The following is a 72,089-nucleotide window of genomic DNA, read 5'->3' on the forward strand; positions in this document are numbered from 1 at the left end:
AGGCCTAGTTATAACCTGAAATTATACATTTTAACAAGAGAACTCTCATAAGTCATAACCATTTGATATGAGAGAACATTTAAAAAAGAGATGGTAAAGGTGTTTGTGTTCCCTTCCTTCATTTTAGGAATTAAGCAACATGACTGTTTCGTTTTTAAATTTAATTTCGTCTCGACTTATGCACAGACTCCCATTATTTTGCTTCGTTGGGGTTTCTATTTGACTATCCTTGCAAGTAATCTTTCCAGTATTAGCCGGACAAAACTGCACTTCGTAGGTCAGGACAGTTACAATGTGGTTTACCGACTTTCTAGTATATTTAGAGATATCCCGAAATTCTCAAATTCAAACGTTTTTTCTTCTTCTCTTTTCCGTACACTTTGCTCTTGTGAAATAATAATTAAGTAAATCGGCGTTACATATTATATTAGAAATTTGTATTATAATATAAAAATATGTGACAGACATGTTTCGTATGTCAATTAAGTAAGTCATTTTGTCAATACATTAAACATTAGTATAGTATAAGAGTGGTGATTGAAAATGCAGAACTTTCAGATTATAAAGCAATGGTCATGAATGTTAGCCGCAGATAGTTATCTATCAGACATCGATATTTTTATAAATGAAAAATCCTCTTTCCGATGCAGATTTTGACATTGTGCAGTTACTGTTGTATGTAAAATAATGAACAAGTTTAGTATAAAATATCGATATTCAAAGTAACATTTTTCCGAAATCCTTATTACCCATATCAAGTTGTTTCTACCCATTTCGTCTGTTTTCTACCTATCTTCCGCCTGTCCATATCTTTTGTCCGTTCTTCTTCCTAACTTCCTTCGTCCTTCTTCATATTTTTGTTCATTCTTCTTCCTATCTTCTCTACGTTCTTCTGCTCATCTATAATCCGTCTTTTTTCTTATTGTTTGTCCGGTCTTCCTATCTTCCGTCCATACTTCTTTTTATATGTCGGCCTTTCTTCCGTATTTCCTATATTTCGCCCACTCTTCTTTCTATATTTCGTCCTTTCTTTTTTCTATATTTTATCTGTTATCTTCCTATTTTCTGTCCGTTCTTCTACCTAACTTTTGTTCGTTCCTCTACCTATCTTCCGTCCGCTCTTCTTCCTATCTTTCGTACGTTCTTCTTCCTATCTTCCATTCTGTCTTCTGTCAATTCTATTTTCTATCTTTTATCCGTTCTTTCTATATTTCATCCATCTTCCCATCTTCCTTTTATTTCTCTTTCCTCTATTCTTCTTTCTATATTTCGTTCATTCCGTTTTCTATATTTCGTCCGACCCCCTTCCTATTTTCATTCGTTCTTGTTTCTATCTTTCGTCCGTCCTTCTTTCTGTATTTTATCCGTTCTTCTTTCTATATTTCATCCGTTCTTCTTTCTATATTCCGGCTGATCATCATTATCTTTTATCCATTCTTCTTTCTATCTTCCGTCCGGTGTTATCTCTATATTTCGCCCAATGTCCTTTCTTTTTTCATCCGTTCTTGTTTCTATATTTCGTTCGTTCTTTCTGTATTTAATCCGTTTTTTTTTTCATATTTCGCCCGATCACCATTATCTTTTATCCGTTCTTATTTTTATCTTTGTATATTGTCCTATTTCGTTTCTATTTTCATACGTTATTCTTTCTATATTTCGTTCGTTCTTTCTGTATTTAATCCGTTTTTCTTTCCATATTTCGCCCGATCATCATTATCTTTTATCCGTTCTTATTTTTATCTTTCTATATTGTCCTATTTCGTTTCTATTTTCATACGTTATTCTTTCTATATTTCATCAATTCTTCTTTCTATATTTCGTCCGATCATCATTATCTTTTATCTGTTCTTCTTTCTATCTTTCGTTCGTTGTTCTTTCTATATTTCGTCCCTTCTTTCTACATTTCGTCCTATCATCATATTTTATTTGTTCTTCTTTTTGTCTTTCGTCCGTTTTCTATATTTCGTCCGTTCTTATTTCTATAGTTCATCCATTCTTCTTTCTATACTTCGTGGTTTAAGTTTACAGTCTGTTTCGTCTTCATTCCAGTCATATTTTCCTAGGACAACTTATGTCTTATTTTTCAGTAGGCCTGCATTAAATAAAATTTATACATTCGTATTAATTTGTGTAGACGGAACTTTTTACCTTAAATTGTAAACTATAGCTATCCCTCCACCGAACCTAATAACCTCATCTCTACTGACTCCACACAGTAAGAATCCTGGATTCAATTATAAACATTATATATCTATATATTTTTTTCACGTCAGTCTCTACTTAATAACGTGCTTGTATGAAGCTATTGGTAACTTTTACTCTAGTCCTTCTTAAGCTATGTCGTCATTTTATTTATGTTGTAGGTGCCATTGGCCAATTGTCGATTTCTAGTGGGTGTGTGATCGGAATTCGAGGAATGGAGAAAACAGCAAATTGAGACAAATTCACACGCAGCCAAATACCACGAACACACTTTCACGTTCATCACGATTTGTCTTTGGCCTTTGAGTGAGTAAATATTTTGCGTTAATTATAGTCGAATCATTTGAAATGATATATTTGCATGATTAGAAAGGAAAAGTTGGTGACATTCAGGCAGAAAATGCGATGCGACTACAAGAAAACTTTGTTTGTTGTTTTGTACTCTCGCATTCTATGTTGCTATTTTTGAAGTTGTTTGTCTCCCTAATGCTGTAGTTCTTCTCCGTGATTACTACGAGAGTTCATCCGGCAACATAGTCCTTTCGCAAGCTACATTGTTGGACCACAAACATTAAGAAATCAGAAAGAAACAAATGAGCCAACAACATTACGAACGTAATAACTGACAGTTTCAATGAAATCAGTGATAGGCCTATGCCTAAGCCTAAAAATCACCAACCATTATGTGTGAAATCAGGATACAACGATTCGCATGTAAGAAGATTGTTAGTGCAGTGTTTGAAAGAATGAACATAGACCTATATCCATAAATGCTAAAATATAATGAATATACTATGGTAGAATGTATGATGTTAAGGTCTTACTAATAAACCGTGTATAATTTTTATACCAGACTTCATCATATTTGGGATAGAAAACGTTACTAATAAACTATGCATAAGCACTGTGTAACTATACATGGGAATTGCTTTGCTGTAGTTATACACACGAAACCCCCTGTTTAAGCGTTGTATACAGAGAAAAAATGGCCGTCTCTCAAACAGCTGTTCGTATCAATTGCCATTTTATAGGTTAAAATCTCGTTTCGAATGTTTATTTGGTTTGTTTTTCTTTCTTCGTAGTTTTTTAAATTTAAGAAAAATATCAAGCAATCTCATGACAAATATTCTGCCTCATCTCGCCAAATACAATTTCCATAACATCAATTCAATCGACGCTAGGTAACCGCTTTGATACAGCGTCGTTAAATAACCGGTGAGAAAAGAAGTGAATGAATAATTAATTAATGGACAGATGGGAGGAGAAATCTTTAAAAGGTACGTGAAAAAACTCCCTTGCAAGGGAAATTGGGGCTGAGAGGAATCGACTATGTGAGCTCTGTTGGTCGTTTGCCTCATTCAGATTTTCACTGTTCATATGATTAAAGATTATTTTGTTATACTAATTATACACTTTTTGTAGCTTTATATTGGGTCCGAATACTCAACATCTATAATCCCATTTCAATCAGTATTTTAACCTTCTCTTCCCATCTAATTATTACTCTAAACATAAATTTTCCTAATTCATAGAGATTTATAGTGTTTAGGGGACCATTATATATTTTTTGTGTGCTACTATAGCGTTTATGTTGAAAAAAAAAATTTATTCATCCAACAATTGCATCAGTTTAACATTTGTAGTTGAAAAAGTGTGAAATAAAGCTACAAATAGCGTAACTAAATTACATACTATTTTCCCGTTACAAAAATTATGCAAAAATTGAAATAACCACTGCATTAAATACAGGTCCGTCAAATTATTCACCACCATAATCTTGCAGGTTCCTTAATTAGCAAAAACACAGCATTCTTCAGAGGTTTCCAACAGCACTAATTCTTGTCATAAAGAACTACAACACATATTAATAACACAGAGTAATAGGCCTATTCTTAATAACGTTACGCTTTCCTTCCTAGAAGCAACAAGAAACTTCTGATCCGTAACCTGTACATTGTCTACTAACTGGAATGTGGGTGATGAGTAACTTTATAGATAATTAATTAGGACGAACATTTTAAAGATTTCTATACTGTTTAACTTAGCGCTGTTCATAGCGCGAAAAAAGAAACTGAAAAGATCGTTAGAAGTACACAGCTATGGTTCTGTGGACATCGTATGTACTTCCCTGCCAAGAGGCCCGTAATTCGATTTCTGGTATGGGTGGACATTTTTTCCCATTATACGAGTTTACTTGAAGCCTACCCTACTACATAGAATTTATCTTCTACCTCCTATTTTTCTGCCTTTTCATTCCCTAGCTATGTATGTATCTACGTATCAGCTAGCTCCCTGCTTATCTCTCTACTATCTACTTATCCATCTACCTGCTTAATTGTCGCTTACTTCACACCTTTTCTATTGTAAATATCTATTCCACGCCTCCTATTTCCCTATCTTGTCACTTCGTTTAGACCGATTATTTAGTCCTGACAGCTCGACAACACGAAAAAGGGAAAGTAATAAGAGTAGAGATCAGGGCGAGCGGTCAGTAAAGGAATGCAGTACAGCTTAACTGTACTAGAAACATACAGCTCTACCGCACGCATGACATCCGATCGCTCTGAAGGCAAGCGACTGACTAACCCAAACACCCCTTGGCGTAACTAAATAGACTCGTCTGACCCAGGCGCACATTGCCGGCGACTGTCAGGACTAAATAATCGTACTGTACCTTCTACAATATCAACACACCTACCTCTTCCTTACGTCTCTATTACCTTATTAATTTACTTACGTACACTTACTTATTTCACATCTACTCAACTGTATAGGTATCTGCAAGGTGAGCAATAAGTGTGGAATATTGCTAATAACGTCTTAAATTTTAATTTTACAAAGGAAAAGTTTTATACAAAGCTGTTGGAGATAAACCTACAATATGATACCAGTATTCGAAAAAAAGTTATTCAGGTAGAGTGTGGCAGTAAACTTTATTTTTTAAACAGCACCCTATATTAAAATTTACATATTAAGAATCGCCATTAAATTGTACGTACAGACCGATTATTTAGTCCTGACAGCTCAGCGACGCGAAAGAGGGGAAGTAATAGGAGGAGTGGGGAGAGTTCCGAAGTAGAGATAAGGGCGAGCGGTCGGTAAAGGCAAGCGAGTGAATAACCCAAACACCACTTGGCGTAACTAAATGGACTTGCCTGTCCCACGCGCACATCTCCAGCGATTGTCAAGACTAAATAATCGTACTGTATGAATGTGTAGAAATTTTATCCATTCATCCGATTCATGTATTTTAACTATTTATTAAACTTATTTCGTGGACTTCAAACTTGAGATAAATAAGTATGTAGAATCATGTTGAGTATGTCATAAAAGTAGACAGAACACTATGAGTAATCAAATTTTACCATAGATGCTCAAAATAAGAACCATTCACAGCCAAACAATGTCCCAGTCTATCACGAAAACACTCAGTTCACCATCAAAATACGGCTGTAGGGTATTTAAACCCATTAATTGGACGAGCAATGAGAATTACATGTGTGGAGCTCGAAAATTGCGAATAGGTTACCGCTTTATTCAGGAAAAGAGTAGATGAAAGGTAAAGTGATGGTAGAAATACAGTACCACCATTAGAATTATGAAAGGAGTTTCTGAGAATGAAGCCACTACTGAAGCTGTTCGGAAATTATATAGCGGTAGAGGGCGGTTTTGGATAAACGATGAAATAATGATAGAAAGGGTACTAAAAGTATTCGTAGAGAACCTGGTCCACGGTCATTTTTCCGTTAGAAATTCTGTACACAAAGACAATTTGTTACGTTTCGAAACAATTGGCTGATTTCCATCCATAAACAATGTAGGCTATACCGGTACTTGGTTTCTTCTTCGCTTTCTTCTTTCCAAGGACTGAAGACTTCGTCACTTCGGCTCATCAGTTTCTATATGATATGTACTCCGACACCATTGAAGAAAACATGTGTTCTACTTTCACAATATAAGAAGAATTGTCAGGTTTCAGAAAATTTAATTCGATCTTGTCTACGAAAATTAAAAACAATTCTTTTTTTGTAATCGCTTCAGGGATTCTGTTTTGAATATGTTTGTCGTCTATTCCTCTTTATAATTACAACTTTTTCGAACTACTGACCGATCCTTGTTAATGTGAAAAATATAGCCTACAGTAAAATATCGATGTACTGAAATGCTAAGGATTTCTTAAATTATTCTGTTATGGTGTAATTTCATTTTATAGAAATATGTTATTTTTCTAAAGAAGCAAATTGCTGTAAATTTAGGATTATTTTTCATATAAGTAGGTTTGGAAAATACCCTTAAATAAATTAAAAAGCTGAACTTGTAGGCCTATTACATTTGAAAAAAAAAAGTTTAAAGAAAGACATAGGCGTAGTAAAAAAAAAATCAAGTTTTATGACGTACTTTGTAAGACAAGAGGTATCGTGTTATGAGATTATTGAGCTAAATGGAGAGAACAAGGGAACAAACTGCATGAAAAAACTGACACCAAATTCAGAGACATCTGCGTAATAGAAGACGTAATTTATTAGCTAGATAGTTAATAACCACATGGCCACTATGCAATTATATTATAATATAAAATTTGTCCCTACTTGTTAATGAATTGTATGCATTAGGTCTATTTAAACTATTTTCCATTATAAAAAAAATGATTTTTTTTTTTCGTCAAGGGAGCAAACTTTTTATTTTGTTAAACTGTTTTCTTTTTCGTGAAAAGGGAATTCGTTAAATTGAAATATTTAATCATTAAATTATAACAGAAAAGGCAAGGGACAGAAAATAATTTCGTAATATTGAATATTTTATTATACTGGCGTTCGTTATAACGACATTTTATTGTACCTATAATTTACCCTGGCGTATAGTATGTCTCTGCTAGATTAATTTTTTTTTTAATTTTTTCTTATTGCCAAAACAAAGATATAAGAACTCTCTAGCACCCCCAGAAAGAGTAAGTTACATACTCGTGCTCAGGGAGCATTCCACATAAGTTAATGGTAAGACATTTTATTGAATAACAGAGTAAAAAGTAATAAAAGAAAAAAAAAAAGAAGAAAAACACATATCACAATAATTGAACTTTAAATTGTCTTTGTTAACAGCAATTTTTAATAGATTTTTTTAAATAAGGAACATTAGCAAATTGTATGTTTTGGAATTTATCTATTAGGCCTATCATGTTATAAGGCCTTGGACCGAAGTTGCAACTGTGATTATATGCTACAATAGTAGTACATTTAGAAACTGTGAAGCATATGTTGTCTGATTCTTTTGGTTTTATATTTATGTGAATATAAATTAAATATTTTTCGGTTTTTATGTACGAAATTCAGTAATACATTGTTATAAATTCGATGGAAGTCAAATACTTTAAATTCTGAATACAACAGCTCTGAAGGATAATCAAATTAAATAATTATTATACATAAATTATTATATTATTATTATTATTATCATTATTATTATTATTATTATTATTATTATTATTATTATTATTATTATTATTATTATTATTATTATAGTGTGTATATACCACGCCATTGCAAGTGTGCATTACCTCCAGATAAATAATTGTATCACAATTTTGAGCTACAAGCGGAGAAAATGTCACATTTCATGTGTAAGAGGAAGCAATAACGTTACGCAGTGATAATAGCGTTTCTGCAGTAATATTGCTGTCGGACTATGTAATAGGAAGCAGTGACGTCATGTATTGAACAAACAAATACAAGTTTAGGATCATCCCATGTCATACGAAATACAAAATATTCCTAAATTCGGAATATTTTCACAGAACATTCCTTTCAAAGTTAAAAACATCAGATACACAAGTATATAAGATTGCCTTCAATTCATTTCAGCATCCAGAACATGAGATGGTCGTCTGTAATCTTCGAGTAATTTAATGAATATTTCCATAAAATATTTTAGAAATTGAGGGGTTTGGGGGAAAAACCAGGCAGCTCCATTTTTTCAAGAATTACATTCACAGTTATAATGCATTTTAGACCTGCCTTTTTCTGTACATGCTTATTGTTTGGCGGTACGTTTTTCTTCATTATCTCGAAAAGTACTGAATTGGAACTGTCTGGTTTTTCCCCCAAACCCCTCAATTACATGGAATACGTTTCTGTTATGCTATCCATATAAGATTTGAAATTATGTGTGCTGTTTAATGAAACTCTGAGTTCTCTTAAAGTGAGGCGATGTAGGAAGGAGTAAACCGAACAGAAATATGTTAGGAATGGCGACACCGCAATAGTATGACTTAATGAAGGAAGTAAAATACGAGGTTGAACACAGCAAAGCCCGAGGACAGACAAGCGTTTTTATTGGAGCGTCTTAAGGTCAGAGATATAGTAGTGATCTGACGGGATTAAGAATTACTAACACTTTTAATGCAGTATATTCCGACTATAAATACAGTTTTATTTACAGAAATTACGACATTTATGTCATATTTTTATAAAATAGTTATAGCAGTTCTTAATGGATTTTAAAACAGTGTTGTCTGAGTAGAAATTTTGAAGAGTACAATTTAGTTATACAGGGTGATCCGTTTGGAAAGATATGAAATAGAGACGCTGTAATTGAGAACTGTTGTTATTTATCTTTCACTGATCTCTAAATCATTCTATAAGGAAGGGGGGTTTGCCCATATTAGACCTCATATCGTAAGGCTTATTTCTCCTATGTATGATGTAACATCACAGGACTAATTTTTACAAAAGTAGTTACAATATTTGTTTTGAGATCATCAATATCTCTGATTCGCTGTGCATAAACATTATTCATCCCAAAGCCCGAAAAATGAAATCGAGTGGCGTCAAGACTGGAGAACTTGGACACCGTGTAGGCCTAATGGCAACCACGATCTCACCGGTTGATGTTGAATATTATTTACGAACTTCTTTTTGTCAATAAGGCAATGCGCCATCCTGCTGGAACACCTTGACCATGTTGTGTTCCTGTCGCAGATCTTGTATGAAAAACAGTGATGTCTTTCTCGAACTCTTATCACGTGATATCTGAACACGTTGTATGCGGTAAAGATAAAATTTCAGCTAACGTTGACAAGTTATGTATGTCATAGCTATCCCTGCGGACAGTCCCAGACTTTTCTTAGTAGTTGCTGTCGTAGGAACACTAACAGCGGTTTCGATTGCGAGAGTACCACCATAACCTTATCAACTTATATAGTGAGGGTCACATAAGAACAGTTCCTAAACAACAAATATTGCCGTCTTGTCAGTGTTGCCAACGGTTACCAAATATCACACGATCCTACGTAGTAAATGACTTATTTACTTATTGTTCTTTATGTTGGAAGGTTATTCTAAATAATTCAATAATTTTAATATATTTTCGTAGGCAAACTATACGAGAAAGGGATCAATATGTCAAGTATTTTGTCTAGCAATACGAAATTCATTGGTTTGACTAAACAATTGACTCACGGGACCTAATCTGAAAATGTATTTTGTTTGACCACATGAAATTATTAATACTAACTCCGAAAACTTACCTGACTGTAGTCTTGAATTATAACCACAACGCAACACATAAAATAACTACTATGTATTAATATTAATACTGATATTAATTAATTACTATTATGTTCAAATTTCACTAGCTTCCAGTAACCGGCTCAGAAATCTAGTACAATTTTAATTTCATGGAACTCCGGTACCGACAAATATTGTCGATATTTGTCTCAGCTGCCAACATACCAGTTACAAAATCACTACTATTTGTAGTATTTGTCAGTATCGAAATTCGGAACGAAGTTGGCAAAAGAAAATTCAACCTGAAAACTAGAAATTACCACAATCTACTAGCATATGTAGTAACGGGGGAAAAATGGTTAGGTTTCACGCTTAGGGTATGAAGTAAGCTGACCCGGACTGTAGTTCTGAGCTCTCTGAATATTATAGTCATCGTTATTAAGACGTTGGACTGATGTTAACTTTTGCAAACAGCATCAAACATTTCGCTATTTGCCTTGCAGTAAACGAGGTTTTGTTTATTCAGTCGTTGCTAAGTGACAATTTGACTTCTTCTGCTCGTAAGAACAGTGGTACAGAATTTTCGGTGTTAACGTCATATTAAAACCAATATAACTTTTGTATCATTCCTGATAATATAATTTTTATAGAGTTATTTTATATCTTTACAAACGTATCAGACTGTATAGCTTATACTGATTGAAAGAAATTGACAAATTTGATTGGGTGGAAGTGCTTTTTCCTACAAAAATTATTATTAAAACTTGGCCATAGTTAAAGGACAAAGCGTGAATATTCCGTTTATAAGCTTTTCTCATGGTTCCCTTAATACTCCGCTCCGTGTCATTTCATTTTCAATCAGTTATACTTATTTCTTTCCACTCTCCCTTCAACACTATTTGCTTATTACCATTCTCTCTCCATTAATTTACCGATCTTCCTCGTCGTCATGTTACTCTACTCTTCTTCCCCAGAGCTAGTTATACGCATTTCTTTCAACTCTTGTTACTCTTATCTCTTTCCTTATCCCTTTGTAATTCTTCTCCACTTCCTCACATCTTGTTACTGTGATTTTCTTCCTCGTCCTTTTATTATTCTCTTCTCTCTCACCCTCTTGCTATTCTTCTCTTCTTTCTAATGTTTTTTCTCTTTTATTCTTCCTCATTCTCTTATTTTTATCTTCTTCCTCACCTTCTTCTTACTCTTATCTTCTTCCTCAACTTTCTGTAACTCTTATATTCGTCTTCATCCTCCTGTTGCTCAGTTATTCTTTCTCATAGTATTGTTACTCTTTTCTTCTTTATCCTATTATTACTTTTATCTTCATCCTCATCCTCTCGTTACATCTTTTTTCTCATCCTCCTGTTGCTCTGCTATTCTTTTTCATCTTATTATTACTCTTAGCTTCTTCCTCAACCTCTCGTTACTCATAACTTCTCCTTATGCTCCTGTTGCTCTGCTGTTCTTTCTCATATTATTGTTACTCTTCTCTTTTTCATCCCATTATTACTCTTATCTTCTTCCTCGACCTCTCGTTACTCATATCTTCTTCCTTATATTTTTGTTACTCTTCTAATCTTTCTCATTTTCTTGCGACTCTTCTCTTCTTCATCCCATTATTGCTCTTATCTTCTTCCTCGATCTCTCGTTACTCATATCTTCTTCCTCATCTTCCTGTTGCCTGCTATTCTTTCTCATCCTATTGTTACTCTTCTCTTCTTCCTCATTAGATTATTACTTTCATCTTTTTCCTCACGCCCTCATTACTCATATCTTCTTCCTCATTCTCCTGTTGCTCTGCGATTATTTCTCATATTATTGTTACTCTTCTCTTCTTGCTCATCCCATTATTACTCTTATCTTCTTCCTAATCCACCTATTGTCTGCTATTCTTTCTCGTCCTATTGTTACTTTTTTTCTTCTTGATACTATTATTATTCTTATCTTTTTCCTCATCCTCCTGTTGCGCTGCTCTTCTTTCTCATCCTGTTGTTAATGTTCTTTTCTTCTTCATTTTATTATTAGTCTTATTTCCTTCCTCACCTCCTTGTTACTCGTATCTTCTTCCTCATCCTCCTGTTGCTCTGCTATTCTTTCTCATCCTATTGTTAATCTTTTCTTCTTCTTCTTCTTCTTCTTTTTCTTCTTACTATTATTACTCTTTTCTTCTCCTTTGCCCTCTTGCTACTCATATCTTCTCCCTTATCCTCCTGTTGCTCTGCTATTCTTTCTCATCCTATTGTTAATCTTTTCTTCTTCTTGATACTATTTTTAGTCTTATCTTCTTCCTCACCTCCTTGTTACTCATATCTTCTTACTCATCCTCCTGTTGCTCTGCTATTCTTTCTCATCCTATTGTTACTGTTCTTTTCTTCTTCATCTTATTAGTCTTATCTTCTTCCTCACCTCGTTACTCATACCTTACTCATCCTCCTTTGCTCTGCCATTCTTTCTCATCCTATGGTTACTCTTCTCTTCTTCTTACTTTTATTACTCTTTTTTTCTCCTTTGCTCTCTTGCTACTCATATCTTCTCCCTTATCCTCCTGTTGTTCTGCTATTCTTTCTCAGCCTATTGTTACTCTTTTTCCTCATCCTGTTATTACACTTATCTTCTTCCTCATATTCTTGTTACTCTTCTAATTTTTCTCATCTCGTTACTCTTCTCTTCTTCCTTATCCTTGTATTACTTTTATCTTCTTCCTATCCTTCTTGTTACCCTTATCTTCTTGCGCATCCTTTTGTTACTGTCATTGTCTTCTTCAGTCTTTTGTTACTTTTTCCTTCCTCATGCTCATATTATTGTTCTCTTCCTCACCGTGTTATATCCATTTCTTCCTTACCATTTCTTTATTCTTCTAGTAATTCTCTTGTTTCATTCTTCTTCTTCTACTTCTTCTTCTTCTTCTTCTTCTTCTTCTTCTTCTTCAATTTCAAGAATTGGGTAAATCCCTCTCCGAAGCGAAAGAGAATCATTTATTGCTGCCTCCATCTTTTCCTCGGCCGTTCTATATCCTGTCTGCTTGAAGATTTATAAAAGTAAGCTTGCAGCGATAGCCTATCAGGGGACATTACTTCGGTTTTATGGGTGTATTTTTTACGTGGGCTGATTTCCAGATCATTCTTCTTATCAACTAATTACTGTTCTTCATCTCATGTTTCTTTTTTCTCTTTTCCGACCTTTCTAATTTCTGACGCATTTCGACATTTTTCTTATAGTCCAATAAGAAAAGATTCTATTCCTCATTTTTCTTTTCTTCCGTTATTCTCTTCTTCCTCATTCTCTTCTTCAATAAATTTTAACATCCTCTTATTATTCTCTTCCGTTTCCTTACGGTCTTACTGATAAAAACTCTATATACAGACGTTTAACTGTCTTATACTTATACAATGAGTAGCTCGTTTATAAGTCGTGTGTAAATTCCTTACTAATAATCACTACATACGTCGTGTATATCAGTATAACTGTTACACAGCTACGTCATAGTTTCGTCATTACTTCATTACGAAAGGTAATAGAATATATGAGATTCTCTATTACATCCTTTAGAGCGCTCTAGTGTGCCGTGTTAAGTATCGATAGTACAACTGGCTCTGATCGATTACCACACTATATTTTGGTCAAAGAGTGCAAGCTACAGCAAAATTACTCTAATTATTCTATGCTCTTTGGTTTGTTCTTCTGTGGTTACAAGGAAACCATCATCATATAATGACAGTCGATACGAACAGCTGTTAGAGGGGCGGCCATTTTTCTCTATATTCAACGCTTAAACAAGAGGTTTCGTGTATATAACTACGCAAAGCAATTCCCATTGTATAGTTACAGACTGTTTATACATCCATCGGTAATGCATGGTTTATTAGTAACGTTTTCTGTCTCAACTCTGCATAAGTCTCGTATAAAACTATACACGATTTATTAGTAAGACCGTTATTGTATAAGTTGTATCCTCTCGTCATCATCATCTCTTTCCTTATCCCGAATTTCTTCTTCCTCTTGTCTCCTCAATATTACAACGGAACTCCAAGGCGATCGAAAAGATATTGTAGAAAATATTCTTGGAATCGCGCTTCATGCCGAATAATGTGGTAACGCAGTAAAACCGGTAGCAATAAACAGTGAGTTCAGATGCACTAATTATCATCGGTGTAGTATTGCAAGAAATTAATAGAGCGGAGAATTCACGTGCGGAGATGAGGCCAGGAGGCTACTGTGCCATCGGACACACTCCAGATCTGTATTCGTGCCATGATCTCCGTCACCATCTGCACCACAAGTCTCATAAAGGAAGAGATCGGAAAGTAAGATTAGAACTGCTGGAACAACGAGACACGGTTGAGATCCCATACACAAGCATTGTGCACAGTCTCTTTCATAAGTGACCTGTGAATTCATTGTACCGCTATGCGTTTTTAAAATATGAAAATTCTTTATGTTTGTATTCTTCTGTCCAAGATGTTATCTTGTGAAAATAATTAAAACGGATGATACAGTAAGTAGACACACACATTGTCCTAATTGTTTTCTTGAGTAGGATCTCGGAAATATCTTTAGAAGTTACGAAAGCTTCTCTCAAAGCAATTTCTGAAGCTGAATTTCACATACAAAACCAGTCTCACATAAATATTTTTGGATTTTAATCGCAATCTGATATATGTATCGAAGGATGAGATGAATATGAGTACGTCTTAGACATAACAATTATTAAAATTGGGAAGGAAAGAGGACAATGTAAAGTCCAGTAATATAAGAAAAAATCTGTACGGGAAACTTCTTTATATTACGATTTCCTGAACCCCAGTGAACATGATAATTTGTATTCCATCAATTATCAAGTAAATGAATGATAACAGAACTCTTTTCCACACGTCTTGTAGGCCTGTATAAGTACAGAATTTTAAAATATAAAATGTCATATTAAATAAATAAATGAAAATAAATAAACAAATAAATAAATTAATAAATAAATAAATTAATTAATAAACACATAGATAGATAGATAGATAGATAGATAGATAGATAGATAGATAGATAGATAGATAGATAGATAGATAGATAGATAGATAGATAGATAGATAGATAGATAGATAGATAGATGATAGATAGATAGATAGATAGATAGATAGATAGATAGATAGATAGATAGATAGATAGATAGATAGATAGATAGATAGATAGATAGATAGATAGATAGATAGATAGATAGATAGATAGATAGATAGATAGATAGATAGATATATGATAGATAGGTGGGTGGGTGGGTGGGTGGGTGGGTGGATGGATGGGTGGGTGGGTGGGTGGATGGATGGATGGATGGATGGATGGATGGATGGATGGACGGACGGACGGACGGACAGAGACAGACAGGGACGGACGGACGGACAGACAGACAGATAGACAGACAGATTCCCCTTCTGAACTCCAGTCTCCTGAAACAATTAGAAATTTCTGATTTATTTCTAGCTCGTTCAACTGGCACTTTTCTGACAGAAACCGAGGCCCTTCTATCAACGACTTGGTTTGTAAAATTTGTGGTATACATAACATAGACTGAAAAACCTTAACTAATACGCTATGCGGCAATACTTTTTTATTTTCGGTGGACATGCACACAACCGCACATAACTTTCTTGTTCATCCGCGCACACTGGTAAACAAGAAGCACGTGCTTTTGTACAACATTTTCTTGCCTCGGTGAGCCCGCCGAAAGAAAAGTTGTCATGTAGTGTAATGGTATTATATAGTTCTGTTCATTCTGTAGCTACAGGATAAGATTTTTCAACTACTTAGCCTATATCATTAGCATTCAATAATTGCCAAATCGTTTGCCCATCAATAATTCATCGTTTTTGCATAGCGTCTAACATTCGAAAAATATAATATTATAAAGTGTTGAACTCTGAATGCGGCTGATTTTAAAGTATTTTATATAATCATAGTAACAAATACAAAGTAAAACAAAACTTCATTATATACAATTTAGTTACCTTATTTACTTAAATTGGAAGTCCGTAACATGTTAATTGGCCCAAATTGCATAGGTGGGTTCGATGCATTCAAATATTCCTGGATCAGTATTCTTGGGCGAATTTTTTTGGGTGAATTTTCTTTTCGGCCAACTTACATTGTGCGGACTAGCCTGGTTGGCCACTAGATACCGGTGGATTTTCGTAGGCTGTATATTGAAAAAGCAGCAATTAAAATGAACTTCACGTTGTTATAAATTTTACGCAATTTGGTGACCTATGAAATAGTTTTCAGTCTATCTACGGAGACGTTTTTCATAACCAGGGAACGAATTATTAGGTGATAAAAAAAGATATTTAGGACTTTATAAAATCCAATTTAGAACTTTTAGGAGTTTATATAAAATTAACAATAAATAATTTTAATTTTAGTAAATATTCCGATTTAGGTGGAATTTATGTACAAAAACTGATGCTGACAATAAGTGCTACTGAACTGAAGACTCGAATCCCATCAGTGAAAGAGACTGATTGTTGATTGGTCAGTTTTATTTCGCATAACGGAGGTGCATTGACGCGAAAACTAATTTGTAAGCTTTTACCTAACCTGAACAACCTACCAGCTTTTTTTATGCTAGATGGACTTTTCCAAAAGAACTTCGGTTCAAGGAAATTATGTAAAATCTTCTTCCCTCGTCTGTGAGACCAATATGGAACGAACTTGCAAGATCAGTGTTTGTCTGTAAGAGATATCTTTTACATTTTAAGTAGCATTTTTGCAGTTTATTTAGGATATTTTTTTTCATTTTTGGTACCGGTAATCTTATTTAAATGTACGCAAAATAATAAAAAGGAGCTTTTCAGGCACAAACATAGCTTTTATGCATTTATAGGAGTTCAGGGTTTACATAGGCGTTTTAGGTTCTATAGAATTTTAATAGGGGATCCTGTGTAGGCCTACATGAAACGTACAGATATCTGTATGTATGTATTTATTTACACTGCAAGTGGGCAAGCACCCTGTGGCAGTGGTAGGGTCTATATACAATATAAACAATACACAAAATGATAAGCAATACACAATAAAATTTACTATACACAATACAATTTTACAATACATATACAATTTTATACACAATACAATAAGAATACACAATACAGTTTAACACAATAATAATAAAACATAAATAAAATACCTAATTTTACAATACAACCTACATAATTATGTATAGGCCCTACATAAGTTTCAATAATCTTTCACTTTACTCTCATCTCATTCCCTGTAGTGGCACTATGACGCATTTCACTGACACTTTAGCACACATTTCACTGACACTCTGTAACACATTTCACTGACACTATACAACACATTTCATTGATGCTATAAATTATCACTGATCGGAACTGTTCACTGCACTGTAAAACCATAACTTCACTGACTCACCTCGCTTCACTGATACAACAGTTCAAATAAGTCAAATAATTACATCCTTATGCATACTTATAAACAGAACTACATTTCAACTAAACATTTCTAGTCTAAGGCCCTCTTACACGCTATTTTTAAATAATTTACAATTCAAACCAAGGAAGTAACTCGTCAGGCTAGATAAATACATGTCACCTTAAAAAATTAAATGTTGAATGTCACCTTAATTTTAATTTGCACTTTATACACAACTTTTTAAGTTATTCTTGAATCTCCGTAAGGAAGGACAGCCCTCAAAGACCGCTGCAGGTAGGTCATTCCAATCATTTATAGTTCTATTTAAAAATGAGAATTTACCTACATCCGTTTTCTGTTTCCTACATTTGATTTTAAAATCATGATCGTTCCTACCATAGTACGTTGGCTTTTCTAACCGAGCTGTTATGTCTACCCATGTTTCTGACCTAGATGTGCTCTATACAATGATGTTATTCTAGTTTTCCTACGTCTGTTTTCCAAAGTTTCCCATTTAAGTTCTTTTATCTTTACGTTTCCATCTTCTCTTTTACCTTTAACAAATTTAGCTGCCCTATACTGGATTCTTTCTAAGGAATTTATCTGATATATTCTATAGGGATCCCAACATGTAGTTCCGTATTCCATTAACGGTCGCACTAACGTGAGAAATGCTATTTCCCTCGATTTGGGGCTAGCCTTTCTCAAAATTCTCATAATAAAGTGAAGTGCCCTCCATGCTTTACCCGTAACATTATCAGCATGCTCTCCCCAAGAAAGTTTGGAGCTTAAATACACTCCTAGGTATTTACAACATTGTTCTTGCGGAATTACAACACCACTGAATTCGTAATTAAGACTAGTTTCCTCTCGGGTTTTACAAAATGTTATAAATTTACTTTTAGAACCATTTATTTTCATCCTATGCATTAACGCCCAGTTATAAATTTTATTCAAGTCTGTTTGAATAGCATCTACATCTGAATTATTTCTAATCTTTCTATAGATAATGCAGTCGTCTGCAAATAGCCTCACATTTGATGTAATATTCTGGCATAGGTCATTTACGTATATAATAAAGAGTAATGGACCCAGAACGCTGCCCTGTGGCACCCCTGAACTTATATTTCCAATATACGATATTTCATGACCTACTCTAACTCTCTGGGTTCTACCTTTTAAGAATTCTTGGATCCATAGCACCACTCTTTTATCTATTCCTAGCCTACTTAACTTATCTATTAATATGTCATGTGGCACCAAATCAAATGCTTTCGAAAAATCAATCACAACTGCATCGATTCTTCCTCCTCTATCTACCTCTTCAGCTAGATCCTGAACCAGCGACGTAATTTGACTATCACATGAGAAGCCTTCCCTAAAACCATGCTGGCGGTAGTAAAACCAGTCTTTTGCATTTAGAACATGACGAATATAATCCGATATCAAATGCTCCATGACTTTACATATGACAGATGTAAGGCTAATCGGTCTGTAGTTTCCGACATCTAATTTATTTCCACCTTTATGTATGGGTATCACTATAGCTGATTTCCAGAGTCGACCTGGTTGGCAAGTTGGTATAGCGCTGGCCTTCTATGCCCAAGGTTGCGGGTTCGATCCCGGGCCAGGTCGATGGCATTTAAGTGTGCTTAAATGTGACAGGCTCATGTCAGTAGATTTACTGGCATGTAAAAGAACTCCTGCGGGACAAAATTCCGGCACATCCGGCGACGCTGATATAACCACTGCAGTTGCGAGCGTCGTTAAATAAAACATAACATTCTGATTTCCAGTCACATGGAATAGCTGCATTGTTTATGGAAACATGAAATATATGCATTAAGTATGGAATTATGGCCTCGGAACCTAATTTAAGAATCTCTGTAGCAATACTATCTGGTCCTCGAGACTTCCGATTTTTTAATTTCGTTATTCGTATGAATAACATACGTCTAGGACGTAGTAAACAAAATAGATAGGAACTAGAAATCCGTTCCCTATTCATAACCATGAGCATTTTATAGACAATAGAACTTCAGAATTGAGTTTCACGTTCCAAGAAATGAAAAGATTCTCAACTTGGTTCACAGTTGTTTAAATGAGTAAACAGTTTTCTTGTACATGGTATTCTTATTTCATCATTTCATAACAATATTATACATTCAGTTCGAATGCAGTGTGAACTGCAGTGAAAAAACAGACCTTTCAGCAGTGAAACAGCGTCCGGCGTTGAATGCTCCCGGAAATTATTCTTTGAAACTAAATAAATAACTGAAATGACATTTCAAGAAACTTGAAATAGTTGTGATTATAGAACGTAACAAATATTTCCACAGTATTTTTCCGTAAGTTTGCTACTTGTCATGATCCTTAAACATCGTGATTGATGAATCAGCTGTGAAGTGAACTTTGTTCAAATGTTCATATTCTTTTATACCACTCTTATTCTATAATTTCGTTATTGCGGAATTTTATTGTAAGATCATCTCTGCATTTCAGAAAGACATTAATTTTATAAGCTATACATACTTGGAGAAAATAACAATAATTGTTAATGTTGTAATATTCTATTGTGGTGTTAATGTCTTATGTATACTTTCCCTAAAAAGAAGAAAACTGTTAATTTATTCTTTATATAGTCTTACGAAGAGTCTCGTTTATCGTTGATTAAATCCGGTAACATATTTTGTAAGCGAATGAGTCGCAGTCTCAGCGAGAAGCTAAGGCGAGATTAGAGCTGTAGGCGTTTCTTCGTGCTTATAATTTTTATGCAACATTCAAATACTGCACACAGATATTCAGTAGAATCTCGATTATCCGAGTTTCGATTAACCGAGGTTCCGTATTATTCAAGTCAGATCTAAAAGAAAAAAAAACTTGCTATAAGTACTGTATAGTATTGCATGTTAGTTGCTTTTTTAAATGTATACGTGATGGATTTTTAAATGCCTAGAGTTTATATTAACTTGATTTATTAATTCTATTTAGTCTATTAAGTAAAGAGTTTTTTTTTTCTAATTTTTCATTAGAACGCAGTTTTTCAGTAACCATCTGTTTTATTAGAGTTCTTGCTTATTCAAGGTAGTCTTGATCCACATTAAATCGGATAATCGAGACTGTACTGTAGTCCTGAATAGTGAGTGTTATGTACAGTGCGAAGATGATATGTTAAATTCGGCTTATGATATTCTAAACCAATATCAGGAAACATTTTCTGACGTTAACGCAACAAGTCGCCCAACGATTCATTAATTTGTAAATAAATCCCGAGCGATAGGAAGTGTTACAGATAAGAAACGTAGAAGGCATACTGCCCTTACTGAGAACAATTTCGTTGACATTGGACATTCTTGGAAAATTCTCCCTCGAAAGATCATTTAGTTGTGCTTTACGAAAAACGGGCATATCACAGCTCTGTGCGAAATGCTTCATAGCTACTGAAGTTAAAACCTTACAAATTGGCACTAGTGCAAGAATGTAAACCCTGTGGTTCTAGAATCATGCGTAGAGCTTGTGAATTTTTTTTTAATAATGTGCATGAGACAAAAGTGTTTAGCACCTCCTTTTGTTTTAATAAGAGGAGTAGTTTTATTTCCATACGGAAAAAAAATTGGAGGTTTTAATTAACCCAACCTCTTTTATGAAAAGATCCTTCATGATTTTAAGGTAGGAATATAATGCTTTATGAGTGGTGAGAGGATAACAGGCTTTGTTTTTTTAATAAAATATTAATTCCGTGAGATATGTGGAAATGATTTCGAGTCCTTTTTTTAGTGAGTTAATGCAGAAATACCAAGTTTCTGTCTTTTTTCAACATAATTTTGATACAGCACATTCAGGTCACTATTCTATCACGGACTATAATGTTCGAGGATACAAGTATTATCAATACGAATGTGCGGCCCTTACGATCCCCTGACCTAGCTATTTTGACTTTTATTCTGGAGGGGAAAAAGGATGAAGTAAACAAAAATAATCAACAGAATGAATCTACATCATTGGGACGGTTAAATGACGTTTAAATGTTTCTAATCGATAATATTTTACAGTAAATGTTCTAGCTTTACTGAACCACCGATAATGCTCTCTTTCCGTGAACGACGCGTGGGCGCACATCGGTCGATAGTCAAGTTGCTGCTTTGTAATAATGACATGATCTACTTACCCAGTACTTCGCGTCACTACTCTGCATGTATTTGTGTATATGACAGAAGCACTCCATATTTATGGAAGGTGGATGTGTAGGATTACCTTCCGTTCTATGTTTGTTCTATGTTGTCTTAAGTAATAGCTTGCATCTTGCTGAAAAGATGATCAAAGAATCTCGCGATTTCTTATTAGTTAACGGTCCTGAATGAAGTCAGAATGAGCAAAAGTCAAAATATTGATAAAATATAATAATAAATTTAATAAATTCATGCTATTTTAGGTATAGTAAATATTAATAAGATGACAAATAGTTGATTAATTCATATTCATTGTGTGTCTTAACTTATGGGCTCAGTCAGTCTTAATATATTGTATGATTCTCCGCTATGGTTCGAAATCTAGTAGATTAAAGTTTGATTCCCGACTAGGGGTGTAGATTTCACGCCGTTCACAGAGACTCAATCTTTGTCTTTTTATGACTACTGTATTCTGTATTTCTTGAACGTTGACCTTGTTCCATGCTGGCATACGATTAAAAATTCTTGTCTAATATTAATTTGCAATCCTGTGAGAGATTGGAATGGACTACTACAGCTCTAACATTTGGAAGAGATCATGTGATGTTGACTACGATAATGACTATGATACCTGTATATGGTGTTGATTCAGAAAAGCTCGTTTATAATTTACGGAAGCGATAACTATAATTTGCATTAAGTTCTTATGACTAGAGCACGTGACGTTTTGTTCTCTACGTTTCCATCCAAGAGACATCATAAATCTTAACAAGGACGAGTTTCGTTAACTTTTTTTTCCTCCCCTCCTTTTGAGTTGTAATGTCGATTATACATTCTTAGCATAAATCGTTTCCTGAAGTACCGTTGTATTTATTTTATTTCTCTGTTGCTGGGCAACTGCTATCCGTCCCGCCTTCCCCTTCGGCAAGGTGCTGACTGCAACCTTGTAGCCCTTTCCGAATGAACCAATTAGTGTGATCGAGAATGAAATGCTAATTCCTTCCGCTGTGCCAGCAGCTGGTTTCATTTCATACTTTATTTTCAATTAAATTTGTGTCAATCATTCTGTCTGCCCATTTATTAGGCACCATAATTTGTGGCTTGGATGTTTCTCGTGATCTCTTTAACTACCTAGGGGGTGCGTGTTCTGAAGGTGTCCTTGTAATTCAACCTTGTAAACATCTACAAAGTCAAATTAGTTTATAATTTGTATTGAAAATAGTTTGTGAAGTTTGTAGATGGTCTAGGATTATTTATAAGTTTAATAAAATTCCTGGATTGTAATATTAATTGATGATGCAGAAAAAAATATGTTCAATTGGACTTGCAATAGCGATTATGAAGACTAATGAGAGAAACAATTCACTTAACTCTTAACTTGCAATTTTGTCTAGTGATCGCACTTGAAACAAAATAGGCTTACCCAGAGAATACATTGAATGATCTTGGTTTTTTTTTATTTTAAGGACTTTTCTGATAACAAACTTTGGTAGTTCATATATTATAGGAAGAGTAATGCATTTTTTCGGGTTCAAATGGAAGGTTATGTAAAGTGGTTCCTCATTCCATTAGGTTTTGTTTTATCTTAATATACCTATTATTCATAAGGCAGTCAAGTAGAGGAGAGGTATGGGATGTTATGCACATAAAAAACAAGATTAGGTTTATAAGCACATTTTATTTTAAACTTGTCAAAACAGATTTTTTTTACACAAATTGCGTACTTGAAGTGATATTCAAGTACGCCTATACATTTCTCACTCGTCTCGGGTTTACAGCCCAAGCATCACATTAATTAAATAGTCCTAGCCCTTTTCAGTGGGCTAATCTTCACATATAAATGAGATTCTGTGCCACAGTTCTTGGGCATTTTGTTTGAAGAAAAAAAAAACATTAAAATTCCGTCCATTCGCACATTAAATCATTATTAAAAAATCCATCTCTCTTTTTTTCATACAAACAATATTTCCAAAAGGAAGCAAATTATTTCAAACTAAATTGCCCCGAGAAAAGGTCGACATTGACTTTGTTACCCGATTTTTCGTCGGAAGATTGTCTTTCCCCTGGCCGTCGTTGTTTCCGCCAGACAGGTACTCTCCTATCTCTTTCGCGTTCTCTCTCAGAGATTGAAACGAAGCCCTCATCACTCGTCCCTGCTCCTTCAACACGGTCAGGCATGAAAGAGAATTCAAAACATGAGAGAAAATGCTCAGGGCTTACTTTATCACCCACCCGTCAAAAGTTTGTTTTCAGCCATTTTTTTTACCTCGATTTTGTTTAGTTCATAATTAATTAGCCCTTAATATCTACCACTTAAAACTGATATATTAAGTGTTTCATGATGTGTATGATTGGGGTGTGTGGAGAGGGAGCCGGGGTGATGGCAGGGTGTGACAGGTGATGATAATGAGATTTATTCGCAGGTTTATGAGATCGTTGACTTAGAAGAACCCGTCTCCGGTAGGGTCGTTGACCCATGGGTAGTTGTTGGGGCAGCGGACACAAGTCTGCAGGTTGATGGTCTCTCCTGGAAGTTCCTTGCTCGTCAGTTTGCACGAATGAGGAACCCAGCAAGCAGGCTTGCCCTCCACCGTGCACTTCTCCCTCCAGGGCTCGAAGTTCTTTACCTCGGAAATGGTCCTGGGGTTCTGAATCCACTGAATGACCTGAGTCATTGTGACGAAGTAAACGTCGTTGTGGTTGGACAGGATCTCGTCGACCCAGTAAAGGAACGCGTCGAGGAACTCTGGGTTGTTCTTCAGCCAAGCGGCGTGGAAGTACAGACCCAGCGGAGCTCTGTTCTTCTCGTAATGGCGGTCGAAGTTGTGGTTCAAGAAATTGTAGAATTGATCTCCGGTCAGGATGTTTGAGCAAGAGTCGACCATAGCGCATCCGGGCAAGTACTCGTCGAACTGGGGGTCTTCTCTGCGATCCAACTCGTTCATCACCATCTCCCAGACGGCGTGGCTACGAGTGGGGCAGTGCTGAAGGTTGCCGTGGCAGCGGTGGGGCATGCGGAAGTACATGGTGTATGGCCACAGAGGCGGGTTTGAAAGGGGAGCCGTGATGGTGGAATCGTACAGGAAGGCTTGTTCCTCCATCATGGTGAACTGGTTGTTGCCTCCCACACGCAGGTAGGGAGCTCGGACGCCTACCACGCTGTTGTCTGTCAGGTTGGCGAACTTCTCAATGATGATTCTCGTGCCGGCCATCTCCTTGGCCCAGTCATCGACGGTAGCGTTGCTCCAGAATTGTTCGTCATCGTTGTGCCTGCAGTCAGCGATTCAAATGCTTATTGCAATATTTCTTTATTAATTACTTTCTTTAGGTAGAGAACTAACAAGTGCTGAAGACTGTATATAAATAAAGGATTTCTATTGTGAAACCTCTACTTAGTTTGCAATATACAATTGAAGATAAATACGTATTTACATATGAACTAGAAAATTGAATAAAAAATCTACTATTTACATGACTACTACTATAGTATCTAGTGTATATACAGAAGTGTGCATACTCCACCTTTATATTATTATATAAAGATATGTCTAAGAGTTTTGATCAATTAAAATATTTCTATTTCATATTCACACCATATTCTCTGTGGTGTGAAACAATGGTTTCGATTTGCTCCAAAAACAATTATATTCAACATTTTCAATAATTTCCTACCTATACTTCACCCATGCTTAACGATTATCCACGAGTTAATTCCAAGGGTTTAGAAATGATGTTTTCTCAGGAGATAAACTTACTCAGAGCCTCCAGTTCCTCCATGGTTTCCAGTCCCACTTGACACAAACAAAGAAAAGAAACCGTCGGTTATAAGCCGGAATGTCGTAAGTGGCATAGGCTCTCAATGTAAAAGCATCGCAAGTCCCAAACTCGCTCCACCGTGGTGACGTCAGCGATTTCTTTCCGTAGTAGACTGGTTACAAACTTGTGACGCCTTTACACTGAGATCAAATGTCACTTACGAAAATCTGGCTCATAAACGGCGAAATTGTCTAATTATTAATTTTGAAGATGAAATATTTAGAGGATAGCTTGTTTAGTTTTTCTAGCATTGGAGAAATAGAAACCATTGTTAGTTCACAACATGCATTCATCCATCAGCTCAGTCACATACGTTTGTCTATTCATTAGTCAGTATGTTTTTCGTATATTGTCGTTTAGTTTCTTTCTTGAGTACCGGGGTTCAAGTACGTAAAAATGGAATGATGCATATGAGATACAAGTTTCCTACGAGTAATTTTACTTTGCCTGTCTATTATCGCATTATAATTTGGAAAGAATTTCCATAGTGTAGAAAAATGTATGGAAAAATTTTAAAATTGCTTCCAGTTTTATTAACATAAATATTAGTTATCCTGAGAGTCAGCATCACATTTTACACAATAGCTACGTTCTAAAGAAGTCTCAGTTAACTTTCGTTACTTAAAAGTAATGATAAGTAATTACTCGTCCGTCCTTCGTTTTTTGTTTAGTCTACGTAATCGCACGTTCACACAATTCGTCACATTCACTCGTCCATCCATTCTTCCAGATGACAGAGTTACCGTTGAAGTAGCGGTAGAAACAGTACCACAAAGCGACCTTGTGTATGCAAGACTTTAGAATAAAGATTGAGAAAGAAACAAGATATTGTGTAACACACGTATAAAAACATTTCGATCATAACTACAGTTAAAATACTTCTAGTGTAATAAGGAATTCCACTCTATTCCAGACTAAAAGTAAAATTGATTCCGCATTTTACTGGCGTCCTCAATACTACGAGATTTTCTGTTACGTCTACCTGGTGAATGTATTGTAATGACTTTGACTCACGTGATGGAGTGCACGGCTATCTCATGTCCCTTGCGGTGAGTCTCTTGGACGGCGGAGTAGTTGGTGTACTTGTGGGACACGAAGAAAGTAGCCTTGATGTCACAACCGTTGGGGTTCTTACGGTTTCCGTTGAAGATGTCCTTGTACAACTGGATGTTATTGTTGTTGATGGCGTCATCGAATGTGATGGTGATCATCTGGGGCACATCCTTTGCAGGGAGATCCCCGGGGATGGCAGTGCCGTCCTCGGAGCAGAAGCAGTCCGGCAGGACGCACACTGCAGGATCGCAGGGCGGAGCGCGATTCGGGTCGTTGTCATTATCTGAACAAGAGAAGGAGAGTCAGTAAGTGGCCCACATCTCGGGCTGGGTGGGGCACCCGAGGTATCCTTCCCTCAAGCTACGACAGCTTTCCCTTTCCGTGTGTTACCCATCGGGTGTTTCAAAATCTTGGTTTCCACATGCAATAAGCCACATTGTCTCCTTGTCTAACGTTTCGTATAAAGATAATTAGTGTCATTAAAATTATATTTCAAGTGTGAAGCGGATATGAAGAGAAATTGCAATAACAGCTTTAATAAAAACACGAAATACTTAAAGCTCAAAGGAATGGTTTCCCTATCGTACGAATAACTAACAAATCTATAGCGGCCTCGATTAGAAGACTGGATACTCACAATGGTAATTATGATAGGATTTCTAGAAAGACTTCAATTTTCTTTTTTTTTTTTAATTTCAATATTTTTTTATATATTCAAAATTATAATTTATATGTCTGTGATACATATTATTGTTTGTCTAAAGTTTCATATACAGACAACTAATCTTATTAACATAGTTGTGTACATGTATATACGTAAACGGTACGAATTTCGAAAATAACTTCAACAAGTAGCCTACATTCAAATTAAAAATTATTTCCTTTATTCGTACCACAACCATATAATTTCTGTATCAGAGATCTACTTTCAGACGCTGGAGAAATGTGACTGAAATTTATAGCAGATTTTCTATACGTCCGTTGGTTTCTCTACAGTTCTATTACTCTATTCTTTCTCTAGCACTTAATATAATTTGTAAAACAACTGCAAGAACGGATGGAAGGGTTGCTGAAAGCATATATATTTTTTTAAATTTATGAAGTTATATTGCCAATGTGTCGCACCAGCAAATAGGAAGATCGACAAATGTAACATATTACTCTACCATCACTACATAATTTAGTACATCCATAATTTAATTTGGGAGGAAGTTACTCAAATTAATTTCATAAAAAGTTTAATTTGCATTTTGGAATTTTAGGTGCATATCTTGAACAAACGATCTATTTAATAACAATTAAGATTTGAGTTAAATTTAAAGATGTGTGTTGCATTTTATCTTGAAAATATTTGGGAATTGAATTCCTTAGTCCCAAGAATTGGTAGCCCTACAGCTGAACTTGTCCTGTATTAACACTTGTAACATAAGTACCCGGGGTGTAATTCTGTGCTATTTACTGCGAGGTATCTAACTTATATACTGAAATCAAAACGTGAGACTTCCATAATCTACGAAGAGATCGTCTTATTTAATTGAGGAATATTGAATTTCACAGAGTTTTAATATATGTAATTCTCATTTGTTTTAAAATAATGGTATGCTTAGCGCAAAATTTGAAAACAGTGCGTCAATTGATGAAACCTTGTAAGTAGAGATCAGTGCATATATTTCAGTAGTGCTAGATGAATTCAGTCTCGTGGGTGTCTTTTAATCACGCTATATACAAAGAAAGCTTATGGAAATGGGACTCCTTTTACTTTCATTTAACTCTGTGTACAGCAATTATATGATGTCATTGACAACTACCTACCACTCCAAAGAAAATTTTCAAGTTCTTACGTGTCCAAGCATGACCTAGATTTAAGGAGTGAATATCTGAACAAGTGCATAGATGACAAGTGATAAAATCCCATGTCTCTGTTCGGAATGTCTATGTTTGAAAGTGGATCGTATATATGTGTTGAGTGACAACGAAATTCTTGCCAAGAACCGCCCAGGCCACACCCATATTATTTCGTGTTTGTGACCCCAACAACGTCTCGAAAGCTATTTGACATCTCAATATAATGAAGGTACCACATAAAACGAAGTAGAAAGTGCGAGTTTGGCATCTTCTCTAAGTCTGATCTTTAATAATTTTGTAACTAGTCATATCCAAGTCATTATAAGTTACAGGTTAATTTATTTTCATGGTCGTGCGTTAGTAATTATCGTTGAAATTTTAAATGTTTTTTTCATATAATAATTTCGATGTTTTTATTGTTTACATTTATGGAGTATTTTCCCTGTTCCATTATGCCTCAATTTAAAGCCATGGCATAAGTTAATCGTCCAGGAATGGTAAACAGACATTAGAATTGAAATAAATTAAAATATTCTTCATTTAAAAGAACAATCCTTACAAAAACTAATGTATTGTACTTACCACAGGTGTTTTCGTCCGAGCCATCTACACAGTCTTTCTCTCCGTTACAAAACAGACCCCGTTCCACACAGGTGCCATCACCACAAGCGAGAGATCCTTCCTGTAATAATTAGAATTATACATAATTATGGTGAATATGAAAAGTTTTAGTGGATCACGATCAGTGTAAAGAATGCGGAAATGTTTGACGGTATTTTCATTATTTTCCTTTGTTTTGGACTTTCTTTCAACTTATTGTCATTCGTAGGATTATTGCATTACTTAATAAGGAAGTTGACACTTTAATTAATCTTTGTGCGTGTTCCACAACTAATTCACTACGGTGGTATGTTTTATGTTCTGGTTTCATTATACAAAATATCTAAAGGTGGAAATCATGCCTTACAATATCTCTTATTCACAATTTGTTAAGTGTGCCTGCAAGCCTGTTAACTAATGTCGTATACCAAGAAAGCACGTGTTATTAACTACAAATGCATTTAAAGTTGACGAGAAGTATCTCTATGTTTACATTTTATATGTCATGATATTGACTTTCGATTTATAACCGTTTATATAAATTTAAAATACTACAGAAATACACGATTTATAAAAGGTATGTTTCTAATCGTCTTGTATGATTTAGGTTAAATGGTTTTCAATATAATTTCAATGTGTCATTATCAACATTTATGAAATGTGATAAATGATCTGGCTAAAAACATAAAACCCTCGTTTCCTCTAATGTCTTGAAATGAAAATGGTAATAAATTTTATTTATAGTGCTTACATTACAAGAAATACGAATGTTTCAACACTAAAACAAGAATACGAATAACGCTTGAAGAAGAAGGAGAAGAAGAAGAAGAAGAAGAAGAAGAAGAAGAGGAGGAGAATGAGTAAAGGAGGGAAAGAGTGATGAGAAGAAACATTAGTAGAAAGATTAGAATGAGAACAGATATATGGATTATAAGATTGAGGGTGAGAATGTTATCAAGAAAAGTAGAAAATTGGGAAGATCATGAGGTGGATAACAATGGTGAGAAGAAGAAAGAGATCAAGAAAAAATGGAAGTGAAGGAGTCAATTAAAAGGAGGAGGAGGTCAAGAAAAAGTAGACGAATGAGATCAATCAGAAGGTGAAGGAGAAGGTCAAAAAAGAAGACAAATAAAATCAATGAGGAGGTAAGGAGAAGTTTAAAAATGGGTGGAAAAGAGGTGGAATCAATTAAAAAAGGAGGAGGAGGAGGTCGAGAAAAAGTAGACGAGTGAGCAGATCAATGGAGAGAATAAGGAGGTCAAGGAAAATAGAAGAATGAGATCAATGAGGAAAAAGAGGTTAAGAAAAAGTAAAATAACGAGATCAGTGAGAAGAATAAGAATAAAGAGAAGAAAAATAAGAATGAGGAGGTCAATGAGGAGAGTAAGACTGACGAGAAGAAAGAAGAGCTCAAGAAAATATAGAAGATTGGGAAGATGTGTGATAAAAATAAGATATTGGATAAGAAAGATGTCAAGAAAAATATAGGCTATGAGAATGAAGAAATCAATTAGGAAAAGCAAAATGTCAAGAGAGAGAAAATTTAGATCAATGAGGAGGAGGAGTAGCTCAAGAAAAAGTAGAAGAATGAGATGAATGAGGATGAAGAGGTCAAGAAAAAATAGAAGAATGAGAAGGATAAAATTGAGGAAGAAAAAGCCGAGTTAAAATAATTCAAGAATGAGGAGATCAGTGAAAAGAAGGGGGAGGTCAGGAAAAGCAGAAAAGTGAAGAGGTCAATGTGAGAAGGCCAAGGAGGGCGAGAAGATTGAGAAGGAAAATGGGAGATCAAAAAGGTGTAAAAGAATGAGGAGGTCAAGAAGAAGGAAAGGAGCAAGGAGAAGAATTAACATGGAGGAGAGATTTATAAAGAAGAAGGATTCCAAGTGTCAGGATGAGAAAATTTAACTATGAACATATTTAGTAATGTAAATACACACCTGACAAAGGGGCTCGTCTGTGTAGAGCAGTGGTTTCACTTTGCGCTCCTTGTTCTTCAACTTGCAGTTCTTAACAGCATCCTTCCAGTCGCATGTCTGCTTCTCGATATCGAAATACAAACCTGCTGGACATCTGATGGCTTGAAGCCCCTAAGTATAAGAAGATATTTTTAAGTCAGTTTCTCATTTGGTGATCCTCTCTAAATCGTGTCAGTGTTGATGTGTATTTTATTCACAACATACCGATGACGTGCACTGAATCACATCTCTGCAGTTGTCACCCTCTCCCGCCACGAGTCTGAACCATTCGCCAGCGTCCTTATCTTTGCAAAGCTCTGTCTCAAAACTCTCTTCCTTCTTTGTAGTATCCTCTTGCCTCTTGACTCTCTTTACGAATTGGTTCAGAACACCATGACTGGTAGCGCAGGTAACTATGCGAGAAAAAAGTCAAAATTTACTCTGATATCCCTAATAATGTTATTCTATAGCTAATATTAATAACGTAGCTAAATAGCTATAGCTTCCCGCTTTCTGTTTGTTAATTACAGTTAACGGACTAGAATAGGCTAATTTCATCCTAATTCGGGAACTTTTGGCTCACGTGGATGCTATGCCTAAAATTGAAATAATTTGCAAGAGGCGTAGGAATTTGTTTTTATTAAAAGGCGAAATAGGCTACTTCAATTAGGAATTCTTTGATATTCTGGGTATGGAAATTATACACCGTATTTCAAAATGATGGTAACACCTTCATATTATTATTTAATAAGTAGAATATTAATGGGAAATTAATATTATACACGTAATTTTATAGTAAAATATTCGAAGTTTAAAGCTCTGAGTTTCAAAGAACTTATTATTTCTATTGCCATAAGAGACATTGTTGAAAAATGACAACTCTACAACATAAATTGCTTCGCGTTCTACAGCCTGCAAAAACAAATTCAGTAATAATGGTACAAAGGTTTTCGTAGACATTTTCGAATTGACCAGCTACTATCTCCTTGGATTGGATGTGGTATCACTCTTGATCAGGCCTATCGCCGTTGGCCTCCCAGGTCACCAGACTTTGCACCGTATGACCTCTTTCTTTGGAGTATGTAAAGCATGCAGTTTATGTACTTCATGACCTTGAAGAAGTAAGACATCGGATTACTGCTGCGATTGTATCCATACACAGAGATATGTTGAAGAGAGTGCTGAAAAAATTTGACTGTGGTGTTGATGTATGCCGTGTAACATGCGGTCCTCATATTAAATGTTTATAAAGTACCAAATGCCAAACTTTGAGAGTTGCCTAAACAAATCATATGCACAACGCTATTTTACCATTAATATTTAATAATAATCATACGAAAGTGTTTCAATGATTTTGGAACACGCTTGAATTTCTTAAAGTGTCTTATAAGTTGTATTTCATTTTTCTTTATCTGTTATAACTCCACAAATTGCAGGTTAATTTAGAATTAATATGATCTTACAAGTTTTCTCGGTTTGCCAGAATTTCTTCCTACTCTTGTTTTCTAATTACATATTTGCAGTGGTATCAGTTTCTCAGTAGATGAGCTTAGCATGATTTCACTTTTACTATTTTAAATTTTATGTACAATATTTTGTAAAATTTAATTTATATCCTATTTCACCTTTTATTTGCTTATGAATAATGGAACCAGCCATTCATCGATTAATTTCAATTCTGCCGTTACGAAAACTCGATATCTAATTTTGTACTGAAAATATTATCTTCATTTCTTATTTTAAAAATAGTTTAGAGATGGCCTCTGTCGTATGTTTTTGCATCATTGTCTGGAGTAGAATACTCAGTTATGTATGTAAGTATTGTAGCTCAGAGAATAAATTTTGCATGAAGAACTGAAAAAAGAAAGCATCTGTTTCAGTATTTTTTAATGTAATGAAAAATATATATTTCAAGCAATCCGAAGTAATTATGTACACGTCATGTGTTTCAAAATACACTCTTTCAAGAAGTTATTTTAAACAAAATTATTCCTTATATAAAGTGTTACTCAAAAGTCAGAAAACATTTCTTTATTTTCACAGAAACTTCTGTTTCAGTTGTTTAAATATTGTTGCTATAAAGAAATAAATAAACAAACAATCAGGAATTCAAGCTATTTTAATTGAGTTAATTTTTTTTTTCAAATTAATCAGAGAAAGTAATAGCATTGCCTCTACTAATGCAAATAAAATTGGTTTTATATAATATTACTATAAATGTAATAGAAATTGTTCTACCGCACTGAGAAGATTCAGAACTCTAAATTGAGGTATAGACATTGCAGTTTGTCGTCATAGTGAAGGCTTGTAAAAGCATTTGAAAATATTCCGCAAGATTTTATTGTCAGTGGTGTTCAATCCCTAGAAGAGAGGCTATTAATGATAGAGGAGAGAAACAGCGACTATATTTGAATGTTTTGTAATTTTTTATACCTGAATAAACCTAATTATTTAATGAAAAAATGATTATTATTTTTTTCTATAAACTTTGTTTCTTTATTAATTCAAAGGACTTTCAAATCTTTCTTGACTTTTGATTGTACCTGTTCATACAACTTAGAAAAAATATTTGCATCTATCTCAACACAGCTTACATTATTTAGTTTGCAAGAACAACAAGAATAGCAGGAAAATATAATTTAAGCTTTTAATTAATTACTATTTTTAAATAAAATTATGACGTTATTAACTTCCACATTGACGTATTTTTAAATATCTCCATCAAGACGCCGAAACTGGTTTTGAGGACTAATTCTGGAGAGAGGAAGATGAATATTTCCATATAATTATAATCTGTACAATGTTGCTTAATAGAGATAGTTGAAAACATAACGCCAAATTTCATAGTTGAAAAAGAAATTCATATTTTGTACTAAAACTTTTACAATTAGAATTTCGGAGAATCAATATACTTGTACAAAACGCTTTATTTGTGCAATCTATTCAGTTATATTATATTATCATGTGCGATGAAAAAATTATAAAGACATGCGTAATACTATAATAATAATAATAATAATAATAATAATAATAATAATAATAATAATAATAATAATTGTAAACGTGCTCTGATTGTCATTAAAGAGAAATTAATAACGAGCAAACAATATTATATTTTAAATACGCATAATAAATCGCATGATTTTGATACAGAGAATTATGTGATAAAAAGGAGGGAATGCAACCACAATATAAAAGATAACAGCAATATCTCCAATATTAGTGAGATTTGAACGCAGGCACGATATCAACTTGATTAATTCCATAAATTATAGTTCCACAATTTTATGTCCACTACTTGAATGTTCACAAAATGAGGTTCACGATAAACAAGCTCAGATAATAGTATCCATAATTGCCTAAGGCAACAAAAGAAATAGATAATTATGGGATGTTCAGTAGGTATGTATGCTTATTCAACTGTCAGAAGACTGGTTGGAACCTCGTAAGTAAGATGTCAATGCCCGTTGTTGAGTAAGACAATGGTAAACAATTATTATAATATTAGTGTCGGCTAAATACAAAATAACTATAATGTTGCGTAAAGTAAAAAAAATGAAATAATATATACTTTTACTAATTTGGTTGCAGCTCCGCATCTTCCATTTCCATACCTTCATAAGACTTGGGACGATAGCTAATGTCTTTTATATAATTTGGTACATTATTTTCATTCATGTATAGACCGTTACTTATCATATATACAGGACGCATGCCTTTTCAATGGGATGTTTAACATTTTGTCGTCCGCCAACAACTAGCAAAATGGTAATTTCGTTATTCCTTAAGTATTTCCTAATGAACTCCATATAGGCCTATTTGAAAATTGTCGCGTTATTTTTAATAATATTTCGACGCTGAAATGTATTATGCCAACCATTTCAGCAACGACATGTGTTGTGCGTTGTTGATCTGTCAAAACTTGACCACAAACATTCTATATTTCAGGCCTGAATCTAGGTGGCGAACATTGGAGAATATGTACAACACATTAGTGGACATGAAAGCTCTGGACCTAAACAGAAATGGACATGAAATGAATGAACTTAAAAAGTGGACATTAATTATAATGAGCAAAAGAATACCTATATTGACATAAATGTGGTTGGACGTTTTGTCGGTAGACGAAGTATTTTGGAACCGCGAGATTATCTGGAAGTATTGTTTTGACAGGGAAATAATTCAGACTGAATCTTGAGTGTCTTGAGTATAAGAGAACTCTATGCATGAAAACTTGATATAGAACGTCTCGATTATCATTTTAAATGAAGTTACGTTTAATCGTTAATTCGGCTGCAAAAAGAACTACGACTTCGGCACGTCACTCCTAGATGAGGACATATAAGCGAATGATGAAAAGTCAAGTGCTCGCCGTTGCAAAATAAAAATCTTTTTAATTATTAATATTACTGCATTCTCTACGCAAATGTAATTACTAAAATTAACGATATTCTGAATGAAGAAACCAAATCTTGAAAGCAGAAACATTGCGAAGACTACAAGAATTTGTCACTCTATTTACATTTAGTATTTTAAACTGACTTTTATTTGCAGAATTTAAACTAGTGTATTAAATAATCTTTAAATGAAGGATGTAAAGATGAATTATTATTCAATTACCGAAATTTGATTTTAATAATGTTTTCATCTTCTCCGTTATTCTATGTGTTGATATCTTTCTGCAGATTGATACTCAAATAAGATTTGGAGGTCTAATTATCTGAGCCGGTAAGATGAATGTATACAATCAGGACATGTATTCTACATAAATTCTTATATTTTGATAATATTAATTGTTCTTAAATCGATTCACATCACTATCAATGTGGATTATATTATTTGGTATAAAAACGATGCAGGCTACTGTTTCTCTGCTATTGCTAAGATCAAGAAAGTATCTGTAGTCTATATGGACGCCTGAATACTGAGCCCCATGAGACACGGATATCCATTTTAAATATTTTAATATTATTTTTAAATATTATGCTTTAATTACTATAGAATACGCAGTCAAATGACTACCTGTTTTAGATATGTTTGATAAGACATTAAAATTAATTTCTTATTTAAAGAAGGACAAGAATTTCTTCTATGAATTTGCCTTGTAGTAGTTGCAGGCTTAGTTATTTTTCTTTGCATTACATTTATCCAAGGCGCACCACACACAACAACTATTTGAAGGAACTAAAGTCATACATTACAAATCTAAGATTACATCTGCCGTGCCAAATTTCGAATGGCTACATATTATAATAACTACATAGTCAATAATCTTCGTAGACTAGGGATATTCAACAGCCTTTTTGCATACTCTGTAACGGAAACAATATCATGGACTCCAAGCACCAGAGCCATGGTCTTGCCCTATCATCAATCATAACAACATTGGAAGGCATGAGGGAAAATGATGTCTGCCTAAAATATCTTGTATTTATTGTACATACCTATTGTACTGTATGTATTTATTTTAATGCATAATGTAATTGCTTTTTGACTCCATGAATTACAAACTCCACTGCATTAAAATCATTTATCCATACTTTTATTTACGAGGAAATAATATTTACACTATAGTTTGAAGGGAATTTTCTTAAGTGAAATATAAAACAAATTCATCATTTTATATTTAACAAGAAAGAGTTATCTTGAAAAAGTTCTAGAATAGACTATCTTTCTTTGCAGTATTTTATCCATACTTTTGTTATGAAGAAATACTATTTTGGCGTTAGTTTCAGGAAGAAATATTTTCACTAGTGCAACAAACAAATTTATCATTTTACATTTAACAAAGAATAAGAGTCTGTTTGTAGGAGTTATCTTGGAATATTTCTAATATAGGCTATATTCTTTGCATTACTTTTATCCATACTTTTGCTATGAAGAATTATTATTTTTAAGCGAGAGTTTCAGTATAAATATATATTTTCAGTAATGCAAGAAAACAAATTTATTATTTTATTTTTAACAAAGAGTAAGAGTCTGTTTGTAGAAGTTTACTTTGAAATTCATTCAGATTTGGCTATTATTCCTTACAATACTTTAATATTTAAACGATGGTTGCAGGAAGAAACCTTACCAATTTTGCAAGAAATTAATTTTATTTTAATTTAACACATAACATGAATTTCTTTGTAGGAGTTTATCTTCAAATAGTTTCGGAGTAGGCTGCTATTCTTCGCAATATTTTTATTTTTCTTTTGTTAAAGATAAATACTTTTAAGTCTATACTTTAAGGAAGAAACATTTTCAACAAATTTATCAACATCAAATAGTTTCAGAGTAAGCTGTTATTCTTCGTAATATTTTTTATTTTACTTTTGTTACAGAGAAACATTTTTCAGTCTATATCTTAAGGAAGAAACGTTTTGAATAGTGCAAGTAACAGATTTATCACTTAACATTCAACAAAGAATGAGAGATTTTTTTGTAAGAGCTTAACTTGAAATCATTTCATACTAGGCTATTATTCTTTGCAATATATTTGTCCATATATTTAGTTACGAAATTTCATCGAAAATTGTTTCTATTGTGAAGGCATATATTCTATTATAAACGATTGTCTCAATAAGAAATCTTTTTATTATGATTTCTATAGTACAAGAAACAAATTTATCATTTTACTTGAACAAAGAACAAGAGTTTCTTCGCAGAAGTTTACCTTGAAATAGTTTCAGACTAGGCTATTATTCTTTGCAATAGCTTTGTTCATACTTATGTTGCGAAATTACATTGAAATTACTCATGTCCTGGGGGAGCTATTGTTTTAAAGCCGATACATTCAGGAAGAAATATATTTATTGTAATTTAGACAGTAAGAAAATTAATTTCCGTGATTCCTAGAGGTAGAAATCTGCAAATAATTAAATTTTTATACAATTTTTCTTTTATACAAGTTACCGTAATGACTACTTCCGAGAGTTCATGCACCCACGGTTACGCAAGCAAATAAAGCAGCTGAACATTTAAACCGCAGCCAACAGTTGCAGCAGGCTTCACGTCACTAAGAGAAAGTCGGTCTTAAGCTGTGTCGAGACTGTCGGCCTGGTTACTGTCGTTTAGAGTATGGTTTCGTGCCATTCTTCCGGCTTTCGTGTCCTAAACGTATTAAAACCTACCGAAAAATTATTTGCATACATATAGGGTAGAGTTTCAATTATCCGTATTAATACGGACCAAGACTACCTCGGATAAGCAAAACTCTGATAAAACTGATGGTTACTGAACAACTGTGTTTTGGTCAGAAATTAGATTAACTCTTTATTTAATAGACTGAATAGAATGAACAAATCAGATTAATATGAACTCTAGACGTTTGAAAATACAGCACATATTTTAAATACAGTATTTACAGTCCTGTTTTTTTGATCGAGCTCGGATAACACAGAAGCTCGGTTAATCGAGACTCAACTGCATTTGTTTCATTTATGTTGTTCATGTGACTAAATAAGTGTATGTATCTCTAAAATCCTAATACAATTTTAAATAAATTACCTCCATACTTCACACTTGCGCGTAGGAATGTACGGTATAGGGGAGAGTTGGGTAGTATCGGACATCGGGTAATATCAGACAGTGCGTTTCTTTCATCTACCACCAGATGGTAGTACATGAATAATATGGTTACGTTTCTGTATGTGACATCACAGAAACGTAACCATATCATTCAGGTACTATCATCTAGTTGTAGATGAAAGAAACTCACTGTCCGATATTATCCGATGTCCGATACTACCGAAGTCTCCCCTAATATTTTAAAGGTGAAAGTATTTTAGTATGGTATTTATACTTATTGTTGATATGTAAAAATATCAAAACACTTTAACTTCCAGCTAATGGAAATATTAGAACTAAAGCTTTACTTTTATTTGTAATTTCATTCTTTAAGGAGGCTTACTTTACTTGTCAACTGGAACGTTAAAGTCTATTGTAATACAATTATTAACCCCTTGGGAATTAGGGATGAGAAACCTGAATTCTGATGAAGAAGAGAAAATGGAACTGGTCTGATCACTAGCTGAGAGGAAACAGTCTGCTGAAAGATGCACCGAAAGAATGGTGAACGGGAGAGGAGTTCGGTGCCGAAAAAGAAATTTCAGATGATAGACGACATTAAAATATATGGCTCATATGCGGAGACAAAGAGGAAGGCAGAATATAGTAAAGATTAGAGAATACTGGATTTGCAGTGAAAGACCTGCCCTTTGGTAGAAAACAATGAATGAATGAATGAATGAATGAACACCTGAATTTTTAGGAATGGGCTTTTCAGCCCCAGACATACAACATTGTTAGATTTGTGCCATTCCCTAGGATATACACCAATTTAAAATATTTTTTATCGGATCTCGCCACAGGCGGTCCTATGTCGTTCACCAGCCTATGGCCTTGAGCCTTAGAGGGAGAAATTTGTTTATGGATTCATTGGGTTGTCAGCCCCGGTGATATCACATTGGTAGGCCATGCAATTCAATTGCAGTACCAAATTAAAAGACCTACGCCGGCTATGAAACGGGTCTCGCCACAGGCATCTTCGAAGTCATGTACGACCCTATAGCCTTGAGAGAGAGAGAGAGATATTTGTTTATAGTTCATCTACTATAGCTGATGCTTGTGATCCATCCTGTGTCATATTTTTATATGATTATTTGATTTTAGGCCTAAATGATGGGAAATGAAAGAATGGAATTAGATTTTTTTAGTTGGAGGAATAGAAGAACTTCGGGAAAATATCGTATTCCGATCTTAATTACTACAAATATCACTCCAGTCAACGTCTGGAATTAAACTCGAGTTCTCAGAATGAGAAGGCCTTGCTCTAGAACTGAAGTAGCTATCTAAATTATCTACATCTGAATAAAATTTAATTTGATTAATTTTAAGGCATAAGATTGCAAAATATCAAATATATAAATTGGGGGAGTATGTAGAATATTTACCATATAATATGAAACACAGATACGCAAAAGAGAATGATACATCGAAGCAGATTCCAAGAGCAAAATCTGATGTTCGAAGATTTAGGAAGAGAGGCATAGTAACCCAGTTCATAAAGACAAATAACGATAGAAATGATATTAATTAATTATAGACATTGAAGTATGAATGCTTTTGACCATATCCTGCTAATTATCACCTGAATTTTAAAATTGAACTAGACGTTCAGAAATAAAGCAACATTTTCATCATGATGATTGATATATCTTAAAGACACTGTTTTGTGACGAGGGACAACGATTTTAAAAGGAGATATAGCCAGTCTCTGTCACAGGAAGCAAAATCTCAGGTTCCTGCTGAAAATTATAGATTTTTAGCTAGAAATTCTACCGTTTGAGCAGGGGAAAATGATATGATGTAGAAATTTAAAATGCTTCAGATTTGGGAGCGGATAGTCGAAAGAGTGGGTGAAGAAAGAATGATCTGAAACTGATCAGGAAGAGGAAAAGAAATTGGCTGGATCACTGGTTGAGAAGAAACTGCCTTCTGAAGGATGCACTGGAAGGAATGGTAAACGGGAGAAGAGTTCGGGGAAGAAGGAGATATCAGACGATAGACAACATTAAGATATTGGATCATATGCGGAGACTAAGAGGAAAATAGGAAATATTAGAAAATGCTGGGTTTGCAGTGAAAGACATGCCCTTGGGCAAAGCACTGTGAATGAAATGAATTAGTCGTAAAATTTTATTGAAGGTAATAATTTTATTATGAACGTACTAATTTGAAGTCTGACATTAACAGCTAGCCAAGAGAAGAGAATCTGCTTCATGACCAAATCAATAAATGTGACAAAAGACGAGTGTAAAATGTTAAGAGTAGGCCTATTACTAGTCGAAATAAAAGATGCAGAAGAAGGTTACATTGGAGAAACCACGCATCTGGCTTTCTTGAGATAGGTCAAAAGTCTAATATGGAATTACTATTTTCATGAGTATGATAATGATTTAATTATAAGTCAGAGGTGATTAATTTTAATTCATAAACCAATGAAAGGTGACGAGTGCTAGGAGGAGTTACCAAATTATCAAGAATAATGCAAAGAAATATATCTACGTTAACACGCCTACAAAATATTTACGCTGAAATCAGTTATTTATTATTCTCAATGCCATAAAAAAGTTGCTCTCTCTTCCGGCAAATCTAAGCTAGTAAAGGTTTTAACGGTAACCTGAAGTACAAGAAATCCTTCTCCACCTCGTATTTTTAGCATAACACCTTGCACGACTATTAAAGGTGAAAGTCAGAATCATTTGGTACGTGTTTCATGTATTATGATCATGAGGAAAAGTCTTAGCCATGCATATCGTTAGAGATACAAGTTTTATGCTTACAGTTCCATTTAGGCTTGTAAGTTTAATGCATGTACATGACATTCATTAATCTGATCATGATTTTTAATTCTCAAGAGTATAAAAGGTAATTTGCTCCACGCGGTATACCCGCTAACAGCATTGCAAGTTAATGCAAAAATGATGTAGCCTACAATTGAAGAGTTCAGAGCCATAGTGGGCCAAGCGCCATTCATTAAAAACGGAGAAAGCAAGGGTTAAAGCTAAGTGAATACCATAGTTTAATGAAGATTGACATATCATTTAATCTGAATGTGTATACTTCATATAACGTGCTATATATTTCCATTCAATTATGGTAATAACTTCATTTTAACCTTGTTTTCTACTATTTTAGTAAATGGCGCTTGGCCCACTATGGTTCTGAACCTTTCAATTTAACTTATTTTGAAAATAAGAAGCTATTACTAATATTCCTTTGAAAGATTATGTAATTTTCCAATATAAACTTGATTACGTAAAAATTATTACATGTATTTACTATGTTTTAGTTGGGGAATATTTATTCAAATGTTTTTATTGGGTTATTTTACGACAACATCTAGATTATTTAGCGTCTGAATGAAATGAAGGTGATAATGCCGGTGAAATGAGTCCGGGATACAGCACCGAAAGTTACCCAGCATTTGCTCGTATTGGGTTGAGGGAAAACCCCGAAAAAACCTCAACCAGGTAACGTGTCCCGACCGGGATATTCAAATGTTAAAATACTAGTGTCTCATCCTTTTAAATTCGTAATTATTAAGGGAAGTTCTATCTCGGATTTTTGTCATTCCTGGTGGAGTATGAAAAATAAAATTTTGAAAGTTGGACCTTCTTTCGATTTTAAGTGAAAAAAGGGGGTTAAAAAAGATATCCCGTTTTCCGGGGACGTTTCAAATGGCTAAATCCACATGTTTGACCCCATTCCCAACGACCCCAGCAAGCAGTATGGCCTCCTAGCGTCTTTGTTCTCTTGAAGGTGAAGGTGGGTAAACTCCGAAACGTTGCTATTTTTTGTGTTTCACTAACAATAGAATAAGTCCAAACTACAAGTCTTCTGAAGAATAATTCACTATTACTTTCTCTAATTTAAAACGATAATTTATTGAGAAGATGTAGTTAAATTTAGAGTTTTATATCTGAGTTTGCATTAATATTTATTTTTAATTTATTATAGTTATTTAATTAAAGTATTAAAATAATAATACATTTTTATTAAATATACATAAAGTGTTGTTAGCAACCTGCAATTATTTTACTGAATAGGCCTAGGCCTACGTTTATTAAATTTCATTGGCAATTATTATTGTTAATTATTTAATTTCATAAGTCAGTAGCAACAGTAGCAACAGTAGTGAAAATATACTTTGTATTCATTACGTTTATAATAATAATAATAATAATAATAATAATAATAATAATAATAATAATAATTTTTATTATCATATGCCAGCACACAAAATTCTCATGATAAATAATCGGGCCGTACTTTGGTTCCCATAGGAAATTATATTTATTTTCTTCACTTATGCTTGTTCTTACACTCTTAGTTGGCAATATGGCACCATACTAACCACATTATCAATGAACAGTGGTCGTTACGAATATTTAATATGAGCTAAAATCTTACGAAACAGGGATCGAAACGATAGAGGACAAAATTATAAATTGTATATTTTTATCATCAATAGCCTATCAGTATCATTATAATCGTGATCATCATTTTAGTCCCTATTCTTTTTAATCTGATTAAGTCTAACTTCTTCAGAAGTAGGCCTATATCCGGGGAGTGTTATCTTTTTTTACAATGGTTTGCTAAGATTGTGAAGAGTTAGTGTAATGTATTGTCGCGTATTTCTCAAATTCATTTGTGTTATACTTATTATTATTATTATTATTATTATTATTATTATTATTATTATTATTATTATTATTATTGTCATTATCATCGTCATCAACATCATCAATAATATCAATGGTGTAGTTATAAGTGTATGAACTAACTTTGGCAGTATTATGAATTCTTATAATTTGGAAGTTACTCTGCCCCATCTAAGATATTAATTAATTAATTAATAATAATAATAATAATAATAATAATAATAATAATAATATAATAATATAATAATAATAATAGTTTGTTTATTGTCAGAAAAATTAATACAAAGAAATTGTGAATTTATATTATATCTTACATTGAATTCTAAAATAATGTCGTAAACTGCCGAAAATCTTCTCCGCAAAAACAAATATTTATTGCATTTTTCTTAACTTGATTACCTGCTATATGGACGCGTTGCTTTCGTAAGATATCGTTGTAGAATTTACATTAAGATCATGTTTTATTTATTAGCAAAACGAATTTATTGATTTCAATAATATTTAAGGATTTCATTCATTAAGAAATTTAAATTATATACAAATGGATTATTTACCGCTAACAATTTTTATCCGAATTTAAAACGATTTAAAATGTGTTACTTAGTAGAGTATTTCAGTTTAAAATTAAAAAAAAATAACGATTACTATAGTTTTTATACATAAATCGTTGACTGTTTATTCCTCCGGTAGTTTTTCCCTTTCCGTCACGACAGCGCAATGGAATGCACATAAAATAATGGTGATGGCCTATGGCGGCGCCTAACTTTCATCTGGTTGCATATGTAGCTGGGCCGGTGAGTTGGCCTCATTTGCTACTGTATGAAGCAAATGCACACACTCACACACATTCTCTCTCTCTCTCTCTCTCTCTCTCTCTCTCACTCTCCCATGGAAACCCTCCCTCTGGTCTTTCGACCTCTTCCTGTAGCACAGGTTTCTTTTTCTTTCTTTTTTTTTCTTTTTTTGTAAGTTACATATGCTATCTACACCAAATATCTGAAGAGTAACAGGTTTCTAGTTCTGGATAAAGTACATGCACATAACCTGCCCTAAAGCCATACAAATGGGAAATGTACTGTTTTAAATATATGTCTAACTTGTCCAAATTAATGGAGTAGGATGCTAATTTGCATTCTGCAAATGTTGTTCAACATATTTCCATGATTTTGAAACGAACAAGTTTTTTTTTTTTTTTTTTTTTTTGTTCTCAAAGTGTCTTTTCCTTTTTCTAAAACTAAGTTTAAATGTACATTAAACATTCTTCCATACGATGTTAATTGTTCAGGACTTCCTTTCATGTGTGTGTGTTTTTTTGGATTCGCATTTTTTTATTGGGAACGGAAAAGGATGTCAGCCATATTTCCTTTACTAACATAGAAAGTGTGAAATCTTAGACCCGTGCTGTATGCTTTAGCAAAAAGGAAGAAAACGTTTATTCACGGATGGCTGCGGCAATGCCATTAGTTTTTACACATGTAAGAAATTCTCATGCCGTTATTACAAGCAGTTCAAAACAACAATCACCGTAAGTATAACAAATCACCAATTTCAGACAAAGGATAAAGGATTTTAATGAACATTTAACTTCAGAACTATTACTGCTTAATAGAAATTTGCGCAACAGCAAGAGGATGCAGTTAATTATAATGTAGCGTCTGTTGCACAATGCTATTGGAGAGGACTGTTGCATGAAGCCATGCAGACAAGATCTCTCAAAGTGTGTCGGTGGAGAAATACAAATAAAAAAATCCAGCCGGGTTTCTACTATAGCTGGATACAAGGCAAGTTACTTTCACGCGATGGACTGTTAAAGCAGAAGTTTACCACACCTTAAAGTTGCACTTCGACTTTTGTACCAGCACTAGACGTTCTTTAACGACCATACATTACAAAATGTCATATAAAAACTGTCCATTTTGTTAAAACTTTCAACAATTTTCCTTAATAATAGTGTGTACATGTATATAACATTTCTATTTTGTAGTTGCAAAAGGCCTATGTGGCAGCGTAGATTATTCACATTGCATGAAAGGTAATTAAAGCGTTAAAATTATCCGTTGTTTTAACAAAATGAACAGATTTCACATGTAATTTGTGATTAACCATAAAGTAACACTCAATTGATGTTATTCGATCTTTGTCTGGTTTTATTTGTTTTAGCATTACACAATGTTCCTGTCTTTATCGACTGTTGAAATCACCATGTTAAATTTCAGTATTTCACACAAATTTGATTATTTCATAACGGAACGATCACAGATTCACTATATTCTCTGATGTTTGAAGTTGACGATGTTTGTCCTTTCCTTCCTCCGGGACCTCTTCGTGCTGGGGGACAGATTGTCACTCTTTTTTTCTATAACTAGTGGCTCGCGCGAGTACGAGCTCGTCATTATCAGATTATTATTAATATTTATACCAAATTAAACATTTTTCTCACTGGTACTTACCGATTTGCAGGCAGGCCGAAGCACACAATAAGCTCAAGGCTACTTTGGTGCACCACGCCATTCTCGCGCGTGGACACAGACTGTTAGTGACGTTGCCCGCGCCTACTCTTGCCTTTTATACGCGGCCTACATCCTCCAGGATTCTTGCCGAGATTGTTTTCTTGGGCTGGCTAAAGGGGACAACCCCTCTCTGTTCTTGATCACCCATTGGCGGAGAAATTCTTCAAGTCGATGACGTCGATGTATCCATCATGGCCGCATGCGCACGCGCTGACCTCTCCATTCCTATCCCCCTCTATGTCTTAATATTTTGTCGTCGTCGTCGGCGGCCTGTGCCGTGACATTGAAGAAGTTTTGTAACGGTGAAAAAGAGAGTCCGTGGATTAACCTATACTCGATTCCCTTCCACCTCTTCCTCAATTCACTTTCAATGGGTTTGAATGTATGCTCCCTTACTTGCTGTATACTTATGATTAATTGATTTTGTAGTTTTGGGTACAATAAAAAGAAGTCTTCTTCACGTTTGACCACCAAACCACAATCTCTTAATTACCAAACACTTTACCTCCGCAATACGTGCACTACCTACCAAAATTTGAGTGATTGGAAATGTCTGTATCAAAACAGGAAGATTGTCTGTAAAGCAACGAAGCTAGAATAAATATGTAGGGCCTAAATGAAGTTAGAATAAACATGTAGGACCTAAACGTGAATGCCTTTTTAATTCATGGAATATCAGTCAGACATTCTGTTTACTACAGTTTCTCAAGTATTTTTAAGGCTATTACATTTATATCTGTCACATTACATGTTAATTTAAAAACAAAGGTGAACCGTCAAAATGTATTTAGTCCAAATGATAGCAGACAAACTTCCCAGCTAATATATTACTGCAAGTGACTTAATATAAAGATGTAAATACATTGTATTTAAAAAAAAATAGGTAACACTTTCATGTGATTATTATTATTATTATGATTATTATTATGATTATTATTATTATTATTATTATTATTATTATTATTATTATTATTATGCAAGTATTAATGATAAAGTAACTTGGTATAAATTTGCTTAAGAAACTTTCAGAATTTTTATTGGCACATCATAAACAATGTGAGAACCCATTTTTATACTGTAGCCTATACTTCAACAAGATAGTCAAATTCTTGCCACACTCTCTCCAACATCTCTCTGCTTATGGATGTCATCGCTGGATGTCATCACAGCAATGATCCAATGTCTTATTTATTCATGATCTTGAGGTAGAGGTTGCACATAAATTGTGTTTTTTTTATATCCACAAAGAAAGACGTTACATGGTGTGAGGTCTGGTTATCTGGGAGGCTAATGGCAATAGATCGGATGAGCGGCGGTGATGCGTCCAGTCCAACGATATGGTAGATTGATAATAATTCGGAAATTTTTATGAAATAGCCGCTTTTACCCTTCTTAATATTAATAACACTGTTGTTTCCCGTCTACATGACTGATCAAAATAACAATTTTATTATCAAAACGAAGTAATGCTTTACATTATACTATTTGTTTTCATTGAAACTAATATACACGTGAACGTTTTCGTCTTACGGCATCATCAGACGTGTGATTATAAAAGCCTGTTTAAATAAATTGTGGTTACTGATTAAAATGCTGAAGTTAAAATAGACCTGTATACAAGCATGTGATTACATATTAATTCACGGAGGTAATAGATGAAGTCAATGCGAACAAGTTTTATCAAATAAGTTTTTTGATACATTCAATAGTTTTGAGAGTATGAATTGTAATGCGTTGCAGCGCTGTAACGCTCCTTGAGACGTTTTTGTTCATAGTCTCCCCTCACTAGTCTTGCGGTGTGGACGACTACTCACCACACTGCACAGCAATGACGTCAAGGAACATTACAGTGTTACAACACGTCACATTTCTTACCCTCCACACTATTGAACGTATCAAGAAAACTTATTTGACAATACTTGTTGGCATTGACTTCATCTATTACTTCTGTGAATTAATATAATAGATTCCCTTCCATTCTGTATATGACGTACATCATATTTTATGATCAACTCTTCACCTAATCTCTTATACATTATCACATCAATGGTGTTTAATTATCCTACGTATGAGCGGTTATATTTAATATAAAATTTCTGTGTGAATTCCAACATATTAATACTGTGTGAACAATTGAATACCGGTAGGTATTATGCTACAATATGATATGCTGTAAACCAATCTTAGTTATATTGCAAATGGCACGATGCCTTAGGTATATCCAATTCATAAAAGTAAGTATAAATTTAAATCCTATCTATTACTTAATGATATACATATATACATACATATACAAAGTGTTTCCGGGCTAGTGTTACAAACATTCAGGGATGATGGGGAAGGGCACATGTATTAGGCCTAATTTGAGATCAGGAACCCTGGTCCGAAAATGACCGAATCGAAAGTTACAAGCAAAAATAGTTCTGTGGAAATGAAATAACTTTATTCCCCTGTACATCTTATGTGTATTTATCTGTACATCTTACACATACTGTATTCATCTGACGTTGGTTACGTTGTCTACTTACAGTATTCCATTCAATGCGCTGTCTGAGGTGTGGGGACAGGAAACTACACTGAAGCAATGCAGATAGCGTAATGTGTAACGGACATGGTCGGTCCTGATATGCACGTCTGTAGACAGCAGTGTATGTGTACAAGTTGCAGTGTCCAGTCGATCAGTCCTAGTGAAATGGAGTACACGAGAGCGGAATATGCAGACATGATTTTCGAATACGGATGAGCGAATGGGAACAGTAGACAAGCTCACAGATTGTATCTGGTAAGTACCCACGTAGGAGACATCTGACCCATACCATCTTTCGACGATTGTTCCAAAGGTTAAGGGAAGAAGAGCACGTGGTGCCAAATTACAATTCCATTTCCACACAACTGTTTTTGCTTGTAAATTTGGACTCAGTCATTTCCGGACCAGGTTTCCTTATCTCAAATTGATACATGTGCCCTTCGTCATCACCCCTGAAAGTTTGTAACACTAGCCCGGAAACACCCTGTATACATGTATACCTGTATTTTAGGCCTATATGTTTTCCAGTAATAATGATGTATAATATTTATATTAGTCAATGTGAGATCTACGTGTTTTCAAATATTTACATTAAGAGTGTCCCATTAAACTAGAACATGTCACTACCGTAATGACTTTGGAAATGGATAAGAATAAAATTATGAAATAATATAATATCATGCATAAGAGCACTGAGTTTCTAAAGGAATAATTTAAATTTTTAAATTTCACTATTTCAATATCACCATTTAATTGTAAGAGTAATTATAAATGTTATCAACATATTCACATTTAAATTAATATTTCGAATTGAATTTATTTAATATTTAGTATTTATTTATTTAACCTGGTAGAGATAAGGCCGTCAGGCCTTCTCTGTCCCTCTACCAGGAGATTACAACTATAACATGAACAATAAGATTGCAATCAATATTAAATTTACAATTACAATTACAATAAAAATTAAAGTTACAATTACAATTACAATAAAAATTAAAGTGCGACAAGAATACCTGATTAATGAAAGCTGGACATTTTATCATAGAAGTTAAGAACAAAGAATATTTTTGTATTTACTGAATTACAAATTAAACCTACAATAACAAAATTCTATAGTGATGAAATTACCGGAAATTGAAATATTTTGTGTTAGATTAAGAGAACTATTTACAAGAAACCATGTTTGAACGAGTATCAATTACTGACCAAATGGAGATATTTGAGATAACACCCTGTGTGTTAAGAGTATAGAAACATTATCTTAAAAAGTTGAATTTTATAGAGTCCCTACTCTTTTCTCTTAACTAACTTCTAATGTACAACAGACAATATTTCTCTTCTCCTCCTTGTTTTCACCACTTGCTCTTCTTTTGTATGAGGTTCTCTTTGTAACCTACCTTTAAATCATTGTTTAACCGTCCATAACAGGGATGTCAAAGCGCCTGTATTACGTGCTTATACTACAAGCAATACATATCCAACACGTTCACTTATCAGCAAGACAAAGTACACTCATCGCTCTTAAGGAAATGTGCGGGTTCTTGAGAGCATACAGTGCAGGCGCTTAGACATTAGGCTTATTGTTGAACACCAAGTTCTTTGTAGCAATGTAAATGAAGAGTCCACTGCAAGAATGATGGATGTCACTTTCTTGTCGAAAATGAACCAAGACTGTCAATGCATAGCTTAAGACGTATAGAATGTACATAGAGAGTTATGTGGCATTAACACTGATAGTCATTGTCCAGTAATGATCGGAAAATCACAGTTAAGCTTTGAGCACTAAGCATTTCAAACTTTCAATTGCTTCTCCTGCAAAATGTATTCCAAATGACATCCATCATTCTTGCACTGGACTCTTCAAATGCTTTTGTTCCTCTAAAGGGTTTGCCTTTTCATTCAGAAATTATTTATATTACAGTATTTTATTTATTTTTTTTTAATTTGAAATTTTCTTCCTCAATACATAGGCCTAATACTGTATCTGACGCATCAATTAAATCCACTTTTGCTGCTTACGCCTTTATTTTGAAAATTTTCTGAATAATTAAGTAATACAACAAAGAAGAAAACTGAAAAGTACAGAAATATATGTCTGAAAACGTAATTTAATAATTGTGGGACGTATAGGCTGACATCATACCATTTTCCATTATTATTCCAGGAAATATTATCATACCAATCCTTGAGCACGAGAGAATGCATTACAGAAAGGGAAAATTTTGGGTGCTGATCAAATCAATCTCGTACTTTTGGCTAGCTTTCTATCCTTCCTAATTATAATCCTAATTATGTGATTAATTCTTTGATAATTAATGCATTTTTTCGGCTTAGAACTGTGTGAAAATTCTCCGTAACATTAAGAATGATTATATGTAATCAGGGCTGTACGCAGGGGTGGGGTTACCGGAGTTAACCCCCCCTTGAACTTAAATAAAATGACGTATTTAGATTAGAGTAATATTTTTGTTCATAATCGTTTTCTCTTCTCTAATTTTTCACGGTTAGAGTAACAAAACATGCATTCACATAAGGCATAGTCCTCTTATCCCTCCTTCAATATAATCTCTGTGCTTGGTGCTGCGGCACATTCGAATTGCTATAACAGTGCTATCTTTATTATTGAGAGACCTACCGCCTAGTACGGACCTTGTAATAAAATGAAGCCAATAAAATATGAAATTTACCTTGTTATGAAATGTATTGAAAAGGTTTTTTTGACAGTTCTGTAGTGCAGATGTTAAATATTCTGCATTGTCGATTTTAAACTCAATTTAAGAGCAGTATTCACCCGTTCGTTAGTTTGACATTTGACTTCATTGTGAAACGTTCGTTTAACGTTTTGTGCATTTGGCGGTTCATATTTTTAACATAAACTACTTGTATAATTGTAGTAATGACACAAGCTTTTTTTTTACTTTACAAGATTTAACGGAAGTTAAAATTTGTTGAAAATTGGATGGCTGTGAAAAATTACATTTCAAAGATTTTATAAGGATGTTCATGAATATGTTCTAGTATAGGCTAATATTAATATAGTATAATATTAATAAAGAGGTGGAAAAATTCAAATATCTTGGAGCAACAGTACCAAATATATATGACACTCGGGAGGAAATTAAACGCAGAATAAATGTGGGAAATGCCTGTTATTATTCGGTTGAGAAGCTTTTGTCATCTAGTCTGCTGTAAAAAAATCTGAAAGTTAGAATTTATAAAACAGTTATGTTACCGGTTGTTCTGTATGGTTGTGGAACTTGGACTCTCACTTTGAGAGAGGAACAGAGATTAAGGGTGTTTGAGAATAAGGTTCCTCTGTTAGTAATGCTTATTACTAAGATGTTCAACCAAATTCTTGAAGGAGATGAAATTCCAGAAGACTGGAAAATATCATATATTTCCGCTATCCATAAAAAAGGGGATAAGAAGGACCCCAACAACTACACGGGAATAAGTGTCATGCCTTCCATTAGCAGGATTTTTAATAGTATCATCAAGAATAGATTAGAGGAAGAAATAGAAGGGAAGATATCGGAAGATCAGGCAGGCTTTACTACAGGAAGGAGTTGTATGGATATTATATTTAATTTGAGACAGATAAGTGAAAAAATGTATGCTAAAGGAAAGGAAACACATTTAGTATTCATTGACTTAGAGAAAGCATACGACTCGGTTCCTATAAAGCAGTTGTGGGAAGAAATAAAAGGTATTGGTGTTAGTTTACCCCTAATAGCGTTAATTCAGAGGCTATATAAAGACTGTCAAGCTGTTGTTAAGATAGGAAAAAGGTTATCAGCTGCCTTCTATACAACCAAAGGCTTGAGACAAGGCTGTAGCATATCCCCTACCTTGTTTAAAATATATATCCAGCAGATACTGAAGCAGTGGAATAATTCATGTCGAGAAATGGGAATTCCAGTTCGCAATGAGACAGTGCACTCGCTGCTATTTGCAGACGATCAGGTGATAATTGCGCAATGTCGAGAAGATGTAAAATTTATGGTAAGGAAACTCCTTGAAGCATTTGAAGCAGGGGGACTGAAAGTTAATGAGTAAAACCGAATAACTGGTGATAGGTGGAGATGGACGAAATATGAAGTTGCCCCAAGGAATAATTAAAATAGTGAAGGAGTTTAAATATTTGGGGCCGGTTTTGCATGAGACTGGAAATTGTAAAGCGGATATAGATTATAGGATAATGCAGGGTAGAGGAGCAATAAAGATGTTGAATGGAGTGCTATGGAGCAGGACAATAACAATGCAAACAAAAAAGAGAATTCTTGAGGTTATAGTGGAAAGAATTTGACATATGGGGCTGAAGGTTGGAGTCTATCGGAAGGCCAAAAAAGTAAGATACAGGCAGTTGAAATGGACGGCATAAGGAGAGGTGCTAGAATATCCAGGCTGGAAAGGAGAAGAAACGAGGATGTTAGAAGGATAATGAACATGGAAGAATCGGTGATTGCAAGAATTGAGAACTTCAGTGGTATTGTCATGTAAGGAGGATGGATGAGGGGAGGTGGCCAAACGTGCTACTTCAGTGGTCTCCAGCTGGTAGAAGGAAACGAGGAAGACCTAGAAATTCATGGAGGGCTGGAATATTGAGAATGATGAATGATAAGGGACTAAATGAGCAGGATTGGAATGACAGACGCAGATGGAAAATGGGAATAAAGGGTAACCACTGAAAAGTGGAGAGGCCCTCAAAATTAAGTAAGTAAGGAAAATATTTGGGGCTAAGAGGGATGAAGTTACAGGAGAATGGAGAAAGTTACATAACGCAGAGCTGCACGCATTGTATACTTCACCTGACACAATTAGGACCATAAAATCCAGACGTTTGAGATGAGCAGGGCATGTAACACGTATGAGCGAATCCAGAAATGCATATAGAGTGTTAGTTGGGAGGCCGGAGGGAAAAAGACCTTTGGGGAGGCCGAGACGTAGATGGGAAGATAATATTAAAATGGATTTGAGGGAGATAGGATATGTTGGTAGAGACTGGATTAATCTTGTTCAGGATAGGGACCAGTGGCGGGCTTATGTGAGGCCGGCAATGAACCTTCGGGTTCCTTAAAAGCCAGTAAGTAAGTATAATATTAATAAATATGCCGTAACATAATAATAATAATAATAATAATAATAATAATAATAATAATAATAATAATAATAATAATAATAAAAATTGACAGTTTCTCATTCAAATTCAATTTGTTCGTCTTTTCCATTGATACCAATTGATTACTAAGATTAATATAGGTTTTGTAAATAAGATTTTTGTACGTATTATTTAGGCCCATTCACAAAAAATGTGTAAGTAATTAATAGAATGAGCATTTCAATATAATTATCATCCCTGTAGTTTTGTTATACAATAAACTAAGCTTGCTTGAGTCTGGCTGTCAGAAGCAGATACGAACATCTAACTGACGTGAACCTTAACCTAGGTCACGTGGTATGGAGCTCGTGCTCTGTCTGGTCGGAGTGTGTTATTTTCGTAACGGTTGTACTTGTTCTCACGGAGCGCCCACACGGTAATTTACTTTACCTTGACTGGTCCATTTCATTGTTCAATGTGAGCCCCAGGGTGAAGCTAATTATCAGTGCTCTCTGACAACTGATGCTCAAATCTCTCTCGTACTTAGAGCTAAGGAATATTCTTGGAAATTTTTAGAAGTTTCAAACACCGTAAGTAGTCATATATTTTTAATTAATGTTTCTACAATTTCAGGGCGTCATACTGCTTACTTTCTTATTATAAATAATATCCCGAACGTATTCTAACTTCTCTTTCTCTTCGAAATCTTGAACTCTTCTGTTCCTTCGTACCTATCGTCTCGCTTCACTTACCTTTCTTCCCACCACAATCTGAACACACGCTCTCGTTATGAAACAATACTAACTATACCATCCCATCGCACATCCTCATACTCATCCTCTTTCACAATAACCCTGCTAAGACTCTGGAATTCGCTACCTGCTAGCATCAGGGACTGTCAAAATAAAATTGAATTCAAACGCCAACTTACTAGGCACTTGGTCAGTAATTGAAACTCGTTTAGACATGGTTTCTTGTAAATAGTTTCCTTAGTCTGTCACAAAATATTTCAATATCCGGTAATTCCATCACTATACAATTTCGTTATTCTAGCTTTAATTTGTAATCCAGTAAATATAAAATATTCTTTGTTTTTCTATGGTAAATTATCTAGCTTTCATTAGTCAGGTAATCTTTTAGTACTTTCATTTTTATTGTATTTCTGAGGTGTTTGGGTAAAGGGGGATAAGTCATTTTTTGTGCAGATGGAATTTTGTTCCTCAGATGAAGACACAAGTTAAATAATACAAATGAGTGTGCAAAACTCAAAAGAATACTAGCAGTTGATGTGTTTTATTTGTGTAGAAATTTATTTGCAGTAAGGGTTCCAAGTTTAATTTTCATTGATCTCCAAACTCATTTTTATGACTTATCTCCCTTTACCCGAACAACACAGAATTGTGATTGTAAATTTAATACTAATTGTAATTTTATTCTTCATATTAAAGTTGGAATCTCCTGGTAGAGGGGCAGAGAAGGCCTGACGGCGTTATCTCTACCAGGTTAAATAAATAAATACTAAATAAATAAATAAATACTAATCCCATTATCTACTTCGATATTGTCACGAAAAAATAATTTTAATATTTCTTTAATCGAAAAGGGCCTCATGTGATACAGTGATTCCTATCAATTTTATGGAACTATTTTTTACACACCTTAGGTGACTGCTGAGCTGCTGTTTCGTATAGTCTCCACGACATCTCTTCCCCTTCATGTGGTACCTATTAGGTAAGGCTGTTTTCGGCCGTTTTCCTTCAAAATTTCTCTAGATTCTTTTAATTGAACGACGACAAAAGGGTGAGACAAGTGACCTACAGGCTTGGGGCACACAGCCCTAAATCCTCTTCAAAAACGCTTTATCGCATACCTCTCAATTGCTTTCCTTCCTTTATCCCTCTTTGAGTTAATTACATTTGATATTATTTTAATATTCATTACCTAGGCCTACTTGTTAATTAGTACTGAAATAATGAATTTAATATAATCATTTTATAAAAAGTAATGACTCTTTACTGAATATCGGCTCTCACAATTTTGTGATATTTTTTCCACTAAATACATATTTAAATGAAGCTGCAGAGACTATACATCTCTTTTTTCTTTTATGTAAGTGTATTTCTTTAATGTATATAATTCTGTCTCCAATTTCAGTCGTCTTCAGATAATTATTTTAACGATTAATTATATTCACGTACAAATTATCATAGTCCCAGCCATTATGAACATGGAGCAAGGAGCAACATAAAATTCAAGTCAACCAACGTGAAATAGTACAAGAAATTAGGTTCTTAAGTATCAGAGTGTAATGTGAAACGAGTGGGTCCGGGTTCAAATCCTGGTTGGGATTTTGCAGGGAATTTCCCTCAACCCATTTATGCTGGGTAACTTTCGGCGCTTGACCCTGAACTCATTTTGTTGGCATTATCACCTTAATTTCAGTCAGACATTAGATAACCATCTCAGTTCATAAAGCGTCGTAAAATAAACCAGTTACAAAAGTAAAGTGTAACGTTTGACTGCATCACGTGTGAGGACTGTTCAGAATTTTGGTGGGAGAAATTATTCAATGAAGGCTGAGACTCCTTCCACAGACACATACTGAAAGAACGCGGGTCTCATGTGCAGACTTGTGATTCATCGCAATGTTTTACGTTGAGTCGTTTAAAATGTTATTGACAATTAAGAGTGGCAACATAACCTTCCACACCTACCGGACACTTTCTTAGACTCGAGTACTAAACTTACCTGTTTTCCGTCTGCTTTTGACTACGGTACTTACGTCAAATATGTTACGTAAGAGACACTCTTCTTCTCAGAGTGCAATGTTCTCTGCGAAGAGTCTATGATGTTTCGGAAGACTTTGTTTCTCCACGTACGATGTCATATGACCCCAATTAGCATTGGTACAGTCGTCTGTATTGTTCGTACATCAGCACTCTTTCCTAGAATTCTTGTATTTCTTCATCACCACCCCTATCATAACTGTCATCATTTTGCCTTTACCATAACCGATAAACTTATGAGCAACGTTAGTTACGAGTACATTTAACTGTAGAAACTCAAAATCTGGATTGTATTTGTGAAGTTTATTTCACGAATAAAATGAGAAGATTAATAAAACCATAAAATCGCGAATAAAATACAAATATTAACTACGTACAGTTAGGCATAGCTCAAGCGGTAGACGAGTATGCCCGCTAATTAGGATCTGAGCTGGGAGTGGGTTCGATTCTCGCTTGGGCTGATTTCTTAGTTGAGTTCTTTTCCGAGATTTTCCCCTATTGTAAGGCAAATGTCATGTAATACCATGGAGAATTCTTAGTCTCATCTAGTCAAATACCATCTCGCTATCGCAAATTCCATCGAGGTTAAATAACTTAGTAATTAATACAACGTCGGTAAATGACCGACTAACAAAACTAACTACGTACATTGGTACAGTTCGAAGTTCAGTCCATGCAATTGGATAATATAGTTTTGTATTACTTGTCCTATTTCATCAGTATTATATTTTGTTGAAACAGAAAAATATATAATTTTATTTGATTTATTTCATGCTTGGCCCAACTTCCTTGAACATACATCTGCCATAGTCGTTGATTTAAAAACAATTAGTCATATAAATAAATAATTTATTGATCACGTATACACAGTAGGCCAAAAAAGGCACAACATTAGAAATACTGTATTTTCGGAAATATATAACATTAATATATAATAAATACACTGTTGGAAAGAGTAGACTTTAAAGATGAGCAGGACTTTTTATTATATTTTTTTAGGCTCAATTAAAATATTATGGAGGTCAGTGCTCAATGATGCGAAAAATATGGTTTTTGAAGCCAATTTATTACTTCAAAATGCAGAAATTGAATGTTGGTAAAATTAATAACAATTAATGTTATTTCAAATAATCAAAATTAAAAATGGTGCTCTATGTGACCACCTTTTGCCCGCACAACCATTTGTAGGCGTTTTTCAATTGTCCAATAGCACTGGATATGTCTTTGATCAAACCGGTCCCAACATTCAAGAAGGCGTTGTCTTAAATGTTCAATATTACGAATTCTTGTTTTGTAGTAAACTGTTTTTTGTAGTTGACCCCATACAAAATAATCCATAGGATTAAGATCTCATTTGAAACTCAAGCGGAAAACCATCAGAGAATCTCAGAAATGCTATCTTTCAAGCAAAAATCTCTCAGGAGGGTTATCATTAATTTTTTTAATTAATTTATTTATTTATTCTGGTAGACTTAAGACCATGAGGCCTTCTCTTCCACACTTCCAGAAGTGAAATACATAATGAAAAAATGACATATCATGTCCGTATCTTGCTAATCAATCGTTGTATACTTGAAACAGACCATTCTCGTTGAGCGTAGTTCCTTACAATTTGACGGGCAGATAAATTATCATATTTGTGCAAATGTTTAATGAAAATCTTATCTTTGTTCGTTAAGCGACCCATTATTCACAAAATGAGAACTCAAAACGGAAGAAAACAAATTATGATAGCACAACAAACGGCTTGGATTGCTGAACTCGTAAGACCATAATGCTTAGTTCGGCATAAACGATCGATTTTGCACTGTCTTACAAAAAATAAAGAAATAATGTTTAATAAATGAAATAATATAGTTTCCCAGTCTACAAGGACTATGAAATCTGCACTGGAATAGAACTATTTAAATTCTGTGCCGTTTTCTTTGGCCCACTGTGTATTTTCACTGCACACCGATTTTTAACCTTTACAGTAACAAGATAACGAAAAATAAATAAATAGCCTACTTCAAAGAATTACGACTATGATTGGTTTATATCAGACTCATTCTTCAACATTATTTGTCTGTATTAAAAAACTGTCACAATCACTATTATTATTACTATTATTTCTATTATTGTTTGTTCTCTGTAACTCTTAATGATAGTAAAATCAACTCATAAAATTGCGTCCATGACCAAGTCATAATAATCCGTAATATGGAGGATGTTAAGGGATACTGATGTATGATGAACGAGCCTATGTTCACTTTCGCTTCTGACATGCCACCTAGGAATAGGAGAAATGGCCAAAAAATTTTCCTCGTGCTCTCTATCAGGAACTGGTTTTTTTACGTACCGTAAATATACGAAACCGAGAATCCCACTTTACTTTCCTTACTAAGAAAATCATGTCAATGCCATCGCTCTTAAAATACACCACCCTTGACCAGGTTTGAACCCACGAACCTCGAATCCAATAACAAGCATTGTAACCACAAGGTCACCGAGGACGACTGTAGTAGATCATTATTAAGACAATGTTGAATATACGACATTGGAAAGTAAGTTACGTATCGAAGATGAGGCGAAAGTTAAAAGTAAATATAATATAAACCAAATCTATAAAAGTGACGACCGAATACTAGTATTTGGAAGTTATGGTTATAAAAAATTAAGAAATGAATTATTTATTTATTTATTTATTTATTTATTTATTTATTTATTTATTTATTTATTTATTTATTATTTTGCTAATAATTGTGACATAAATTATAAAATATACAGAGAAACTTTAGCTCTCCCCTGAAAGAGTAGAACTCGTGCTCAGGGGCGGATTCCTGAATTGAAATTAATAATTATATAATACAATTATAATTAATAATTATACAATAAATTTTTCAATTTTTATAAAATCCATATATAACTTTTTAAATTTAATACTAGAACTATTAGAATTGACAAGATTAGCATATTTAAATATAAATTTGTTATATATTCTTGGGCCTAAATTACTACTATGGTTAAATACTGTAACAGTGTTGCATTTTGGTTCAAACGATCTTAAAGAATTCCATTGCCAGTGAAGAATAGATTATACATAGTAAGCCTATGCATATACTGTACACAGAGCGGAAGTGAAATAATCTTGCAGAATGAAAGGTTACATTTAAATGTATAGAAAACCTATATTACGTTTTGTGATTAAATGCACGGTTAATTAGAAAATTGAGTTGGAAGTTTCAGCAGTCTGGCAACATCGCCGCTAACACATTGCTCTTTCTTCTCATAAAATATATGTAAGAGGTCAACGAACTCAAGTCTGTCTGCCTTTGTAACAACTACCTCTCATATCCTTTTTGGCTACAATGTTGCAAGCTGATAGCATGTTCAGTGGCTTGAAATTAGTGGTTTTTAAATTAAATTTATACGAAAACTGATCACGCAATTGAAATACGCCTGAAAGATAAATGATTCTTCATTACACTCGGCCTCGGTAGCGTAGTTGGTATAGCGCTGACCTTCTATGCTCGAGGTTCTGATTCGATCCCGGCCTAGGTCGATGACATTTAATTGTGCTTAAATGCAATAGGCTCATGTCAGTAGATATTCTGGCATGTAAAAGAACTCCTGCGGTACAAAATTCCGGCACACCGGCTACGCTGATATAACCTCTGCAGTTGCGAGAGTCGTTAAATAAATCATAATTTGAATTTCTTTATTACAGTAGACTTTCTGTCGATATGGACAAAAATCACGATCCTACTCGCATTAGTTACCTAATAAGAGGGTGTTAAACATTATGGGAAAAAACATTTCTTTCTGAAAAAAAAAAACTATTAACTTTGCACCAATATGATATTACACTTTTTTGATACATATAACAGGAGCTATTCGCTCTGAAAATCTGCAGGGTTATTTCACTTCCACTCTGTATATGTGTATATAAGTATACAGGCTGTTAAAGAAAATATTGAATATTTTGAGAGGTGACAGCATTCATCAAAACAAGAGAAGAATGTCTAATAAACATGAGCCCTAAAATTAATATAGTCCGAGATATGAGTTCTTGTTCACCAACATCAAAGTTGTTTTAAATGTGATTTCTGGAAATTAGTCTCAGTGAAGGAAAATTGTCAACAATACCTCCTTATGATGGAGGATGAAGGACATTGAATGGTGGCTAAAACGGCTATGGGAACCGAATAATCACCGGTAAAGTGATCCCCTGAGCGAGCAGATAGAAGGATACTTTCTAACCTATGGGAATAAATAACCCCTAGAAAAGGAGAAAGAACGGGTGGATGCGGCTCGAAGCCGTGGAGAAAGAAATGCATGTATGGAGAAGGTTACTCGAAAGACAATCCCTGGTCCTTCAGGATGGAGGTCGTGTGGCAGGCTGATTTCCTTCGCGCAAATCAGTTTTACTCATAATTTTTACAGCGTATAGAGCAGAAGTTTTTAATCAGACGGAAATGTGCTGATAGTGTCTGAAGTGGATTTCTTGAAATGAACAGCTGGAATGTTATATATGGATAGGGTCCCTAATGATATAATTCAATAAATATCTACAATACATTGTCAGATTTATTGAATTATGGGATAATATTGTTGCACTAGTTTTGCAATGTACAAGGGAGAGACAACTTTAGACATCTATGAAAAGTTGTTGAATGGGTTTATTTATTTATTTATTTATTTATTTATTTATTTATTTATGTTTATGAATTTATTTATTCTGGCAGATTTATAACTATGAGGCCTTCTCTTCCAAACTACTAAAAGTGACAGATATGAATACAATAATAATAATAATAATAATAATAATAATAATAATAATAATAATAATAATAATAATAATAATGAACTCATTATATAGTATGTTAATGATCTTAACCATAATGAAATAATGACTAAACATTAATTTGCTTATCAAATAATAACTTTACGAAGAAGTTACAATAAATATAATGCTTAATTTAAAAGTAGGACAATAACGCTTCGTGTTCTGAATTAATAGATCATTTATTTACTGGTAAAAGGGAATGGGCAGTCCCTTAGCTTGGATTTTTTCACTACTGATGAAGAATACGTAATTTAAAAGTAGACTATATTATTATTCACCAGTAATGTAAAATGTCCAGTTGCACCTTTCCTCATGGATAGTTGTATGATAGACAGATAAGCTATTAATTCACTGATTTCTGTTCTTTTGTAAAGATTTTTATCTCGCAACAGAGATAAATATAGCACCATTTTAAAACATATATTGACATACAGATCATAAGTCTAAAATCGGACGAAAATGCACAAAAACAGATTGCTAGCGACTAATAGGCTATGAATTTCTGGAAGTAAGAGCTTCAATTATGAATGGATAGGGTCCTGAATGACAGACTTCCATAAATATCTACAAACGTACCAAATGAAGCTATTAATGACATGGGGAGCAAATATCTCACAAAGTTTGGAATTTAGAAGGATTAGACAACTCTAAGCCACAACGAAAAGTTGTTGAGTGAGTAGTTTGTAGTCTAAGGGAACGTGAAAATTCCAGAAGGTGTGTATGAGATGGTATTGGTGAGGCAATGGATGAAAGAAGATGGAAGAGGGTATAGGAGATGGAAGCTGAAAGCTAAGGGCGTCTTTGGAAAGTTGTAATTGTTATGTATTTAAATTTTTCATTTTAATATACAGGGTGATTCACGAGGATTTACCCTCCTTTACGGAGCTTATTTCCGAAGACATTCTGAGCAAAAAATGTCATATAAACATTTGTTCTAATCTCAATATTTTCAGAGTTATACTAATTTCGAATTGTTAAAAAAAAACATTATTCTTGAGTTTTAATGGTAAAATAATTAAAAATGTGTTGTAAATTCCACAGTTCCTTCGACAGATTTTTTTTTTTCGATTTTTAACTACGAAATTACATTTTCTTATGCATTTATTACAAAAATTGTTACAAATCACACCACTCTTGTAAATTCTTTAAGACTGTACATTAGGATCCATAACTAAACTGTATAGGATTAAGTTACTAAAGTCGTATTATTTGTAACAATTTTTGTGATAATTGCGTAAGATAGATGTCATTTTTGTTAAAAATTTAAAAACAAAATCTGTACAAAGCAACTGACAATACATTTTTAGCTTCCGAACACTAGCCAATTAAATAAATGATACTTCTGAATAGTGTATTCTGTAATTGTAATATTCTTCTACCTTTAAAACTAAAGAAAAGAGGTATTTTACTAATAACTTCAAATTAGTGTAATTCTGAAAGCATTGAGATTAGGACAAATGTTTATATGACATTTTCTGCTCAGAATGTCTTCGGAAACAAGCTCCTTAAGTAACGGTAAATCCTCGTCAAGCACCCTTTATAAATATGGAAAACATACCTGATAAGAGGATGTGGGGTAAAGAGTAAACAAAGCATAATTCTTTTCTTCTTGTTATTTTCAGAAACTTCGTGGTGTTCACGCAACCTCTTTCAAAACTGCATACCGGGTCTTCTCCAGATATAAAAAGCTGTCGGAGCGTAGCGCTGATCACATAATCTCCTTTTAGTGCCGAGGTAAGTAAATCACGGGAGCTCCACTTACCTTTCTATGAACCAGTGTCGCATATGTTGAATATCGTAACACAGTTGCGAAACATATGCAAATTTCTTAACTTGGGTTTAAAATTCACCAGTTACATTACGTATGTTTATTGTAACATCTTTTTGTTCATTCATTCATTCATTCATTCATTCATTCCATAGATCTTACATGAGAAATGAAGCTTTAAGATGTGGAACAAGTCAAAATTGTACAATATTACAATTACAATTTTTACAAATTTTTACAGTTTTACAATTTAGTAATTTTCTACAATTTTTACAATTTTGTGCAATTTTTTTTCAATATTTTGGCGAGATATAGTGAGATGAGGTGAGGTCCGAGTATTCGCCAAAAGATTACCCGGCATTTGCCTTTTGGTTGGGGAAAACCTCGGAAAAACACAACCAGGTAATCAAATCAAAGGGTGGTGATCAAATCAAAGGGGTTGATGCCAAGGACTCGCCGTAGACCATCCGGCTTCAGTCCCACGGCTGGGAAAAACCTCGGAAGAAACCATTCAATGAGACCAAAGGAGGATCCAGCCCAAGCCCGAACGCAGCTCCGAATCAGCAGCCCAGCGAGTCTGCCGACTGAGCTACATCGATGGCTCTACTACAAATATACAATACATAACCAATCAGATTATTAAATTTACAAACGCAAACGATCATTTATCAGTTGAGCTATATGTATAATACAAAACAAGTACGTTAATTAAATTTAAGGCATAAACAAATCAATCAGTTGTGATATACAGAAATTGATAATACATATCATGCAAACTACTTCAAATTACAAACACAAACAATTTATCAATAGAGCTGTACAGATTACATATTGTAGTTACATATGGAAACCTGGTGTGAATTCTGAAGAAAGTCTTTTAGAAATGAAACGTGCCGATATTATATAAATATAGGGTGATTCAGGAAGAACTGTAAATATTTTATGGAGTGATAGTACGTGGTAGTATGGGACATTCCGAGTAAAAAGTGCATATAAACATGTGTCCACTTTGTAATGGGTGTGAAGATACAGCGTTACAAATACCATATCAGCATTTCTGCATGTGCAGTATTGTTAGAAACACTTGAAATACCAAACAGCGTAAGAACGCAATTTTTTTTGTAGTCACATGCAGTGTGCACAACCCCAGTGCAGTGGCTAGTTCAATGCTTTAATGAAGAAGATAATGTTAGGCCTAATAATAATAATGCTGATAAAACTATTCAAACACTTTTGTGCATGCGTGATGTATAGTTAAAATTTGTGAACTTTCGTGAGTTGTTTGTTACATCACTATATTTTCCCTCCAACGATTTGATGGCAATAAAACGGCAAATTCCTTGGTGCTTGTTGGAATTGTTAGAAAGTCGGTAAGATTTTTATTGCCAAAAACGCGAAAATGAACACATGCTACAGGCAGAGCGATTGTCATAACACTCATAACACGATTTCAGGTTGCTGACGCCTACGCACGGCACCGAATCGCGCAGGTGTCTGCAATGTGTGTGTGTGTATCGTGTTTGTCGCTTCATATATATCAGCTGTGCACAGTTACATGAGGAAATTTAGTCAGGAAAACCCAGAGTGCGTGGATGGAAGACGTTATGTCACTGCCTGCAACATGATTTCAAGTCATGCAATTCTCTTCCGCCCCAGTAAACTGCGTGCTTTGCCCGTGGAGAGTCATTCTGTACATAAGTGTGATTTAGATTAATCTTTGTACAGTAACGCTGTTTTATTTCAAGGTCGTAATTTCTTCTCAGAATTCAGTTATCCCCATTTCTGGCAACTGCCATAACTAAAATTGTTGTATTAAGAAAAAATGAGTCACACTCAGTTTCTCTTTATCATCGACATCATCAAGAGAACATCCGTCATCGTCATTGCTGTCGCCAAAATCAGAATCACAACTTCAATATCATTACTACCATTGCCACAGACAGCGTCAATAACAGCCTCAACATTACCGACAATATGATCATTATCCCTAGTACAACAGTCGACATCTAGGCCTACATTGGCAATTTTCGTCTTTATTTTTTCCGTTTCCTTCCTTTCTCTTAGATAACTTACCTTTACTTTCATTTGCATACCTTCCCGATTATTCCTCTCCAATCCATCCTTTCTTCTTGCATAGTACTTCCAATTCTCTTCTCTCCTCTGCGATCTATTTCCCTCCCTTATCTCTGCTCTCTTCTCTACTCCCTTCTCTCCGATCTCACCAATCTTCCATTTGTCTGCTTTCCTTTTCTCCATTGTCTCTGCTCTCTCTTCTTCCTTTCTTTTTGCTTTCTTCTTTAGTCCCTTCTCTATGCTCTCTTTTTAGTCCCTTCTGTCGGTTCTCTCCTTTACTCCCTCCTCTCTATTCTAAACCCTTCTTTCGACAGTCTCCACTACGTACTTCTCTTTGCTTTTGCTGCTTTCTCTTCTTTTTGCCCTCTCCTCTCCCTTTTAGTCCTTTCCTTCTGCTCTCTCGCATGTTTTTTATTCCCTTCTCTCCATTACTTTTTTCTTTCTACTCTCTCTACTACTCCCTTCTCTTTGCTCTCTTTCCTCTTTTTCACTCCCTTCTCGCTCCTCTGTCGCATCTTTTATATTCCATTCTCTCCTTTACTCCCTTCTCCCTCTCTTCTTTACTCACTACTCTCTGCTCTCCTTTACTCCCTTTACTCTTTTCTCTCCTTTATTTCCTTCTCTCTACTCTCTCCTTTTCTCTCTGCTCTCTCTTTACCCATTTTATTTCTTTTTTCTCTCTTCTCTTTCTCTCACCTATCTTCCGTTCTCGCTAACTTTTCCTTCCCCTCTTCCCTTATATTTGCTCTCCTCTCCCATCCTCAATTCTCCCTACTCTCTGTTTATCATTTCCCTCTGTCCTCTTCATTTTTACCTTCGCTCTGCTTTCCTTATTTTACCCTTCCGTCTACTCTCTTCATTCCTCCCTTCTCTCTGCTCTCTTCTCTGTCCTTTCCTCTTTCTTCTGTCTTATTTCAAAATCTCTCCTTTTTTCAGTTATATCCTCCCCTCTATTCTCTGCTTTCCTCCTTTCTCTCTCTTTTATCCCCTTTTCCCACCTGTCTCTCTTCTCTTCTCTTCTCTTCTCTTCTCTTCTCTTCTCTTCTCTTCTCTTCTCTTCTCTTCTCTTCTCTTCTCTTCTCTTCTCTTCTCTTCTCTTCTCTTCTCTTCTCCATAATTTCTGCTCTCCCTGCTCCTCTATTTTCAGAGAAATTTTCCAATAAGTTGTTGGTGCATCTAACAATATTAATAAAGAAATAACAACAATTTTAAACATTTGTCTTTCTTATAATGAATAAGACAAGTAATTAAATTTATTATAAAATAAGGTAAGTGTTTAAGACTGTTGTTATTTATTTAGCAATATTATTGGATCCTCCTCTGTAACAACTTTTGTCAGGTTTACTATGCTGCCATCTAGTTGTTACATAAGGAGTCACGTCATAACTCCTATTTGAATTGCATTAGCGACTGTACTGGCATCTCGTGTTCGTTTACGGCGGACGGGTGGCGATCCTGGCGGTTGTTCTCTTCAAAGTGCAACCGATTTTAACATAGGAATGAGCAATCTATATGTGATCTGGGATACTACGTAACACAAAACCTTCCCATGTTCGATCCAGTGGAAATGTACACAATATTTCCCCAGAAATCGCGTTCGATCTGTAACAGTAAAAGACTGACAGCATTTACCTGTGCGAAACCTGTTTCCTGGTGAACGCTCTATACTTAAAAAATAGAAGGTCTAAATTAAGTTAAATATTTCTTCTTCTTCTTCTTTTTCTTCTTATTTGTTACAACCTTCCGTTCTATTTTCTTTGCTTATTTCTTCCATAAATATAGTCATGCCATTTTATTTGCCGAGTATATCTGTGTGCGTTCGAATGTGTGTCGCAGTAACTGTGCGTGTAAAGCGAGGCTATGAAATGTGATGTAAAAATGTATTTATGTAGGTAATGTGAACAACAATGAATTGATAACCTGAGAAACGAAATTGCTTCAGAATGCACAAAATATATAATGAGAAAGTAGGCAATTCTTTCGTTTATGGTAGTCATTTCTTTTACTCTTGCATTTGTTATTGAATCACTGAAATTGGAACGAATATTTGAAAATCTTCTATTTATTCTTAAAATACTAAGACTCCCCGATGTTATTAAGGTTCTGAAGATGCAAATACTTTTATTCTGAATATACTACTGTCGAAACATAGAGATAATGTACTGAACTTGCGTATACTTTTCAATGACTGATTTCGGCAGTTCAAGTTTTATATTAATATTATTTTCTCTGGTGTGCTCTGTTTGTCAAAGCAGTGCAGTTTCCGAGACTTTTTGTTAAGTTTGGGAGGATGTTGAATCATGAGACCGGCTGCGGTGTTGTAGCAATGCATCAACAGTTCTTGTATGTGATTTCACATTCTTCGCCAACGATGGTTCTTATTGACTGTAGAACATTGTGACAAAGTTGGCAATGCTCCTTGTGCTTTGTGTCCTTGACGGTACCGGTGCTGTTGCTGTGAAGATATTTTCGAACTTCAATAGCGCCATTTTTGGTTGGTTATACGCCAGAACAATCTCACGCACACACATGGAATATTTTATCTATTAGGCATACTTTATTTGAAGTTCTAATAACTTATTATATGTATGATTAAGTGCGCCTGATAACCCCTGCGGTGGTTGAGTGATTAGACCTCTGACCTGTCACGCAGGCGGCCCGGGTTCGAGTCCCGGTTAGGTCTGGGACTTTTCGTTGACACTTGTGGCGGACAAGGTCGCAGTTTGGATTTTTCTCGGTGTTCTTCCGTTTTTCCCCATATTAGGCATTTACATTATTTCGTTTCCATTTCTCCATTTCGCCATCATTCCATAGCACGGAGGGGGCTGGCCTAGGGGTGAGGGGGGTTGTCTGCTCGACACCTGGGTACGCAGCGAGGGCAGGGCATAGTTGCGCCCCTCGGTCAGATAAAATGCAGCAGATAAAAAAGGGTCCCTATTTTGTGGGCATAGTTGCGCCCCGTTTCCATCAGGTAGAGAAAAGGGGGTGGCATAGTTGCGCCCCGATGGAATAGGTAGAGAAAAAGACACTACGGAAACTCGAGCCTCGTAATCAACCAACCTTATTGATTTCTTATGCGATTTAATATTCATTATCGATACCGTTAAAATGAACACCGTGAAGTTGGCAATATTTTATTAACTGTTTTTCTACTGTTTATGCAGTGATTATCGATAGCCTACCGTTAAAATGAACACCATGAAGTTGGCAGTACTTCATTAACTGTTTTTTTACTGTTTATCAGTGATGATCAATAGTTAAAATGAACAGTACTTTATTAACTGACATATTCAAATGAATGAGCCGTTGGAATATGGGGGCTTAGCAGTCTTTGACATTTTATTAATGATTTTCACACCGTCTGTGGCGTATAGTGAGGTTAATGTAAAATGAATGTTAAGTTTAGTGAAAAGGGTAAAGAGTTAATAATTCACAATGGTTCTAAGTTTCAGTTTTCGAAACCCTGTACCGTAGGGTTAAGATATCGATGTACAAACAAAAAATTCAGTTCATTTATTGTGTGTGATCGATAAAAAAAAGTGCTATTTTAAATAGTAAAATTGATCATATGCTAGGCCTACCTGATTTCAATGCAGCTATCACTGTAATATTTTAATGTAATTTGTTTATATTATGACAATCACTTTCATGTTTACTATGTCCATCGGGGCGCAACTATGCCATGTCCATTCTACTACCTGGTTTCTTCGGGACGCAATTATGCTATGCCTAGGCCTCCCAATTGACCGCGGGGCGCAACTATGCCATACCGACGCAGCGAACTTTAGTGTAGTCAGCCGGTGAGGATTAGCGCAATAGACCGTAACAGGTCGCAGTGCTGGCCCATAGTGCCCCCCCCCCGTAAATTCAATTCAATTCAATTCAAAGTGCGCCTGGTGTTCTGTCTAGTCTGCAATACATGAGGCGTAATCGCCCGACAATCGAATATTCGGTTGATGTTCAACCTAGTCGGTTGTAGGTCCGACCGGTCGAATCTAAACCGGTTCTAAGCCCTATTTTGCAGCTCTCTGATCTGAAAGTTCTGTTTTCGAGATTGTCTTCTATGTTGCAGTTCCACATTGTCTCTATTCATAGATCAATAGTAGCCAGACATTATCATTTCATCCCACCTGCCTTAATAACGCTTTTCTATTCTTTCATGTCTTGAAGAACCCTTTATCCCTGTTCTTTGCTGTAATCTCCAAGGCAATCAGGGAAAAGTCACAATGGTTATGAGGGAAATGGATTTTAATGCTTTTATTGCATTCTAAATCTTTTATAGCTACCAACATATTGACTACAATATTTTTTAAATAAGAGTGTTTCTTATTCCCCACGAAATTTTCAACCACATTATTAAATCCTGTCAAAGACAGTCGTTCTTCATGGGTCATTAACGTTTACATATATAAATTTCACTTCAAAATTATTATCATATGACATTAATGCTTCTATGTAGGCTACAGTAGAGCATCGATTATCCGAAACAATTGAGGACTGGAGGGTGTTCGAATAATTGATTTTTCGGATAACCGATCATTTACGAAAACAAATTAGGAGCAGTATGGAACAAAGAAACGCTGATACTAAACACAAAACTGTACATACAGTATATATTTTGTATCACACGTCTTACAAATAACACAGAAAACTGAGTAGCCTAGTGTAACAAGTTCAAAACGGCCATTAAATTAGGCCTACAGTTTAGGAAATAGGTCCAATCTTTTTTTTTTTTTTACTTCAGAGCTGAGACTCGTTTCTTGCAAACAGCACTAGCGAAACTTCTACATGGCGCGCGCGCAAATTCAAATTTGCCGACTGGAACGCTTTCGGTTAACCGATGTTTCAGTTGATCCGTATTTGGATAATCGATGCTCTACTGTACTTCTAGATAACTCGAGAAGTATCGATTGTTTTACAGTCGATCGTATTGAATCACTTTAAGATAGATTATATCGATTGCAGTATAGCTTATGATTGCGCGCGAAATTGAAATATAGCGAACTTAAAGAATTACATAAAAACTGTGGGTGTTTGACGAAAATGTATTTCATTTTTGTAGAAAACATGAGAAATCATTCAAAATGACCCTTCTTCATGTAAAGCACTAAAACATGGCAACCCTGTGTAATCATAAATATGGACAGATAGAATGAGTGTGAGACTATAGAATAATCGCCTTTGGACGAACAATAAGTGGGAAATTTGACATACCGAACCTGCTTCACAAACAATTAGGCCTACTTCCCGCACCCAGTCTCTCTGTAGCATTGTATTTATGATTGTATTATTTTGTGCGAGATCGTGCGTATTTGCTTGGTTTCCGCACAAAACCAATCCGCGAAAAGTCTAAAATTCCACATTCAGTATTCCCAACCTAACACACATAACAATTTCCCTCTTCTTACCGCTTAAGTGGCATATTGATTTTACTGCTTTAGGCTTTTAACATATTATTTTTAGAGACGTTCAATATAGTAATAATTATAAATTGGAAACTTACCACTGCAATTTCACCTAAATTGCACTGTTAATTATTGTTTTTAAATATTTGCAAAAATTAAGTAAACTCTACGACTCCGCTAAAGTTACTGGATTCGTGATGCAAGTAACATTAAGGAAGCCGTGAAAAAATCAAAAAGATTACAGACTCGTCATAGACTGGGGGACAGATGTATATCACGGCCTGCTGGAGTATAGTAAACACAGATAACATTTTAAAGCAACAATGTTGAAGATAGATATTTTTGTTTTGCAAATTTGCCGTCATTGAACACAAACCAAGATGGAGATTTCATTGCAACTAATTAGAAATTCCTCTTTCAGGTATGTAATAAACGATCTTCGCATAAAATAATGTACGATACACGAGCGGTATGTTTTCTTTCAACTCTGGGAAATTAAAAAAGCTCAACTACGTTTCGCTCTTTCAAACTTTTCCTCGAACATGAAAACTTCAACATACCGCTCTTGTAACGCATATTACTATTGTGTGGGTTTGGAGAGGCGCTAGACATCCCATATCATTGTTATTTCAAACTTTTAATAATGTAATGTCTGGTGTTTGTATGCCACTTCGTGAATTTTAGCAGTTTCAAATTATGGATATCTGAGACGACTTCAAACAGAATAGGCCTATTGGAGGAAACAGCATTGAAGCTACTTTTTATCCTTTGCGGCTTTGCGTACATCTCGTCAGGATTCTAGCATATGGCAAGCTGTTGAGGAGCAGGTTGTGCGTCTGAATACAAGAGCGTGACTTACTTCACAGAGTTATCGTTCACACGACTCTCGTTCCCTGAGTGAATAGGAAACAGGGAGCATTACTGTAAACTGCACGAGAGAAGCCGCACGCATCTGCTCCACATTCAGATGTAGCCTAAATAGCAGGAAGGAAATCAATATATTCATATTATAGGCTGCTTCTGTTGTCCTGAAATTCAGCTATTAGTTTATTTAACGATGCTGTATCAACTGGGTACTAGGAATTTTTAGGGTCGATAAAATTAGTGATATGGATAAAAATCACAAAATCGGACAAAATGAGATACGTTTCACAGATATTATAATTACGTATTTGTTTATTTTATTTTTTCTGTACACTATTGTTAAAGTGTAGATCAGTGTTGCATAACTGGGCACGATTATTTAAAAGAGAATTTTATTTTATTCTACAATTTATATAATAACTTTCACAAAAATATGAGTTCTGTGATGTCTCAGAACTGACAATCACTGAACTGAAAAGAAACAATTTTCAATTTGTTATCCCTGAAATCTCATGTTGATTACTGAGTTTAAGGTTATGTTGAATGTACATATCCTCATATCTGACTGTTAACATTAATCTACATGACACATTTTACATATTTTACAGAATTTAAATATCTCAGAACTGACTGGTTATAAATATACTCACCGAAATACAGTTACAACTTTTACGTTTTTCTTACTCTAATAAAAAAGTACAAATCACCCTTTCATTTCATACTCCTACACTCACTGTGGCCCATACCAAACAACTGAAGAGCTGTTCTGGACTCTTTGCTGTCATCCAGTGGATACTAATATCGCTTGTAATATGTATCACAAAACTAATATTAACTGTTAGGGACTTATTTAAATAATAGTTGGAGCATTAAAGAAACAATTCGATGCCTATCTTTTGTAATAAACTAATAAATGACAGGGGTATGCTAACATTTAATCCCGTCAAATATTGTGTTTCATTCTTTTAATTGCTAAGTGACAATAAAAATACTTTTGAAGATGTAGTCTGGGACACGTCACAGAACTGACATTTCCACACTCAGAATTTCTGCTCAGGCATATTATGATTTATACATCGTGATTACAGAACTTTTAACACTATATCACTTCGGAAAACGTATTATGTGTCTTTCAATGGTTACATTTTATTACCTTGGTAACATGTTTCGGCCTGCTATTGGCCATCAACAACCTGCTATTGGCCAGCAATAACCAGTTCTGAAGATGGCCAATAGCAGGCCGAAACATGTTAACAAGGTAATAAAATTTAACATGTGAAAGACACATAATACGTTTTCCGAGATATTATAATTTAATTACACTTGTCCAAATAATAATGATTAAATGCAATATGATGGTTGTTATTGTTTTAGTAGATAAAATCCTAGATCATACATACCCAGATTGTTCGGCGTTATAGGTTTTGACGGTAACAACTTTTGTCAGGTTTACTATGCTGCCATCT

At 34.5% G+C, this 72,089-nt stretch overlaps 1 protein-coding gene across 2 annotated transcripts; it reads right to left on the bottom strand.

The window, feature by feature from the left end:
• Window positions 1-22,944: 22,944 nt before the first annotated feature.
• On the bottom strand, window positions 22,945-45,376 carry serp (chitin deacetylase-like protein serp). Of its 2 annotated transcripts, XM_069842073.1 has the most exons (7): window positions 45,218-45,376; window positions 30,784-30,971; window positions 30,541-30,690; window positions 28,583-28,682; window positions 26,117-26,438; window positions 25,042-25,077; window positions 22,945-24,556 (listed from the first exon to the last, which is right to left on the bottom strand). In XM_069842073.1, exons 1-7 carry the CDS (start codon window positions 45,276-45,278, stop codon window positions 23,728-23,730), a joined length of 1,686 nt encoding a protein of 561 aa, XP_069698174.1. In that variant the 5' UTR covers window positions 45,279-45,376; the 3' UTR covers window positions 22,945-23,727. The 2 variants fall into 2 exon arrangements, with proteins under 2 accessions (XP_069698174.1, XP_069698175.1); XM_069842074.1 differs by lacking the exon at window positions 25,042-25,077.
• Between the last annotated feature and the right edge of the window lie 26,713 nt (window positions 45,377-72,089).

This window comes from Periplaneta americana, chromosome 12, assembly GCF_040183065.1.
Source record: "Periplaneta americana isolate PAMFEO1 chromosome 12, P.americana_PAMFEO1_priV1, whole genome shotgun sequence".
Classification (NCBI taxonomy): Eukaryota; Metazoa; Arthropoda; class Insecta; order Blattodea; family Blattidae; genus Periplaneta; species Periplaneta americana.

Coding starts and splice junctions, on each gene's coding strand:
- serp (XM_069842073.1), bottom strand. CDS start 45,278: ATGGCGTGGTGCACCAAAGTAGCCTTGAGCTTATTGTGTGCTTCGGCC. Junction 30,691..30,783: donor TGATTCAGTGCACGTCATCG/GTATGTTGTGAA, acceptor TCTTATACTTAG/GGGCTTCAAGCCATCAGATG. Junction 25,078..26,116: donor ATAGCCGTGCACTCCATCAC/GTGAGTCAAAGT, acceptor GTTTGTGTCAAG/TGGGACTGGAAACCATGGAG.